The following is a 57,466-nucleotide window of genomic DNA, read 5'->3' on the forward strand; positions in this document are numbered from 1 at the left end:
TTCACTCAGGGCATACACTCTATAGCCATATTTGTCAGGTTTATTCGGAGAGTAACATTTTAGTGAAGATCTCCCCTTGAAAGCTATTGTCATTTCATCTAAAGAAAGCTCCTTGATTGGACTGTAAACTGCTGCAAATTTGGGAATAATCAAATCTATTATTGGGCGGACTTTGAACAGTTTATCGTGCCCGGGCTCGCCTGTTCTCACATAATCATTATTGTTGACAAAATGAAAGAACGAAAGAATGATTTCAAATCTGTTTCTTGACATTACATTTCCAAATCCAGGCGTTTGTGTAAGCCAAAATGTTCCCCAGTAATCCTCAATTTCAGGTTTCTCAACAAGGCCCATGGAGAGATGCAAAGCGAAGAAAGCTTTCATTTCGGTGACTGATACATCATACCACTCAAGAAATCTTGAATGTGGCTTCAGAATCATAGGTGCCATACACTGATGTGCATATCTATTTGTCTCATCAGTAATGAAAGTCCAAAACTGATCGGTCAGAAAGAGTGACAGAATATCAAATGGATTAGCATCCATCAGATCCATCTCTCCTGTGTAGCCAACTGGGTCTTCAAAAGGTTTGATCCATGCCTCAAATACCTCGACCTCTCTCAGCATGTCCCAGCTCTCATCCACCGGGCAAGTTTTACTGCAGCCACTGGTTCCACTGGTTCCTCGCCTCCGTCTGTCCTTTGCACCTGTCCGTTGTTTCGAAGTCCCTTCATCTCCACTTGGAAATCCATCGTCACTCTCGGGGAGATAATACCCTTCAGAGTCAGAATCTGCTGTAAATTGCATGCCACGTGTACTTCCTCCAGCCATTTTTTTCCTTACCGGATCTGCCCTGGATCATACCTGGCTAATAAAGGGAAGTTGCACCGAACCGACCAATGACTGAAGTGATTCATTTTCTACTATTATTTCATTAATTTCCTTGTACGGTAAAGTTGCATTTCTGCAACTTTGGCGCTTAAAAGGTTAAGCCAATACGACAAGTTTTCAGTCCATTGTCACGCATATGTGCTTGTAATTTAGGGTGTAAAAATGGCTTCCTTTCCAAAGGAAATAATTTTTTTTGTCAGGAGTGGGATTTGAACCCACGCCTCCATTCAGAGACCAGAATCCCCTGTGGCGAGGAGTGCCCGGGAGTCTGGTAAAATCAAGCCGAAAATAGACCCTCTCATGCCCGGTCTGAGCGGCGCTTAGAGCGCGGAGGAGCGCGGAGCGTGGGGCTCCATTCAGAGGCTCCGTGATCCGCCTTACAACCAGCTCTCACCTCCACGTACAGCCCGTGGTCAGCGTGACACTGTGCTCTGCCCCGAGCAATCAGAGCAAACAGGAAGCTTCTGGAAGTGCCCGGGAGTCTGGTAAAATCAAGCCGAAAATAGACCCTCTCATGCCCGGTCTGAGCGGCGCTTAGAGCGCGGAGGAGCGCGGAGCGTGGGGCTCCATTCAGAGGCTCCGTGATCCGCCTTACAACCAGCTCTCACCTCCACGTACAGCCCGTGGTCAGCGTGACACTGTGCTCTGCCCCGAGCAATCAGAGCAAACAGCAAGCTTCTGGAAGTGCCCACGAGTCTGGTAAAATCAAGCCGAAAATAGACCCTCTCATGCCGGGTCTGAGCGGCGCTTAGAGCGCGGAGGAGCGCGGAGCGTGGGGCTCCATTCAGAGGCTCCGTGATCCGCCTTACAACCAGCTCTCACCTCCACGTACAGCCCGTGGTCAGCGTGACACTGTGCTCTGCCCCGAGCAATCAGAGCAAACAGCAAGCTTCTGGAAGTGCCCGGGAGTCTGGTAAAATCAAGCCGAAAATAGACCCTCTCATGCCGGGTCTGAGCGGCGCTTAGAGCGCGGAGGAGCGCGGAGGGCGGGGCTCCATTCAGAGGCTCCGTGATCCGACGCTCACCTCCGCACCTCCGAACCATGACTTGAGATTACGGCTGTGAAGGAGCCTTGGAAGCTGGATAAAACCAGAACGGGGCCCATCGATCGCGGTTCTCGTGTGTCCGTCAAACGAGCTCCTCCCCCGGTAGCCGCACAACCAGGAAATGTACCTGTTTCGATTGCGAAAAACGTCATTCTCAAAAACCGCCCGCCCGTCCCTCCCAGCATTACCATTTTGCACATCCCGCGTGAGAGCAGCGTAGGAATTTCTCGGGAGCAGCGTGATTTAGCCCGGGACTCTTGAGCTGAACGCTTATTTCCACGAGCCCAAAAAACGACTAAGTCCAACGGTATATAGTGTACTATTGCCGAAAAACGACAGAGTCTTTAGGTATAGTGTACTATTTCGGTTTTTACTCTAAGTCCCTCAGGGGCATATGGTGCTATACTATGATGGTCAGATCACCTCCAGGCCCCAGGGGAGTGCTTTTCTGGGGGTAAACAGTGCACTGATGATGGGGGATTATTTCATTTTGCTCATTTTGGTGTTTTTTCACATTTTAACCCATTTTCACCCCTTTTGCTCACAACTTCATACTACGGCCCGGAAAAACGACAGAGTTGCTCGGGTATAGTGTACTATTGCCGAAAAATGACAGAGTCTTTTCAGGTATAGTGTACTATTTCGGTTTTTACTCTAAGTCCCTCAGGGGCATATGGTGCTATACTATGATGGTCAGATCACCTCCAGGCCCCAGGGGAGTGCTTTTCTGGGGGCAAACAGTGCACTGATGATGGGGGATTATTTCATTTTGCTCATTTTGGTGTTTTTTCACATTTTAACCCATTTTCACCCCTTTTGCTCACAACTTCATACTACGGCTTGGAAAAACGACAGAGTCGCTCGGGTATAGTGTACTATTGCCGAAAAATGACAGAGTCTTTTCAGGTATAGTGTACTATTTCGGTTTTTACTCTAAGTCCCTCAGGGGCATATGGTGCTATACTATGATGGTCAGATCACCTCCAGGCCCCAGGGGAGTGCTTTTCTGGGGGCAAACAGTGCACTGATGATGGGGGATTATTTCATTTTGCTCATTTTGGTGTTTTTTCACATTTTAACCCATTTTCACCCCTTTTGCTCACAACTTCATACTACGGCCCGGAAAAACGACAGAGTCGCTCGGGTATAGTGTACTATTGCCGAAAAATGACAGAGTCTTTTCAGGTATAGTGTACTATTTCGGTTTTTACTCTAAGTCCCTCAGGGGCATATGGTGCTATACTATGATGGTCAGATCACCTCCAGGCCCCAGGGGAGTGCTTTTCTGGGGGCAAACAGTGCACTGATGATGGGGGATTATTTCATTTTGCTCATTTTGGTGTTTTTTCACATTTTAACCCATTTTCACCCCTTTTGCTCACAACTTCATACTACGGCCCGGAAAAACGACAGAGTCGCTCGGGTATAGTGTACTATTGCCGAAAAATGACAGAGTCCCTCGGGTATAGTGTACTATTGCCGAAAAACGACAGAGTCCCTCGGGTATAGTGTACTATTGCCGAAAAATGACAGAGTCCCTCGGGTATAGTGTACTATTGCCGAAAAACGACAGAGTCCCTCGGGTATAGTGTACTATTGCCGAAAAACGACAGAGTCCCTCGGGTATAGTGTACTATTGGCTGGAAGCTCGGTTTTTTTTCTAAGTCCAGCAGGGGTATATGGTACTATATTCTGGTGGTCAGATCACCTCCAGGCCCCAGGGGAGTGCTTTTCTGGGGGCAAACAGTGCACTGATGATGGGGGATTATTTCATTTTGCTCATTTTGGTGTTTCTTTCACATTTTAACCCATTTTCACCCCTTTTGCTCACATCTTCAAACTCGGGCCCTGATTACAAGTTCTGACCAAATGATGACAAACACGGTATTTATTATGTATTTTTTTCATTTTTTTTATTTTTCCAACTTATACATCCATCATTGGTGCCAGGCAGGTTGTGGAGAAAGCAGTGAAGAAAGGAGAGAGCCATCACAGAAAAGATGTCCATCCAGGGTCAAGGTACCCTGCACTTTTACATATCCAAATGACAGCATTTAAAGTTTTTTAGCGTATGGTATCTCTCGTTGCATGGAACCGCACAGAGGCCAACGCCACACTGACGGCACCTGTACTTTGTTTGCCGCCTGCCTTTGGTACGAGAGCGGTCAGAGCACACGGCGCAGTCTGGACGTCGCTCTGCTTGACAAAGCCAATGACGCTCTGTGAGTCTCTGTGGCATTTCACCCTCCGGTCTTGAGCGCCTCTCTTGTTTTTTGGAGTGATCAGCCAGTAATGCATCAATAATGTTCTGAATGTAAACCTTTAAAGGTTTGTGTGGGCCTGGAGTGGATTTGGTGTATATGATGTGTGAGTTGACAATACTTATGCTTATAATGGCATTGAATATGCGATGATACCATTTCCGGGACCTGTGTGGAAAGAGGTATGTCTTCATCCTCTGGTCAGCAGTGTCCACTCCACCCATGTAGGCGTTGTACTGGTCGACACATACAGGTCTTTTGATGTCACGGAAGCCAGTGTCATCTGTCTTGGATCGGATCCTCCTCTGAACACAATCATTTCCATAGACTGTGGACAACATGGTGAGACGTTTAGTATCGTGCCAAGCACAAGCCAGGAGTTTTCCCTTTCTGCAAAAAACTGGGTCATCTCCTTTTTTCAGCTGTAAGACACTTTTACCAAGGCATTTTGGCATCCCCAACCTGGTAATCCTTACCGTCCCACACAGTCCAGTTTCCAAATCTGCTAATTCATTTGCAATTACAGGCGAGGTATAGTAACTGTCCATGTAAATCTCGTGTCCTTTGCCCCTAAAGGGAGAAACCAACTCACGGACAACTGCGTGTGTTGCACTGATGTTGCTTGCATTATTTTTGTACTGTCCAGTGTGCATTGACCAGCGCAAAACATACCCTGAACAGCTTTCACTCAGGGCATACACTCTATAGCCATATTTGTCAGGTTTATTCGGAGAGTAACATTTTAGTGAAGATCTCCCCTTGAAAGCTATTGTCATTTCATCTAAAGAAAGCTCCTTGATTGGACTGTAAACTGCTGCAAATTTGGGAATAATCAAATCTATTATTGGGCGGACTTTGAACAGTTTATCGTGCCCGGGCTCGCCTGTTCTCACATAATCATTATTGTTGACAAAATGAAAGAACGAAAGAATGATTTCAAATCTGTTTCTTGACATTACATTTCCAAATCCAGGCGTTTGTGTAAGCCAAAATGTTCCCCAGTAATCCTCAATTTCAGGTTTCTCAACAAGGCCCATGGAGAGATGCAAAGCGAAGAAAGCTTTCATTTCGGTGACTGATACATCATACCACTCAAGAAATCTTGAATGTGGCTTCAGAATCATAGGTGCCATACACTGATGTGCATATCTATTTGTCTCATCAGTAATGAAAGTCCAAAACTGATCGGTCAGAAAGAGTGACAGAATATCAAATGGATTAGCATCCATCAGATCCATCTCTCCTGTGTAGCCAACTGGGTCTTCAAAAGGTTTGATCCATGCCTCAAATACCTCGACCTCTCTCAGCATGTCCCAGCTCTCATCCACCGGGCAAGTTTTACTGCAGCCACTGGTTCCACTGGTTCCTCGCCTCCGTCTGTCCTTTGCACCTGTCCGTTGTTTCGAAGTCCCTTCATCTCCACTTGGAAATCCATCGTCACTCTCGGGGAGATAATACCCTTCAGAGTCAGAATCTGCTGTAAATTGCATGCCACGTGTACTTCCTCCAGCCATTTTTTTCCTTACCGGATCTGCCCTGGATCATACCTGGCTAATAAAGGGAAGTTGCACCGAACCGACCAATGACTGAAGTGATTCATTTTCTACTATTATTTCATTAATTTCCTTGTACGGTAAAGTTGCATTTCTGCAACTTTGGCGCTTAAAAGGTTAAGCCAATACGACAAGTTTTCAGTCCATTGTCACGCATATGTGCTTGTAATTTAGGGTGTAAAAATGGCTTCCTTTCCAAAGGAAATAATTTTTTTTGTCAGGAGTGGGATTTGAACCCACGCCTCCATTCAGAGACCAGAATCCCCTGTGGCGAGGAGTGCCCGGGAGTCTGGTAAAATCAAGCCGAAAATAGACCCTCTCATGCCCGGTCTGAGCGGCGCTTAGAGCGCGGAGGAGCGCGGAGCGTGGGGCTCCATTCAGAGGCTCCGTGATCCGCCTTACAACCAGCTCTCACCTCCACGTACAGCCCGTGGTCAGCGTGACACTGTGCTCTGCCCCGAGCAATCAGAGCAAACAGGAAGCTTCTGGAAGTGCCCGGGAGTCTGGTAAAATCAAGCCGAAAATAGACCCTCTCATGCCCGGTCTGAGCGGCGCTTAGAGCGCGGAGGAGCGCGGAGCGTGGGGCTCCATTCAGAGGCTCCGTGATCCGCCTTACAACCAGCTCTCACCTCCACGTACAGCCCGTGGTCAGCGTGACACTGTGCTCTGCCCCGAGCAATCAGAGCAAACAGCAAGCTTCTGGAAGTGCCCACGAGTCTGGTAAAATCAAGCCGAAAATAGACCCTCTCATGCCGGGTCTGAGCGGCGCTTAGAGCGCGGAGGAGCGCGGAGCGTGGGGCTCCATTCAGAGGCTCCGTGATCCGCCTTACAACCAGCTCTCACCTCCACGTACAGCCCGTGGTCAGCGTGACACTGTGCTCTGCCCCGAGCAATCAGAGCAAACAGCAAGCTTCTGGAAGTGCCCGGGAGTCTGGTAAAATCAAGCCGAAAATAGACCCTCTCATGCCGGGTCTGAGCGGCGCTTAGAGCGCGGAGGAGCGCGGAGGGCGGGGCTCCATTCAGAGGCTCCGTGATCCGACGCTCACCTCCGCACCTCCGAACCATGACTTGAGATTACGGCTGTGAAGGAGCCTTGGAAGCTGGATAAAACCAGAACGGGGCCCATCGATCGCGGTTCTCGTGTGTCCGTCAAACGAGCTCCTCCCCCGGTAGCCGCACAACCAGGAAATGTACCTGTTTCGATTGCGAAAAACGTCATTCTCAAAAACCGCCCGCCCGTCCCTCCCAGCATTACCATTTTGCACATCCCGCGTGAGAGCAGCGTAGGAATTTCTCGGGAGCAGCGTGATTTAGCCCGGGACTCTTGAGCTGAACGCTTATTTCCACGAGCCCAAAAAACGACTAAGTCCAACGGTATATAGTGTACTATTGCCGAAAAACGACAGAGTCTTTAGGTATAGTGTACTATTTCGGTTTTTACTCTAAGTCCCTCAGGGGCATATGGTGCTATACTATGATGGTCAGATCACCTCCAGGCCCCAGGGGAGTGCTTTTCTGGGGGTAAACAGTGCACTGATGATGGGGGATTATTTCATTTTGCTCATTTTGGTGTTTTTTCACATTTTAACCCATTTTCACCCCTTTTGCTCACAACTTCATACTACGGCCCGGAAAAACGACAGAGTTGCTCGGGTATAGTGTACTATTGCCGAAAAATGACAGAGTCTTTTCAGGTATAGTGTACTATTTCGGTTTTTACTCTAAGTCCCTCAGGGGCATATGGTGCTATACTATGATGGTCAGATCACCTCCAGGCCCCAGGGGAGTGCTTTTCTGGGGGCAAACAGTGCACTGATGATGGGGGATTATTTCATTTTGCTCATTTTGGTGTTTTTTCACATTTTAACCCATTTTCACCCCTTTTGCTCACAACTTCATACTACGGCTTGGAAAAACGACAGAGTCGCTCGGGTATAGTGTACTATTGCCGAAAAATGACAGAGTCTTTTCAGGTATAGTGTACTATTTCGGTTTTTACTCTAAGTCCCTCAGGGGCATATGGTGCTATACTATGATGGTCAGATCACCTCCAGGCCCCAGGGGAGTGCTTTTCTGGGGGCAAACAGTGCACTGATGATGGGGGATTATTTCATTTTGCTCATTTTGGTGTTTTTTCACATTTTAACCCATTTTCACCCCTTTTGCTCACAACTTCATACTACGGCCCGGAAAAACGACAGAGTCGCTCGGGTATAGTGTACTATTGCCGAAAAATGACAGAGTCTTTTCAGGTATAGTGTACTATTTCGGTTTTTACTCTAAGTCCCTCAGGGGCATATGGTGCTATACTATGATGGTCAGATCACCTCCAGGCCCCAGGGGAGTGCTTTTCTGGGGGCAAACAGTGCACTGATGATGGGGGATTATTTCATTTTGCTCATTTTGGTGTTTTTTCACATTTTAACCCATTTTCACCCCTTTTGCTCACAACTTCATACTACGGCCCGGAAAAACGACAGAGTCGCTCGGGTATAGTGTACTATTGCCGAAAAATGACAGAGTCCCTCGGGTATAGTGTACTATTGCCGAAAAACGACAGAGTCCCTCGGGTATAGTGTACTATTGCCGAAAAATGACAGAGTCCCTCGGGTATAGTGTACTATTGCCGAAAAACGACAGAGTCCCTCGGGTATAGTGTACTATTGCCGAAAAACGACAGAGTCCCTCGGGTATAGTGTACTATTGGCTGGAAGCTCGGTTTTTTTTCTAAGTCCAGCAGGGGTATATGGTACTATATTCTGGTGGTCAGATCACCTCCAGGCCCCAGGGGAGTGCTTTTCTGGGGGCAAACAGTGCACTGATGATGGGGGATTATTTCATTTTGCTCATTTTGGTGTTTCTTTCACATTTTAACCCATTTTCACCCCTTTTGCTCACATCTTCAAACTCGGGCCCTGATTACAAGTTCTGACCAAATGATGACAAACACGGTATTTATTATGTATTTTTTTCATTTTTTTTATTTTTCCAACTTATACATCCATCATTGGTGCCAGGCAGGTTGTGGAGAAAGCAGTGAAGAAAGGAGAGAGCCATCACAGAAAAGATGTCCATCCAGGGTCAAGGTACCCTGCACTTTTACATATCCAAATGACAGCATTTAAAGTTTTTTAGCGTATGGTATCTCTCGTTGCATGGAACCGCACAGAGGCCAACGCCACACTGACGGCACCTGTACTTTGTTTGCCGCCTGCCTTTGGTACGAGAGCGGTCAGAGCACACGGCGCAGTCTGGACGTCGCTCTGCTTGACAAAGCCAATGACGCTCTGTGAGTCTCTGTGGCATTTCACCCTCCGGTCTTGAGCGCCTCTCTTGTTTTTTGGAGTGATCAGCCAGTAATGCATCAATAATGTTCTGAATGTAAACCTTTAAAGGTTTGTGTGGGCCTGGAGTGGATTTGGTGTATATGATGTGTGAGTTGACAATACTTATGCTTATAATGGCATTGAATATGCGATGATACCATTTCCGGGACCTGTGTGGAAAGAGGTATGTCTTCATCCTCTGGTCAGCAGTGTCCACTCCACCCATGTAGGCGTTGTACTGGTCGACACATACAGGTCTTTTGATGTCACGGAAGCCAGTGTCATCTGTCTTGGATCGGATCCTCCTCTGAACACAATCATTTCCATAGACTGTGGACAACATGGTGAGACGTTTAGTATCGTGCCAAGCACAAGCCAGGAGTTTTCCCTTTCTGCAAAAAACTGGGTCATCTCCTTTTTTCAGCTGTAAGACACTTTTACCAAGGCATTTTGGCATCCCCAACCTGGTAATCCTTACCGTCCCACACAGTCCAGTTTCCAAATCTGCTAATTCATTTGCAATTACAGGCGAGGTATAGTAACTGTCCATGTAAATCTCGTGTCCTTTGCCCCTAAAGGGAGAAACCAACTCACGGACAACTGCGTGTGTTGCACTGATGTTGCTTGCATTATTTTTGTACTGTCCAGTGTGCATTGACCAGCGCAAAACATACCCTGAACAGCTTTCACTCAGGGCATACACTCTATAGCCATATTTGTCAGGTTTATTCGGAGAGTAACATTTTAGTGAAGATCTCCCCTTGAAAGCTATTGTCATTTCATCTAAAGAAAGCTCCTTGATTGGACTGTAAACTGCTGCAAATTTGGGAATAATCAAATCTATTATTGGGCGGACTTTGAACAGTTTATCGTGCCCGGGCTCGCCTGTTCTCACATAATCATTATTGTTGACAAAATGAAAGAACGAAAGAATGATTTCAAATCTGTTTCTTGACATTACATTTCCAAATCCAGGCGTTTGTGTAAGCCAAAATGTTCCCCAGTAATCCTCAATTTCAGGTTTCTCAACAAGGCCCATGGAGAGATGCAAAGCGAAGAAAGCTTTCATTTCGGTGACTGATACATCATACCACTCAAGAAATCTTGAATGTGGCTTCAGAATCATAGGTGCCATACACTGATGTGCATATCTATTTGTCTCATCAGTAATGAAAGTCCAAAACTGATCGGTCAGAAAGAGTGACAGAATATCAAATGGATTAGCATCCATCAGATCCATCTCTCCTGTGTAGCCAACTGGGTCTTCAAAAGGTTTGATCCATGCCTCAAATACCTCGACCTCTCTCAGCATGTCCCAGCTCTCATCCACCGGGCAAGTTTTACTGCAGCCACTGGTTCCACTGGTTCCTCGCCTCCGTCTGTCCTTTGCACCTGTCCGTTGTTTCGAAGTCCCTTCATCTCCACTTGGAAATCCATCGTCACTCTCGGGGAGATAATACCCTTCAGAGTCAGAATCTGCTGTAAATTGCATGCCACGTGTACTTCCTCCAGCCATTTTTTTCCTTACCGGATCTGCCCTGGATCATACCTGGCTAATAAAGGGAAGTTGCACCGAACCGACCAATGACTGAAGTGATTCATTTTCTACTATTATTTCATTAATTTCCTTGTACGGTAAAGTTGCATTTCTGCAACTTTGGCGCTTAAAAGGTTAAGCCAATACGACAAGTTTTCAGTCCATTGTCACGCATATGTGCTTGTAATTTAGGGTGTAAAAATGGCTTCCTTTCCAAAGGAAATAATTTTTTTTGTCAGGAGTGGGATTTGAACCCACGCCTCCATTCAGAGACCAGAATCCCCTGTGGCGAGGAGTGCCCGGGAGTCTGGTAAAATCAAGCCGAAAATAGACCCTCTCATGCCCGGTCTGAGCGGCGCTTAGAGCGCGGAGGAGCGCGGAGCGTGGGGCTCCATTCAGAGGCTCCGTGATCCGCCTTACAACCAGCTCTCACCTCCACGTACAGCCCGTGGTCAGCGTGACACTGTGCTCTGCCCCGAGCAATCAGAGCAAACAGGAAGCTTCTGGAAGTGCCCGGGAGTCTGGTAAAATCAAGCCGAAAATAGACCCTCTCATGCCCGGTCTGAGCGGCGCTTAGAGCGCGGAGGAGCGCGGAGCGTGGGGCTCCATTCAGAGGCTCCGTGATCCGCCTTACAACCAGCTCTCACCTCCACGTACAGCCCGTGGTCAGCGTGACACTGTGCTCTGCCCCGAGCAATCAGAGCAAACAGCAAGCTTCTGGAAGTGCCCACGAGTCTGGTAAAATCAAGCCGAAAATAGACCCTCTCATGCCGGGTCTGAGCGGCGCTTAGAGCGCGGAGGAGCGCGGAGCGTGGGGCTCCATTCAGAGGCTCCGTGATCCGCCTTACAACCAGCTCTCACCTCCACGTACAGCCCGTGGTCAGCGTGACACTGTGCTCTGCCCCGAGCAATCAGAGCAAACAGCAAGCTTCTGGAAGTGCCCGGGAGTCTGGTAAAATCAAGCCGAAAATAGACCCTCTCATGCCGGGTCTGAGCGGCGCTTAGAGCGCGGAGGAGCGCGGAGGGCGGGGCTCCATTCAGAGGCTCCGTGATCCGACGCTCACCTCCGCACCTCCGAACCATGACTTGAGATTACGGCTGTGAAGGAGCCTTGGAAGCTGGATAAAACCAGAACGGGGCCCATCGATCGCGGTTCTCGTGTGTCCGTCAAACGAGCTCCTCCCCCGGTAGCCGCACAACCAGGAAATGTACCTGTTTCGATTGCGAAAAACGTCATTCTCAAAAACCGCCCGCCCGTCCCTCCCAGCATTACCATTTTGCACATCCCGCGTGAGAGCAGCGTAGGAATTTCTCGGGAGCAGCGTGATTTAGCCCGGGACTCTTGAGCTGAACGCTTATTTCCACGAGCCCAAAAAACGACTAAGTCCAACGGTATATAGTGTACTATTGCCGAAAAACGACAGAGTCTTTAGGTATAGTGTACTATTTCGGTTTTTACTCTAAGTCCCTCAGGGGCATATGGTGCTATACTATGATGGTCAGATCACCTCCAGGCCCCAGGGGAGTGCTTTTCTGGGGGTAAACAGTGCACTGATGATGGGGGATTATTTCATTTTGCTCATTTTGGTGTTTTTTCACATTTTAACCCATTTTCACCCCTTTTGCTCACAACTTCATACTACGGCCCGGAAAAACGACAGAGTTGCTCGGGTATAGTGTACTATTGCCGAAAAATGACAGAGTCTTTTCAGGTATAGTGTACTATTTCGGTTTTTACTCTAAGTCCCTCAGGGGCATATGGTGCTATACTATGATGGTCAGATCACCTCCAGGCCCCAGGGGAGTGCTTTTCTGGGGGCAAACAGTGCACTGATGATGGGGGATTATTTCATTTTGCTCATTTTGGTGTTTTTTCACATTTTAACCCATTTTCACCCCTTTTGCTCACAACTTCATACTACGGCTTGGAAAAACGACAGAGTCGCTCGGGTATAGTGTACTATTGCCGAAAAATGACAGAGTCTTTTCAGGTATAGTGTACTATTTCGGTTTTTACTCTAAGTCCCTCAGGGGCATATGGTGCTATACTATGATGGTCAGGTCACCTCCAGGCCCCAGGGGAGTGCTTTTCTGGGGGCAAACAGTGCACTGATGATGGGGGATTATTTCATTTTGCTCATTTTGGTGTTTTTTCACATTTTAACCCATTTTCACCCCTTTTGCTCACAACTTCATACTACGGCCCGGAAAAACGACAGAGTCGCTCGGGTATAGTGTACTATTGCCGAAAAATGACAGAGTCTTTTCAGGTATAGTGTACTATTTCGGTTTTTACTCTAAGTCCCTCAGGGGCATATGGTGCTATACTATGATGGTCAGATCACCTCCAGGCCCCAGGGGAGTGCTTTTCTGGGGGCAAACAGTGCACTGATGATGGGGGATTATTTCATTTTGCTCATTTTGGTGTTTTTTCACATTTTAACCCATTTTCACCCCTTTTGCTCACAACTTCATACTACGGCCCGGAAAAACGACAGAGTCGCTCGGGTATAGTGTACTATTGCCGAAAAATGACAGAGTCCCTCGGGTATAGTGTACTATTGCCGAAAAACGACAGAGTCCCTCGGGTATAGTGTACTATTGCCGAAAAATGACAGAGTCCCTCGGGTATAGTGTACTATTGCCGAAAAACGACAGAGTCCCTCGGGTATAGTGTACTATTGCCGAAAAACGACAGAGTCCCTCGGGTATAGTGTACTATTGGCTGGAAGCTCGGTTTTTTTTCTAAGTCCAGCAGGGGTATATGGTACTATATTCTGGTGGTCAGATCACCTCCAGGCCCCAGGGGAGTGCTTTTCTGGGGGCAAACAGTGCACTGATGATGGGGGATTATTTCATTTTGCTCATTTTGGTGTTTCTTTCACATTTTAACCCATTTTCACCCCTTTTGCTCACATCTTCAAACTCGGGCCCTGATTACAAGTTCTGACCAAATGATGACAAACACGGTATTTATTATGTATTTTTTTCATTTTTTTTATTTTTCCAACTTATACATCCATCATTGGTGCCAGGCAGGTTGTGGAGAAAGCAGTGAAGAAAGGAGAGAGCCATCACAGAAAAGATGTCCATCCAGGGTCAAGGTACCCTGCACTTTTACATATCCAAATGACAGCATTTAAAGTTTTTTAGCGTATGGTATCTCTCGTTGCATGGAACCGCACAGAGGCCAACGCCACACTGACGGCACCTGTACTTTGTTTGCCGCCTGCCTTTGGTACGAGAGCGGTCAGAGCACACGGCGCAGTCTGGACGTCGCTCTGCTTGACAAAGCCAATGACGCTCTGTGAGTCTCTGTGGCATTTCACCCTCCGGTCTTGAGCGCCTCTCTTGTTTTTTGGAGTGATCAGCCAGTAATGCATCAATAATGTTCTGAATGTAAACCTTTAAAGGTTTGTGTGGGCCTGGAGTGGATTTGGTGTATATGATGTGTGAGTTGACAATACTTATGCTTATAATGGCATTGAATATGCGATGATACCATTTCCGGGACCTGTGTGGAAAGAGGTATGTCTTCATCCTCTGGTCAGCAGTGTCCACTCCACCCATGTAGGCGTTGTACTGGTCGACACATACAGGTCTTTTGATGTCACGGAAGCCAGTGTCATCTGTCTTGGATCGGATCCTCCTCTGAACACAATCATTTCCATAGACTGTGGACAACATGGTGAGACGTTTAGTATCGTGCCAAGCACAAGCCAGGAGTTTTCCCTTTCTGCAAAAAACTGGGTCATCTCCTTTTTTCAGCTGTAAGACACTTTTACCAAGGCATTTTGGCATCCCCAACCTGGTAATCCTTACCGTCCCACACAGTCCAGTTTCCAAATCTGCTAATTCATTTGCAATTACAGGCGAGGTATAGTAACTGTCCATGTAAATCTCGTGTCCTTTGCCCCTAAAGGGAGAAACCAACTCACGGACAACTGCGTGTGTTGCACTGATGTTGCTTGCATTATTTTTGTACTGTCCAGTGTGCATTGACCAGCGCAAAACATACCCTGAACAGCTTTCACTCAGGGCATACACTCTATAGCCATATTTGTCAGGTTTATTCGGAGAGTAACATTTTAGTGAAGATCTCCCCTTGAAAGCTATTGTCATTTCATCTAAAGAAAGCTCCTTGATTGGACTGTAAACTGCTGCAAATTTGGGAATAATCAAATCTATTATTGGGCGGACTTTGAACAGTTTATCGTGCCCGGGCTCGCCTGTTCTCACATAATCATTATTGTTGACAAAATGAAAGAACGAAAGAATGATTTCAAATCTGTTTCTTGACATTACATTTCCAAATCCAGGCGTTTGTGTAAGCCAAAATGTTCCCCAGTAATCCTCAATTTCAGGTTTCTCAACAAGGCCCATGGAGAGATGCAAAGCGAAGAAAGCTTTCATTTCGGTGACTGATACATCATACCACTCAAGAAATCTTGAATGTGGCTTCAGAATCATAGGTGCCATACACTGATGTGCATATCTATTTGTCTCATCAGTAATGAAAGTCCAAAACTGATCGGTCAGAAAGAGTGACAGAATATCAAATGGATTAGCATCCATCAGATCCATCTCTCCTGTGTAGCCAACTGGGTCTTCAAAAGGTTTGATCCATGCCTCAAATACCTCGACCTCTCTCAGCATGTCCCAGCTCTCATCCACCGGGCAAGTTTTACTGCAGCCACTGGTTCCACTGGTTCCTCGCCTCCGTCTGTCCTTTGCACCTGTCCGTTGTTTCGAAGTCCCTTCATCTCCACTTGGAAATCCATCGTCACTCTCGGGGAGATAATACCCTTCAGAGTCAGAATCTGCTGTAAATTGCATGCCACGTGTACTTCCTCCAGCCATTTTTTTCCTTACCGGATCTGCCCTGGATCATACCTGGCTAATAAAGGGAAGTTGCACCGAACCGACCAATGACTGAAGTGATTCATTTTCTACTATTATTTCATTAATTTCCTTGTACGGTAAAGTTGCATTTCTGCAACTTTGGCGCTTAAAAGGTTAAGCCAATACGACAAGTTTTCAGTCCATTGTCACGCATATGTGCTTGTAATTTAGGGTGTAAAAATGGCTTCCTTTCCAAAGGAAATAATTTTTTTTGTCAGGAGTGGGATTTGAACCCACGCCTCCATTCAGAGACCAGAATCCCCTGTGGCGAGGAGTGCCCGGGAGTCTGGTAAAATCAAGCCGAAAATAGACCCTCTCATGCCCGGTCTGAGCGGCGCTTAGAGCGCGGAGGAGCGCGGAGCGTGGGGCTCCATTCAGAGGCTCCGTGATCCGCCTTACAACCAGCTCTCACCTCCACGTACAGCCCGTGGTCAGCGTGACACTGTGCTCTGCCCCGAGCAATCAGAGCAAACAGGAAGCTTCTGGAAGTGCCCGGGAGTCTGGTAAAATCAAGCCGAAAATAGACCCTCTCATGCCCGGTCTGAGCGGCGCTTAGAGCGCGGAGGAGCGCGGAGCGTGGGGCTCCATTCAGAGGCTCCGTGATCCGCCTTACAACCAGCTCTCACCTCCACGTACAGCCCGTGGTCAGCGTGACACTGTGCTCTGCCCCGAGCAATCAGAGCAAACAGCAAGCTTCTGGAAGTGCCCACGAGTCTGGTAAAATCAAGCCGAAAATAGACCCTCTCATGCCGGGTCTGAGCGGCGCTTAGAGCGCGGAGGAGCGCGGAGCGTGGGGCTCCATTCAGAGGCTCCGTGATCCGCCTTACAACCAGCTCTCACCTCCACGTACAGCCCGTGGTCAGCGTGACACTGTGCTCTGCCCCGAGCAATCAGAGCAAACAGCAAGCTTCTGGAAGTGCCCGGGAGTCTGGTAAAATCAAGCCGAAAATAGACCCTCTCATGCCGGGTCTGAGCGGCGCTTAGAGCGCGGAGGAGCGCGGAGGGCGGGGCTCCATTCAGAGGCTCCGTGATCCGACGCTCACCTCCGCACCTCCGAACCATGACTTGAGATTACGGCTGTGAAGGAGCCTTGGAAGCTGGATAAAACCAGAACGGGGCCCATCGATCGCGGTTCTCGTGTGTCCGTCAAACGAGCTCCTCCCCCGGTAGCCGCACAACCAGGAAATGTACCTGTTTCGATTGCGAAAAACGTCATTCTCAAAAACCGCCCGCCCGTCCCTCCCAGCATTACCATTTTGCACATCCCGCGTGAGAGCAGCGTAGGAATTTCTCGGGAGCAGCGTGATTTAGCCCGGGACTCTTGAGCTGAACGCTTATTTCCACGAGCCCAAAAAACGACTAAGTCCAACGGTATATAGTGTACTATTGCCGAAAAACGACAGAGTCTTTAGGTATAGTGTACTATTTCGGTTTTTACTCTAAGTCCCTCAGGGGCATATGGTGCTATACTATGATGGTCAGATCACCTCCAGGCCCCAGGGGAGTGCTTTTCTGGGGGTAAACAGTGCACTGATGATGGGGGATTATTTCATTTTGCTCATTTTGGTGTTTTTTCACATTTTAACCCATTTTCACCCCTTTTGCTCACAACTTCATACTACGGCCCGGAAAAACGACAGAGTTGCTCGGGTATAGTGTACTATTGCCGAAAAATGACAGAGTCTTTTCAGGTATAGTGTACTATTTCGGTTTTTACTCTAAGTCCCTCAGGGGCATATGGTGCTATACTATGATGGTCAGATCACCTCCAGGCCCCAGGGGAGTGCTTTTCTGGGGGCAAACAGTGCACTGATGATGGGGGATTATTTCATTTTGCTCATTTTGGTGTTTTTTCACATTTTAACCCATTTTCACCCCTTTTGCTCACAACTTCATACTACGGCTTGGAAAAACGACAGAGTCGCTCGGGTATAGTGTACTATTGCCGAAAAATGACAGAGTCTTTTCAGGTATAGTGTACTATTTCGGTTTTTACTCTAAGTCCCTCAGGGGCATATGGTGCTATACTATGATGGTCAGATCACCTCCAGGCCCCAGGGGAGTGCTTTTCTGGGGGCAAACAGTGCACTGATGATGGGGGATTATTTCATTTTGCTCATTTTGGTGTTTTTTCACATTTTAACCCATTTTCACCCCTTTTGCTCACAACTTCATACTACGGCCCGGAAAAACGACAGAGTCGCTCGGGTATAGTGTACTATTGCCGAAAAATGACAGAGTCTTTTCAGGTATAGTGTACTATTTCGGTTTTTACTCTAAGTCCCTCAGGGGCATATGGTGCTATACTATGATGGTCAGATCACCTCCAGGCCCCAGGGGAGTGCTTTTCTGGGGGCAAACAGTGCACTGATGATGGGGGATTATTTCATTTTGCTCATTTTGGTGTTTTTTCACATTTTAACCCATTTTCACCCCTTTTGCTCACAACTTCATACTACGGCCCGGAAAAACGACAGAGTCGCTCGGGTATAGTGTACTATTGCCGAAAAATGACAGAGTCCCTCGGGTATAGTGTACTATTGCCGAAAAACGACAGAGTCCCTCGGGTATAGTGTACTATTGCCGAAAAACGACAGAGTCCCTCGGGTATAGTGTACTATTGCCGAAAAACGACAGAGTCCCTCGGGTATAGTGTACTATTGCCGAAAAACGACAGAGTCCCTCGGGTATAGTGTACTATTGGCTGGAAGCTCGGTTTTTTTTCTAAGTCCAGCAGGGGTATATGGTACTATATTCTGGTGGTCAGATCACCTCCAGGCCCCAGGGGAGTGCTTTTCTGGGGGCAAACAGTGCACTGATGATGGGGGATTATTTCATTTTGCTCATTTTGGTGTTTCTTTCACATTTTAACCCATTTTCACCCCTTTTGCTCACATCTTCAAACTCGGGCCCTGATTACAAGTTCTGACCAAATGATGACAAACACGGTATTTATTATGTATTTTTTTCATTTTTTTTATTTTTCCAACTTATACATCCATCATTGGTGCCAGGCAGGTTGTGGAGAAAGCAGTGAAGAAAGGAGAGAGCCATCACAGAAAAGATGTCCATCCAGGGTCAAGGTACCCTGCACTTTTACATATCCAAATGACAGCATTTAAAGTTTTTTAGCGTATGGTATCTCTCGTTGCATGGAACCGCACAGAGGCCAACGCCACACTGACGGCACCTGTACTTTGTTTGCCGCCTGCCTTTGGTACGAGAGCGGTCAGAGCACACGGCGCAGTCTGGACGTCGCTCTGCTTGACAAAGCCAATGACGCTCTGTGAGTCTCTGTGGCATTTCACCCTCCGGTCTTGAGCGCCTCTCTTGTTTTTTGGAGTGATCAGCCAGTAATGCATCAATAATGTTCTGAATGTAAACCTTTAAAGGTTTGTGTGGGCCTGGAGTGGATTTGGTGTATATGATGTGTGAGTTGACAATACTTATGCTTATAATGGCATTGAATATGCGATGATACCATTTCCGGGACCTGTGTGGAAAGAGGTATGTCTTCATCCTCTGGTCAGCAGTGTCCACTCCACCCATGTAGGCGTTGTACTGGTCGACACATACAGGTCTTTTGATGTCACGGAAGCCAGTGTCATCTGTCTTGGATCGGATCCTCCTCTGAACACAATCATTTCCATAGACTGTGGACAACATGGTGAGACGTTTAGTATCGTGCCAAGCACAAGCCAGGAGTTTTCCCTTTCTGCAAAAAACTGGGTCATCTCCTTTTTTCAGCTGTAAGACACTTTTACCAAGGCATTTTGGCATCCCCAACCTGGTAATCCTTACCGTCCCACACAGTCCAGTTTCCAAATCTGCTAATTCATTTGCAATTACAGGCGAGGTATAGTAACTGTCCATGTAAATCTCGTGTCCTTTGCCCCTAAAGGGAGAAACCAACTCACGGACAACTGCGTGTGTTGCACTGATGTTGCTTGCATTATTTTTGTACTGTCCAGTGTGCATTGACCAGCGCAAAACATACCCTGAACAGCTTTCACTCAGGGCATACACTCTATAGCCATATTTGTCAGGTTTATTCGGAGAGTAACATTTTAGTGAAGATCTCCCCTTGAAAGCTATTGTCATTTCATCTAAAGAAAGCTCCTTGATTGGACTGTAAACTGCTGCAAATTTGGGAATAATCAAATCTATTATTGGGCGGACTTTGAACAGTTTATCGTGCCCGGGCTCGCCTGTTCTCACATAATCATTATTGTTGACAAAATGAAAGAACGAAAGAATGATTTCAAATCTGTTTCTTGACATTACATTTCCAAATCCAGGCGTTTGTGTAAGCCAAAATGTTCCCCAGTAATCCTCAATTTCAGGTTTCTCAACAAGGCCCATGGAGAGATGCAAAGCGAAGAAAGCTTTCATTTCGGTGACTGATACATCATACCACTCAAGAAATCTTGAATGTGGCTTCAGAATCATAGGTGCCATACACTGATGTGCATATCTATTTGTCTCATCAGTAATGAAAGTCCAAAACTGATCGGTCAGAAAGAGTGACAGAATATCAAATGGATTAGCATCCGTCAGATCCATCTCTCCTGTGTAGCCAACTGGGTCTTCAAAAGGTTTGATCCATGCCTCAAATACCTCGACCTCTCTCAGCATGTCCCAGCTCTCATCCACCGGGCAAGTTTTACTGCAGCCACTGGTTCCACTGGTTCCTCGCCTCCGTCTGTCCTTTGCACCTGTCCGTTGTTTCGAAGTCCCTTCATCTCCACTTGGAAATCCATCGTCACTCTCGGGGAGATAATACCCTTCAGAGTCAGAATCTGCTGTAAATTGCATGCCACGTGTACTTCCTCCAGCCATTTTTTTCCTTACCGGATCTGCCCTGGATCATACCTGGCTAATAAAGGGAAGTTGCACCGAACCGACCAATGACTGAAGTGATTCATTTTCTACTATTATTTCATTAATTTCCTTGTACGGTAAAGTTGCATTTCTGCAACTTTGGCGCTTAAAGGGTTAAGCCAATACGACAAGTTTTCAGTCCATTGTCACGCATATGTGCTTGTAATTTAGGGTGTAAAAATGGCTTCCTTTCCAAAGGAAATAATTTTTTTTGTCAGGAGTGGGATTTGAACCCACGCCTCCATTCAGAGACCAGAATCCCCTGTGGCGAGGAGTGCCCGGGAGTCTGGTAAAATCAAGCCGAAAATAGACCCTCTCATGCCCGGTCTGAGCGGCGCTTAGAGCGCGGAGGAGCGCGGAGCGTGGGGCTCCATTCAGAGGCTCCGTGATCCGCCTTACAACCAGCTCTCACCTCCACGTACAGCCCGTGGTCAGCGTGACACTGTGCTCTGCCCCGAGCAATCAGAGCAAACAGGAAGCTTCTGGAAGTGCCCGGGAGTCTGGTAAAATCAAGCCGAAAATAGACCCTCTCATGCCCGGTCTGAGCGGCGCTTAGAGCGCGGAGGAGCGCGGAGCGTGGGGCTCCATTCAGAGGCTCCGTGATCCGCCTTACAACCAGCTCTCACCTCCACGTACAGCCCGTGGTCAGCGTGACACTGTGCTCTGCCCCGAACAATCAGAGCAAACAGCAAGCTTCTGGAAGTGCCCACGAGTCTGGTAAAATCAAGCCGAAAATAGACCCTCTCATGCCGGGTCTGAGCGGCGCTTAGAGCGCGGAGGAGCGCGGAGCGTGGGGCTCCATTCAGAGGCTCCGTGATCCGCCTTACAACCAGCTCTCACCTCCACGTACAGCCCGTGGTCAGCGTGACACTGTGCTCTGCCCCGAGCAATCAGAGCAAACAGCAAGCTTCTGGAAGTGCCCGGGAGTCTGGTAAAATCAAGCCGAAAATAGACCCTCTCATGCCGGGTCTGAGCGGCGCTTAGAGCGCGGAGGAGCGCGGAGGGCGGGGCTCCATTCAGAGGCTCCGTGATCCGACGCTCACCTCCGCACCTCCGAACCATGACTTGAGATTACGGCTGTGAAGGAGCCTTGGAAGCTGGATAAAACCAGAACGGGGCCCATCGATCGCGGTTCTCGTGTGCCCGTCAAACGAGCTCCTTGCCCGGTAGCCGCACAACCAGGAAATGTACCTGTTTCGATTGCGAAAAACGTCATTCTCAAAAACCGCCCGCCCGTCCCTCCCAGCATTACCATTTTGCACATCCCGCGTGAGAGCAGCGTAGGAATTTCTCGGGAGCAGCGTGATTTAGCCCTCGACTCTTGAGCTGAACGCTTATTTCCACGAGCCCAAAAAACGACTAAGTCCAACGGTATATAGTGTACTATTGCCGAAAAACGACAGAGTCTTTAGGTATAGTGTACTATTTCGGTTTTTACTCTAAGTCCCTCAGGGGCATATGGTGCTATACTATGATGGTCAGATCACCTCCAGGCCCCAGGGGAGTGCTTTTCTGGGGGCAAACAGTGCACTGATGATGGGGGATTATTTCATTTTGCTCATTTTGGTGTTTTTTCACATTTTAACCCATTTTCACCCCTTTTGCTCACAACTTTATACTACGGCCCGGAAAAACGACAGAGTCGCTCGGGTATAGTGTACTATTGCCGAAAAATGACAGAGTCTTTTCAGGTATAGTGTACTATTTCGGTTTTTACTCTAAGTCCCTCAGGGGCATATGGTGCTATACTATGATGGTCAGATCACCTCCAGGCCCCAGGGGAGTGCTTTTCTGGGGGCAAACAGTGCACTGATGATGGGGGATTATTTCATTTTGCTCATTTTGGTGTTTTTTCACATTTTAACCCATTTTCACCCCTTTTGCTCACAACTTCATACTACGGCTTGGAAAAACGACAGAGTCGCTCGGGTATAGTGTACTATTGCCGAAAAATGACAGAGTCTTTTCAGGTATAGTGTACTATTTCGGTTTTTACTCTAAGTCCCTCAGGGGCATATGGTGCTATACTATGATGGTCAGATCACCTCCAGGCCCCAGGGGAGTGCTTTTCTGGGGGCAAACAGTGCACTGATGATGGGGGATTATTTCATTTTGCTCATTTTGGTGTTTTTTCACATTTTAACCCATTTTCACCCCTTTTGCTCACAACTTCATACTACGGCCCGGAAAAACGACAGAGTCGCTCGGGTATAGTGTACTATTGCCGAAAAATGACAGAGTCTTTTCAGGTATAGTGTACTATTTCGGTTTTTACTCTAAGTCCCTCAGGGGCATATGGTGCTATACTATGATGGTCAGATCACCTCCAGGCCCCAGGGGAGTGCTTTTCTGGGGGCAAACAGTGCACTGATGATGGGGGATTATTTCATTTTGCTCATTTTGGTGTTTTTTCACATTTTAACCCATTTTCACCCCTTTTGCTCACAACTTCATACTACGGCCCGGAAAAACGACAGAGTCCCTCGGGTATAGTGTACTATTGCCGAAAAACGACAGAGTCCCTCGGGTATAGTGTACTATTGCCGAAAAACGACAGAGTCCCTCGGGTATAGTGTACTATTGCCGAAAAACGACAGAGTCCCTCGGGTATAGTGTACTATTGCCGAAAAACGACAGAGTCCCTCGGGTATAGTGTACTATTGGCTGGAAGCTCGGTTTTTTTTCTAAGTCCAGCAGGGGTATATGGTACTATATTCTGGTGGTCAGATCACCTCCAGGCCCCAGGGGAGTGCTTTTCTGGGGGCAAACAGTGCACTGATGATGGGGGATTATTTCATTTTGCTCATTTTGGTGTTTCTTTCACATTTTAACCCATTTTCACCCCTTTTGCTCACATCTTCAAACTCGGGCCCTGATTACAAGTTCTGACCAAATGATGACAAACACGGTATTTATTATGTATTTTTTTCATTTTTTTTATTTTTCCAACTTATACATCCATCATTGGTGCCAGGCAGGTTGTGGAGAAAGCAGTGAAGAAAGGAGAGAGCCATCACAGAAAAGATGTCCATCCAGGGTCAAGGTACCCTGCACTTTTACATATCCAAATGACAGCATTTAAAGTTTTTTAGCGTATGGTATCTCTCGTTGCATGGAACCGCACAGAGGCCAACGCCACACTGACGGCACCTGTACTTTGTTTGCCGCCTGCCTTTGGTACGAGAGCGGTCAGAGCACACGGCGCAGTCTGGACGTCGCTCTGCTTGACAAAGCCAATGACGCTCTGTGAGTCTCTGTGGCATTTCACCCTCCGGTCTTGAGCGCCTCTCTTGTTTTTTGGAGTGATCAGCCAGTAATGCATCAATAATGTTCTGAATGTAAACCTTTAAAGGTTTGTGTGGGCCTGGAGTGGATTTGGTGTATATGATGTGTGAGTTGACAATACTTATGCTTATAATGGCATTGAATATGCGATGATACCATTTCCGGGACCTGTGTGGAAAGAGGTATGTCTTCATCCTCTGGTCAGCAGTGTCCACTCCACCCATGTAGGCGTTGTACTGGTCGACACATACAGGTCTTTTGATGTCACGGAAGCCAGTGTCATCTGTCTTGGATCGGATCCTCCTCTGAACACAATCATTTCCATAGACTGTGGACAACATGGTGAGACGTTTAGTATCGTGCCAAGCACAAGCCAGGAGTTTTCCCTTTCTGCAAAAAACTGGGTCATCTCCTTTTTTCAGCTGTAAGACACTTTTACCAAGGCATTTTGGCATCCCCAACCTGGTAATCCTTACCGTCCCACACAGTCCAGTTTCCAAATCTGCTAATTCATTTGCAATTACAGGCGAGGTATAGTAACTGTCCATGTAAATCTCGTGTCCTTTGCCCCTAAAGGGAGAAACCAACTCACGGACAACTGCGTGTGTTGCACTGATGTTGCTTGCATTATTTTTGTACTGTCCAGTGTGCATTGACCAGCGCAAAACATACCCTGAACAGCTTTCACTCAGGGCATACACTCTATAGCCATATTTGTCAGGTTTATTCGGAGAGTAACATTTTAGTGAAGATCTCCCCTTGAAAGCTATTGTCATTTCATCTAAAGAAAGCTCCTTGATTGGACTGTAAACTGCTGCAAATTTGGGAATAATCAAATCTATTATTGGGCGGACTTTGAACAGTTTATCGTGCCCGGGCTCGCCTGTTCTCACATAATCATTATTGTTGACAAAATGAAAGAACGAAAGAATGATTTCAAATCTGTTTCTTGACATTACATTTCCAAATCCAGGCGTTTGTGTAAGCCAAAATGTTCCCCAGTAATCCTCAATTTCAGGTTTCTCAACAAGGCCCATGGAGAGATGCAAAGCGAAGAAAGCTTTCATTTCGGTGACTGATACATCATACCACTCAAGAAATCTTGAATGTGGCTTCAGAATCATAGGTGCCATACACTGATGTGCATATCTATTTGTCTCATCAGTAATGAAAGTCCAAAACTGATCGGTCAGAAAGAGTGACAGAATATCAAATGGATTAGCATCCGTCAGATCCATCTCTCCTGTGTAGCCAACTGGGTCTTCAAAAGGTTTGATCCATGCCTCAAATACCTCGACCTCTCTCAGCATGTCCCAGCTCTCATCCACCGGGCAAGTTTTACTGCAGCCACTGGTTCCACTGGTTCCTCGCCTCCGTCTGTCCTTTGCACCTGTCCGTTGTTTCGAAGTCCCTTCATCTCCACTTGGAAATCCATCGTCACTCTCGGGGAGATAATACCCTTCAGAGTCAGAATCTGCTGTAAATTGCATGCCACGTGTACTTCCTCCAGCCATTTTTTTCCTTACCGGATCTGCCCTGGATCATACCTGGCTAATAAAGGGAAGTTGCACCGAACCGACCAATGACTGAAGTGATTCATTTTCTACTATTATTTCATTAATTTCCTTGTACGGTAAAGTTGCATTTCTGCAACTTTGGCGCTTAAAGGGTTAAGCCAATACGACAAGTTTTCAGTCCATTGTCACGCATATGTGCTTGTAATTTAGGGTGTAAAAATGGCTTCCTTTCCAAAGGAAATAATTTTTTTTGTCAGGAGTGGGATTTGAACCCACGCCTCCATTCAGAGACCAGAATCCCCTGTGGCGAGGAGTGCCCGGGAGTCTGGTAAAATCAAGCCGAAAATAGACCCTCTCATGCCCGGTCTGAGCGGCGCTTAGAGCGCGGAGGAGCGCGGAGCGTGGGGCTCCATTCAGAGGCTCCGTGATCCGCCTTACAACCAGCTCTCACCTCCACGTACAGCCCGTGGTCAGCGTGACACTGTGCTCTGCCCCGAGCAATCAGAGCAAACAGGAAGCTTCTGGAAGTGCCCGGGAGTCTGGTAAAATCAAGCCGAAAATAGACCCTCTCATGCCCGGTCTGAGCGGCGCTTAGAGCGCGGAGGAGCGCGGAGCGTGGGGCTCCATTCAGAGGCTCCGTGATCCGCCTTACAACCAGCTCTCACCTCCACGTACAGCCCGTGGTCAGCGTGACACTGTGCTCTGCCCCGAACAATCAGAGCAAACAGCAAGCTTCTGGAAGTGCCCACGAGTCTGGTAAAATCAAGCCGAAAATAGACCCTCTCATGCCGGGTCTGAGCGGCGCTTAGAGCGCGGAGGAGCGCGGAGCGTGGGGCTCCATTCAGAGGCTCCGTGATCCGCCTTACAACCAGCTCTCACCTCCACGTACAGCCCGTGGTCAGCGTGACACTGTGCTCTGCCCCGAGCAATCAGAGCAAACAGCAAGCTTCTGGAAGTGCCCGGGAGTCTGGTAAAATCAAGCCGAAAATAGACCCTCTCATGCCGGGTCTGAGCGGCGCTTAGAGCGCGGAGGAGCGCGGAGGGCGGGGCTCCATTCAGAGGCTCCGTGATCCGACGCTCACCTCCGCACCTCCGAACCATGACTTGAGATTACGGCTGTGAAGGAGCCTTGGAAGCTGGATAAAACCAGAACGGGGCCCATCGATCGCGGTTCTCGTGTGCCCGTCAAACGAGCTCCTTGCCCGGTAGCCGCACAACCAGGAAATGTACCTGTTTCGATTGCGAAAAACGTCATTCTCAAAAACCGCCCGCCCGTCCCTCCCAGCATTACCATTTTGCACATCCCGCGTGAGAGCAGCGTAGGAATTTCTCGGGAGCAGCGTGATTTAGCCCTCGACTCTTGAGCTGAACGCTTATTTCCACGAGCCCAAAAAACGACTAAGTCCAACGGTATATAGTGTACTATTGCCGAAAAACGACAGAGTCTTTAGGTATAGTGTACTATTTCGGTTTTTACTCTAAGTCCCTCAGGGGCATATGGTGCTATACTATGATGGTCAGATCACCTCCAGGCCCCAGGGGAGTGCTTTTCTGGGGGCAAACAGTGCACTGATGATGGGGGATTATTTCATTTTGCTCATTTTGGTGTTTTTTCACATTTTAACCCATTTTCACCCCTTTTGCTCACAACTTTATACTACGGCCCGGAAAAACGACAGAGTCGCTCGGGTATAGTGTACTATTGCCGAAAAATGACAGAGTCTTTTCAGGTATAGTGTACTATTTCGGTTTTTACTCTAAGTCCCTCAGGGGCATATGGTGCTATACTATGATGGTCAGATCACCTCCAGGCCCCAGGGGAGTGCTTTTCTGGGGGCAAACAGTGCACTGATGATGGGGGATTATTTCATTTTGCTCATTTTGGTGTTTTTTCACATTTTAACCCATTTTCACCCCTTTTGCTCACAACTTCATACTACGGCCCGGAAAAACGACAGAGTCGCTCGGGTATAGTGTACTATTGCCGAAAAACGACAGAGTCCCTCGGGTATAGTGTACTATTGCCGAAAAACGACAGAGTCCCTCGGGTATAGTGTACTATTGCCGAAAAACGACAGAGTCCCTCGGGTATAGTGTACTATTGGCTGGAAGCTCGGTTTTTTTTCTAAGTCCAGCAGGGGTATATGGTACTATATTCTGGTGGTCAGATCACCTCCAGGCCCCAGGGGAGTGCTTTTCTGGGGGCAAACAGTGCACTGATGATGGGGGATTATTTCATTTTGCTCATTTTGGTGTTTCTTTCACATTTTAACCCATTTTCACCCCTTTTGCTCACATCTTCAAACTCGGGCCCTGATTACAAGTTCTGACCAAATGATGACAAACACGGTATTTATTATGTATTTTTTTCATTTTTTTTATTTTTCCAACTTATACATCCATCATTGGTGCCAGGCAGGTTGTGGAGAAAGCAGTGAAGAAAGGAGAGAGCCATCACAGAAAAGATGTCCATCCAGGGTCAAGGTACCCTGCACTTTTACATATCCAAATGACAGCATTTAAAGTTTTTTAGCGTATGGTATCTCTCGTTGCATGGAACCGCACAGAGGCCAACGCCACACTGACGGCACCTGTACTTTGTTTGCCGCCTGCCTTTGGTACGAGAGCGGTCAGAGCACACGGCGCAGTCTGGACGTCGCTCTGCTTGACAAAGCCAATGACGCTCTGTGAGTCTCTGTGGCATTTCACCCTCCGGTCTTGAGCGCCTCTCTTGTTTTTTGGAGTGATCAGCCAGTAATGCATCAATAATGTTCTGAATGTAAACCTTTAAAGGTTTGTGTGGGCCTGGAGTGGATTTGGTGTATATGATGTGTGAGTTGACAATACTTATGCTTATAATGGCATTGAATATGCGATGATACCATTTCCGGGACCTGTGTGGAAAGAGGTATGTCTTCATCCTCTGGTCAGCAGTGTCCACTCCACCCATGTAGGCGTTGTACTGGTCGACACATACAGGTCTTTTGATGTCACGGAAGCCAGTGTCATCTGTCTTGGATCGGATCCTCCTCTGAACACAATCATTTCCATAGACTGTGGACAACATGGTGAGACGTTTAGTATCGTGCCAAGCACAAGCCAGGAGTTTTCCCTTTCTGCAAAAAACTGGGTCATCTCCTTTTTTCAGCTGTAAGACACTTTTACCAAGGCATTTTGGCATCCCCAACCTGGTAATCCTTACCGTCCCACACAGTCCAGTTTCCAAATCTGCTAATTCATTTGCAATTACAGGCGAGGTATAGTAACTGTCCATGTAAATCTCGTGTCCTTTGCCCGTAAAGGGAGAAACCAACTCACGGACAACTGCGTGTGTTGCACTGATGTTGCTTGCATTATTTTTGTACTGTCCAGTGTGCATTGACCAGCGCAAAACATACCCTGAACAGCTTTCACTCAGGGCATACACTCTATAGCCATATTTGTCAGGTTTATTCGGAGAGTAACATTTTAGTGAAGATCTCCCCTTGAAAGCTATTGTCATTTCATCTAAAGAAAGCTCCTTGATTGGACTGTAAACTGCTGCAAATTTGGGAATAATCAAATCTATTATTGGGCGGACTTTGAACAGTTTATCGTGCCCGGGCTCGCCTGTTCTCACATAATCATTATTGTTGACAAAATGAAAGAACGAAAGAATGATTTCAAATCTGTTTCTTGACATTACATTTCCAAATCCAGGCGTTTGTGTAAGCCAAAATGTTCCCCAGTAATCCTCAATTTCAGGTTTCTCAACAAGGCCCATGGAGAGATGCAAAGCGAAGAAAGCTTTCATTTCGGTGACTGATACATCATACCACTCAAGAAATCTTGAATGTGGCTTCAGAATCATAGGTGCCATACACTGATGTGCATATCTATTTGTCTCATCAGTAATGAAAGTCCAAAACTGATCGGTCAGAAAGAGTGACAGAATATCAAATGGATTAGCATCCATCAGATCCATCTCTCCTGTGTAGCCAACTGGGTCTTCAAAAGGTTTGATCCATGCCTCAAATACCTCGACCTCTCTCAGCATGTCCCAGCTCTCATCCACCGGGCAAGTTTTACTGCAGCCACTGGTTCCACTGGTTCCTCGCCTCCGTCTGTCCTTTGCACCTGTCCGTTGTTTCGAAGTCCCTTCATCTCCACTTGGAAATCCATCGTCACTCTCGGGGAGATAATACCCTTCAGAGTCAGAATCTGCTGTAAATTGCATGCCACGTGTACTTCCTCCAGCCATTTTTTTCCTTACCGGATCTGCCCTGGATCATACCTGGCTAATAAAGGGAAGCTGCACCGAACCGACCAATGACTGAAGTGATTCATTTTCTACTATTATTTCATTAATTTCCTTGTACGGTAAAGTTGCATTTCTGCAACTTTGGCGCTTAAAGGGTTAAGCCAATACGACAAGTTTTCAGTCCATTGTCACGCATATGTGCTTGTAATTTAGGGTGTAAAAATGGCTTCCTTTCCAAAGGAAATAATTTTTTTTGTCAGGAGTGGGATTTGAACCCACGCCTCCATTCAGAGACCAGAATCCCCTGTGGCGAGGAAGGGGTTTACCTTAAGGCTGGCACCTTAGACCACTCGGCCATCCTGACACTTTATTTGTGTGAACTGTGAGTATACAGGCTCGGATTCGTTATTACAGTAGCACAAATGACCGTACCTATACTTTGGTAAAAAAACACATCAAACTGCTGTCTCTTTTTAAAGGAGTTTGATGTGGTTGTTGTCACATCAAACTACTACGTCCTTTAAAAGTCCACATCAAGCTAATGCTTCTTTTTAAAGTCTATTGCAATTGAGATGTCAGTCGAGAGCCGTAACAGCAGTAGTGCATCCAAGAAAGCTGTGTAGTGAATGGATATAGAACCTTTAGTGAAGCAGGAGCCAACAGGCTATTCACATCCTTGTGTAGGGTCTCAAACTACAGGTATTCAGTTTACGATTAAGGAAGATTTCTTAGCAGAAACGAGACAAGACGGGGCACCAGGGTAAAACCCAAAAAGCTAAGATACGGTCCTTAATCGCGCTCGTTAAAAGGTCTGAAGGGTGTTTCACGATTCAGGGACTTACGCATAGTCTAATCAAACAAACAATAGTCAATAACTCTTTCGTGTAGTTTATTTATCAAAAGGGCAATCAAAAAGGGCACCGGAGCAGAAATGCGCACAGGTAAATCACAGGTGATGTTATATCAGATTTAACAGCAGATTTCATGCAGATAATGTTAAACCAGGGTTTTGCCTTTGATAATCAAACGTGTCTATAATAATCTATATCAAAAAGATGGAAAGTGAGAAGCTAAGGGAGGAGGAACAGCTGAGTTCTACCCAAATCACGCCACAAAAGAACCGCACACTGAAGTCGGCTTAAGATTTTGTAGAACTCGGTCCGGCTGGTCCTTGTCCGCGGACGAGATCCGTGGCGAGGCAGCGGCGTGGAGCGGTGTGGCGGGCGAAGGCAGTGGCGTGCCGTGATGTCCGTGACGCGGGGCGGCAGCGGTGGCGCGAGGCGGCGCGTGGCGATGTCCATCTCCATTCCCCTACACTGCACTCTTTTCACTTTTTGATTCTCAGTTTGTTGGCAAGGAATGACTGATGTGGACCCATTTTGGATGAAAACCGTGTTTTGCGTTTGTGGAAATGAGCATCATGGAAGGATGTATGGGTACTGTGGCGCAATGAGTCGCTAATGGTGAGAGAACATATTTGTTTTTTACACTGGAAAGTCTGCTCGCTTTACTATCTGATGAAAGGCACTGCTGAACAAGGTTCAATTGCCAAGTGTGCTTGAAAAAGTAAGCAAATACATCGGCATTATGTCAAATAACATTATCTTGCAATTTTTCCTCAATATCCAGATTAACTGCAGTATATTGAGTGTGCAATAAATTGGCGAGAGTCGATTGATTGAAAAACTTCCAGTTTTTTTATAGCTAAATTGGTACAGGGGATTTAGCTTAAAGGTAGAAAGATTGATGCCCTCGCTCTCCATTAAACACAGTTGATTGGACAGGGGCTGAACTTTCGAATGTTGCTGGCTCGCTTTAAAAAAAAAAAAGATATTGCGGATTGTAGAGTCGCAATTATTATACTATGTGGGCTGTATGACTCTGTGGCGCAATTGGGTAGCGCGCCCGGCTGTTAACCGGGAGGTTGGTAGTTCGAGCCCACCCAGGGACGATAGGAAGAGCAATTGCAGGCAAAGTCTACGAGGCAAAATTGGTCAATGAATATCGACTAACAAGTTCGAGTAGCATTTTTGAAACGCAGGGTAAACTCCCAATGGATATGGAGTCCGTCGCCTTAACCGCTCGGCCACAACGATACGCTGATACACCGCCCCCTGTAAGTATTATCATTAGTAAGCCATGCCACCTCCCCGGCTTGACCTGCAGGTGTCGAAATTGCGCACGCGCCCGTTTTACTCTCTCTCTCTTTCTCTCTCTCTCTCTTTCTCTCTTTCTCTTTCTCTCTCTTTCTCTCTACTTCTTCATCATAAGGACATAATTGTTTAATTTTTTTTTTCATCCTTATTATTTAAAATAAAATAAAAATTGACACAATAGCATTTAAAAAAATATCTATATATTATTTTTCTCTTTTCGGCGTTGTCGCATTCTTTATTAAAAATAGCGTGGCGGCGGCGGCGACCGACCGACCGACCGATCGACACCCCATTTACAAGCGAGCAATGCCATTATAGGCTTTCACCAGGATGGCCGAGCGGTTAAGGCTTCGGACTCAAGATCCGACGGGCGGTGGCCCTCGTGGGTTCGGATCCCATTCCTGGTATTAGCTTCTTGGACAAATATAAAAAAAAAAAAAAACACAACACAGGAAATTTTTGGCGGCGGCAAGGCAACGGCGGCAACGGCAGCGATCGTAAGGTCGACAGATACTTAGGTCCGAGCGCAGCGCGGGCAGTAGCTGGGGGCGCACTCGCCACACACGTGCACGAGGCACCCTCGGTACACGTTCGTCGTTTTAGTGTCCTTGCTCCTGGGGCATATTCGGCACCACTTCCTCTTCGCGGGTACAGCAGCGGGTTCTCTTCCTCCTCCTCCCCCCCCCCTCTCTCTCCTCCCCCTCCCCCTCCCTTCTTCCTCCCTCCCGCGTATACGAGGCGCGACGAGCGCGCTCCCCAGCTGCTCCATGAACAGCCTGCGTCTGTGGCGTTTGCCGACCATCAGGTTCAGCTCCCGCCACAGGACGAAAGCATTGTACGCGGACACGTCGATCATGTTGTGGAACAGGATGAGGGCCGCCGCGATTGCCGTCTCCGTAGGTGGCGCCGCACCGTGGTGAGGATCTGCAAGTTCTTGCTCTTCTTCGCCAGGTAGGAGACCAAGGCGACCGAGGGGACTCCGTTCGTTGCCGTAGCCGTTGGAAGAGGTCCCCGGCGCGGTCTCGCCCAACGTGAACACGAGACGGAAGACGCGATCGCCCTGCGCTTCGTGTCGACCAGTTCCCGCGGGAACTCGCTCCTGTTGGCGCGCAGCGTCCCCAGCAGGGTGAGGCCGTCCCTCTCGAAGAATAGCCTGCGGGCGAGCTCGTACGAGGTGAAGAAGTTGTCGCACGTGACGTTGCGGCCCCCCCCGGCCCCCCTTCCCAGTCCCAGTCCCTCGGTGAGATCGAGCACGACCCGCGTGGCCAGGTTCTTCTCCGGAGGCGCGCGCTTATCGGATTTCCCGGTGTAGACCTGCATCTTCCAGGCGTAACTGGACAGCGAGTCGCACGCGACCCACAGCTTGATTCCGTACTTCGCCGGCTTTGAGGGAAGGGGCAGCGACCTGTCAAAGAAGAAAGAAGAACGAAGAAAGAAGAAGGGAAAAAAAAATAAAAAAAATAATGAAGGAAAAACAAGAACACAAGAACAACAAATATTATTTAATTTGAATTTACTTTTCATGATTTATTGATTTATTGATTTATTGATTTATTAATTTATTAATTTATTAATTTATTAATTTATTAATTTATTGATTTATTAATTTATTGATTTATTGATTATTATTATTTTCTCTTTTTTTTCTCCATATTTTTAAATAAAAGAAATCACCTCTAAACGAAACCAGCCTCTCGTCTACGGTGACCTCGGATCCCGGATTGTACATGAGCGGCAGTCGCTTGCACCACAAGTCCCACAGCTCCCTGATGGGCGCCAACTTGTCTACTCCTCCTTCTCCTCCTCCTCGCCTCGCCTCTCAAGCGGCGGCTTGGAGGTCCACGCGATTTCCCCGCGTTTAGAGAGCATAAGGTGTTCGTCGTCGTCGCCGCCGCCGCCGCCGCCGCCGCCTTCTTCTTCTTCTTCTTCTTCTTCTTCTTCTTCTTCTTCTTCTTCTTCTTCTTCTTCTTCTTCTTCTTCTTCTTCTTCTTCTTCTTCTTCTTCTTCTTCTTCCCCTCGCAAGTTCTGATTGATTGGCTTCAACGAAGATTACTGTCAGAGGATTATAGTGGTCATTTCTTTGTTTCATTTCTTGCTTATAATAAGTCCTATAAAAGTCCTGTCTCTCCAAGTCAAAGGATTCCTTCAAAACGTCAATGCTTTTCATTTGAGTTTCTTTTGCAATGCGGTGAAACGTTTACGCCTTTTGTAATCCAGGCGTTGAATCATAAGCTTGGTCATAAGAAAACCAGCTCCAGATTTTAACAGCTTTGTTTAGTTTGTATGCTTTGGTTGGCTCCTTTCAGGGGGTAAGCACAGATTTTACCCAAAGATTCTTCATGTTTCTGCACTTTTTCAAAAGAGTAACGCTACTTTCGGGGCACTCAAGGTTCCACTGAGATTTGAACTTGGATCGCTGGATTCAGAGTCCAGAGTGCTAACCATTACACCATGGAACCGCAGACTCCTCCTTGGAAGGATAACGGTCATCCAAAGCTACAAGTCTTTACGTCAATCATCCCTTGCCAAAAAAATGAGAAACAAGGAGTGAAAACAGTGCAAATAATCTTGATGTGAAACAATACTTTTCCCTCTCTTAATGCAAAGTGTAGCAGCAGTAAACTTGAGGGAGAAAGGTATGGGTTTGAGGGCTCTTCTTGTGGGCTTTTCTGTCCTTGTAAATATTTTTCATAGACAAAAGAGTAGGCATTTCCTGTTTAATAAACAGGCCCTTTTACCAAGGAAGCCGCAGCGCCATAACGATTTCCTGGTTTCCTTACATAATTACATACAGTGGTTACTTCTGGGATTGTATTTCTTGCTTGCTCTGGCAAGGTGAGCAGTCGTCCCTGGGTGGGCTCGAACCACCAACCTTTCGGTTAACCGCCGAATGTGCTAGCCGATTGCGCCACAGAGACAAGAATCTAGGCATATCCATAAAAGACTTGTGCCTGTAATTGCAATAAGAAATGAAGAAAAACTCTGGATTCAGAGCGCTAACGGCTATACCGTTGAACCACACCTTTCTACAGGATGTCCTGTTTTGAAAATAAGTATGACATTTGATCATTGGGCTATATCAAAGAGAGCAGCATTGAAGTAGGCAAACTTCTGCTTCATGGTTTCATTGTGTGGTGGTCATCACATCTGCCCTACACTCAGAAGGTCTTGGGTACAACATTCAGCAAAACCAAATATGTTACCAAACATGTTCATGCTAACAATGTTCCAACGAAAGCTTGCTGTTTATGTTTTATAGATCCTTTCCATGCCATTTATGTCCTGATCTCGCAAAATATCCAATAGACCCAGCATTCCTATTCATTGTATTTTTGAGCAAAGACTAACATTCAGGTACACATGCCGAAACCCGGGATTGAACCAGGAATAACGTAGCGAGAAAATGAACTAGTTCTGTGTGTCCTTTTTTCTTTTCTTTTGATTAAACATAAAACAATACAGGACACGACCAGGGAGCAAAAATCGTAATTAAAAGAACTTAATAGTTACATAAAACATAACATAACATAAAATAAAAACAAAATCACATTTAAATGAAAATAAGGGTCCTACTTGGTCCAAGTCAATCAAATTAGTGCTTATCCAAATTAAGCCTGAATGTCACTGTTTTCCATTCATCCAATGTCTAATGTCTGTTACTATGTCAGTCAAGTCTTTGATCGTTGGCGTGGTTGGTGTCGAGCATTTCTTTGTGATGGCCTTTTTCTCTACAGCCAAAAGTATGTTCCAAGGGTATCCATTTATTGTGTCCATGGCAGGAGTGTTGAGGCCCAAGTACATAGTTTTAAATTTGAGTGGGATGGAAAAGTCAAAAACAGTCTGCAGTGCCCTGTGAATTTCAGTCCATTATTTTTGAGCAACAGCACAGCCCCAAAACACCTGATAGTGGTTTGCCTGCTGGGTTCTCCAGCAGTTAGCATTTCCTTGTGAATAATGGGCACTTTGACATGGTGTGGTGAAAAAAACATATTTTTCCCCTTCAGGCATGTGATTTTGTGGTCTTCCTCAGGGCTGTTCCTACATTTCCACACTCTTGGTCAGACAAAACCAGGTTAACTTCTCGTTCCCATTGGTTTAGAATATACTTAGCAGAACGTTGTCCAGATTACCAATGCATTGAGATCATTTAGAAATGATTCCCCTCGCAAGTTCTGATTGATTGGTTTCAACAAAGATTACTGTCAGAGGATTATAGTGGTCATTTCTTTGTTTCATTTCTTGCTTATAATAAGTCCTATAAAAGTCCTGTCTCTCCAAGTCAAAGGATTCCTTCAACACATCAATGCTTTTCATTTGATTTTCTTTTGCAATGCGGTGAAACGTTTACGCCTTTTGTAATCCAGGCGTTGAATCATAAGCTTGGTCATAAGAAAACCAGCTCCAGATTTTAACAGCTTTGTTTAGTTTGTATGCTTTGGTTAGCTCCTTTCAGGGGGTAAGCACAGATTTTACCCAAAGATTCTTCTTGTTTCTGCACTTTTTCAAAAGAGTAGCGCTGCTCTCTGGGCACTCAAGGTTCCACTGAGATTTAAACTCGGATCACTGGATTCAGAGTCCAGAGTGCTAACCATTACACCATGGAACCGCAGACTCCTACTTGGAAGGATAACGGTCATCCAAAGCTACAAGTCTTTACGTCAATCATCCCTTGCCAAAAAAATGAGAAACAAGGAGTGCAAACAGTGCAAATAATCTTGATGTGCAGCAATACTTTTCCCTCTCTTAATGCAAAGTGTAGCAGCAGTAAACTTGAGGGACAAAGGTATGGGTTTGAGGGCTCTTCTTGTGGGCTTTTCTGTCCTTGTAAATATTTTTCATAGACAAAAGAGTAGGCATTTCCTGTTTAATAAACAGGCCCTTTTACCAAGGAAGCCGCAGCGCCATAACGATTTCCTGGTTTCCTTACATAATTACATACAGTGGTTACTTTTGGGATTGTATTTCTTGCTTGCTCTGGCAAAGTGAGCAGTCATCCCTGGGTGGGCTCAAACCGCCAACCTTTCGGTTAACAGCCGAACGCGCTAGCCGATTGCGCCACAGAGGCGAGAATCTTGACACACCCCTAAAAGGGTAACGCCTCTAATTGCAATTAGAAATGAAGAAAAACTCTGGATTCAGAGCGCTAACCGCTATACCGTTGAACCACACCTTTCTACAGGATATCCTGTTTTGAAAATAAGTATGACATTTGATCATTGGGCTATATCAAAGAGAGCAGCATTGAAGTAGGCAAACTTCTGCTTCATGGTTTCATTGTGTGGTGGTCATCACATCTGCCCTACACGCAGAAGGTCTTGGGTACAACATTCAGCAAAACCAAACATGTTACCAAACATGTTCATGCTAACAATGTTCCAACGAAAGCATGCTGTTTATGTTTTATAGATCCTTTCCAGGCCATTTATGTCCTGATCTCGCAAAATATCCAATAGACCCAGCATTCCTATTCATTGTATTTTTGAGAAAAGACTAACATTCAGGTACACCTGCCGAAACCCGGGATTGAACCAGGGACCTTTAAATCTTCAGTCTAACGCTCTCCCAACTGAGCTATTTTGGCTACTTTTTCAACAAATTAGGCAAGGGAGCGAAACGTGTGGCATAACGTAGCGAGAAAATGAACTAGTTCTGTGTGTCCTTTTTTCTTTTCTTTCGATGAAACATAAAACAATACAGGACACGACCAGGGAGCAAAAATCGAAATAAAAAGAACATAAATAGCACTAAACATAAAATAAAAACAAAATCACATTTAAATGAAAATAGGGGTCCTACTTGGTCCAAAGTCGATCAAATTAGTGCTTATCCAAATTAAGCCTGAATGTCACTGTTTTCCATTCATCCAATGTCTAATGTCTGTTACTATGTCAGTCAAGTCTTTGATCGTTGGCGTGGTTGGTGTCGAGCATTTCTTTGTGATGGCCTTTTTCTCTACAGCCAAAAGTATGTTCCAAGGGTATCCATTTATTGTGTCCATGGCAGGAGTGTTGAGGCCCAAGTACATAGTTTTAAATTTGAGTGGGATGGCAAAGTCAAAAACAGTCTGCAGTGCCCTGTGAATTTCAGTCCATTATTTTTGAGCAACAGCACAGCCCCAAAACACCTGATAGTGGTTTGCCTGCTGGGTTCTCCAGCAGTTAGCATTTCCTTGTGAATAATGGGCACTTTGACATGGTGTGGTGAAAAAAACATATTTTTCCCCTTCAGGCATGTGATTTTGTGGTCTTCCTCAGGGCTGTTCCTACATTTCCACACTCTTGGTCAGACAAAACCAGGTTCACTTCTCGTTCCCATTGGTTTAGAATATACTTAGCAGAACGTCGTCCAGATTACCAATGCATTGAGATCATTTAGAAATGATTCCCCTCGCAAGTTCTGATTGATTGGTTTCAACGAAGATTACTGTCAGAGGATTATAGTGGTCATTTCTTTGTTTCATTTCTTGCTCATAATAAGTCCTATAAAAGTCCTGTCTCTCCAAGTCAAAGGATTCCTTCAAAACGTCAATGCTTTTCATTTGAGTTTCTGTTGCAATGCGGTGAAACGTTTACGCCTTTTGTAATCCAGGCGTTGAATCATAAGCTTGGTCATAAGAAAACCAGCTCCAGATTTTAACAGCTTTGTTTAGTTTGTATGCTTTGGTTAGCTCCTTTCAGGGGGTAAGCACAGATTTTACCCAAAGATTCTTCATGTTTCTGCACTTTTTCAAAAGAGTAACGCTACTCTCGGGGCACTCAAGGTTCCACTGAGATTTGAACTCGGATCGCTGGATTCAAAGTGTGCTAACCATTACACCATGGAACCGCAGACTGCTCCTTGGAAGGATAACGGTGATCCAAAGCTACAAGTCTTACATCAATCATCCCTTGCCCAAAAAATGAGAAACAAGGAGTGCAAACAGTGCAAACAATCTTGATGTGCAGCAATACTTTTCCCTCTCTTAAAACCCTTTAAGCGCCAAAGTCGCAGAAATGCAACTTTACCGTACAAGGAAATTAATGAAATAATAGTAGAAAATGAATCACTTCAGTCATTGGTCGGTTCGGTGCAACTTCCCTTTATTAGCCAGGTATGATCCAGGGCAGATCCGGTAAGGAAAAAAATGGCTGGAGGAAGTACACGTGGCATGCAATTTACAGCAGATTCTGACTCTGAAGGGTATTATCTCCCCGAGAGTGACGATGGATTTCCAAGTGGAGATGAAGGGACTTCGAAACAACGGACAGATGCAAAGGACAGACGGAGGCGAGGAACCAGTGGAACCAGTGGCTGCAGTAAAACTTGCCCGGTGGATGAGAGCTGGGACATGCTGAGAGAGGTCGAGGTATTTGAGGCATGGATCAAACCTTTTGAAGACCCAGTTGGCTACACAGGAGAGATGGATCTGACGGATGCTAATCCATTTGATATTCTGTCACTCTTTCTGACCGATCAGTTTTGGACTTTCATTACTGATGAGACAAATAGATATGCACATCAGTGTATGGCACCTATGATTCTGAAGCCACATTCAAGATTTCTTGAGTGGTATGATGTATCAGTCACCGAAATGAAAGCTTTCTTCGCTTTGCATCTCTCCATGGGCCTTGTTGAGAAACCTGAAATCGAGGATTACTGGGGAACATTTTGGCTTACACAAACGCCTGGATTTGGAAATGTAATGTCAAGAAACAGATTTGAAATCATTCTTTCGTTCTTTCATTTTGTCAACAATAATGATTATGTGAGAACAGGCGAGCCCGGGCACGATAAACTGTTCAAAGTCCGCCCAATAATAGATTTGATTATTCCCAAATTTGCAGCAGTTTACAGTCCAATCAAGGAGCTTTCTTTAGATGAAATGACAATAGCTTTCAAGGGGAGATCTTCACTAAAATGTTACTCTCCGAATAAACCTGACAAATATGGCTATAGAGTGTATGCCCTGAGTGAAAGCTGTTCAGGGTATGTTTTGCGCTGGTCAATGCACACTGGACAGTACAAAAATAATGCAAGCAACATCAGTGCAACACACGCAGTTGTCCGTGAGTTGGTTTCTCCCTTTACGGGCAAAGGACACGAGATTTACATGGACAGTTACTATACCTCGCCTGTAATTGCAAATGAATTAGCAGATTTGGAAACTGGACTGTGTGGGACGGTAAGGATTACCAGGTTGGGGATGCCAAAATGCCTTGGTAAAAGTGGCTGAAAAAAGGAGATGACCCAGTTTTTTGCAGAAAGGGAAAACTCCTGGCTTGTGCTTGGCACGATACTAAACGTCTCACCATGTTGTCCACAGTCCATGGAAATGATTGTGTTCAGAGGAGGATCCGATCCAAGACAGATGACACTGGCTTCCGTGACATCAAAAGACCTGTATGTGTCGACCAGTACAACGCCTACATGGGTGGAGTGGACACTGCTGACCAGAGGATGAAGACATACCTCTTTCCACACAGGTCCCGGAAATGGTATCATCGCATATTCAATGCCATTATAAGCATAAGTATTGTCAACTCACACATCATATACACCAAATCCACTCCAGGCCCACACAAACCTTTAAAGGTTTACATTCAGAACATTATTGATGCATTACTGGCTGATCACTCCAAAAAACAAGAGAGGCGCTCAAGACCGGAGGGTGAAATGCCACAGAGACTCACAGAGCGTCATTGGCTTTGTCAAGCAGAGGGACGTCCAGACTGCGCCGTGTGCTCTGACCGCTCTCGTACCAAAGGCAGGCGGCAAACAAAGTACAGGTGCCGTCAGTGTGGCGTTGGCCTCTGTGCGGTTCCATGCAAAGAGAGATACCATACGCTAAAAAACTTTAAATGCTGTCATTTGGATATGTAAAAGTGCAGGGTACCTTGACCCTGGATGGACATCTTTTCTGTGATGGCTCTCTCCTTTCTTCACTGCTTTCTCCACAACCTGCCTGGCACCAATGATGGATGTATAAGTTGGAAAAATAAAAAAAATGAAAAAAATACATAATAAATACCGTGTTTGTCATCATTTGGTCAGAACTTGTAATCAGGGCCCGAGTTTGAAGATGTGAGCAAAAGGGGTGAAAATGGGTTAAAATGTGAAAAAACACCAAAATGAGCAAAATGAAATAATCCCCCATCATCAGTGCACTGTTTGCCCCCAGAAAAGCACTCCCCTGGGGCCTGGAGGTGATCTGACCATCATAGTATAGCACCATATGCCCCTGAGGGACTTAGAGTAAAAACCGAAATAGTACACTATACCTGAAAAGACTCTGTCATTTTTCGGCAATAGTACACTATAATTTATAAGGGCATTCAAAGGTTGTGGGTTCGAGTCCAACCAGAGTCGCTAATGGTGAGAGAACATACTAGTTTTTTTACAATGGAAAATCTGCTCGCTTTACTATCTGATGAAAGGCACTGCTGAACGAGGTTCAATTGCCAAGTGTGCTTGAAAAAGTAAGCAAATACATCGGCATTATGTCAAATAACATTATCTTGCACATTTTCCTCAATATCCAGATTAACTGCAGGATATTGAGTGCGCAATAAATTGGCGAGAGTCGATTGATTGAAAGACTTCCAGTTTTTTTATAGCTACATTGGTACAGGGGATTTAGCTCAAAGGTAGAAAGATTGATGCCCTCGCTCTCCATTAAACACAGTTGATTGGACAGGGGCTGAACTTTCGAATGTTGCTGGCTCTCTTTAAAAAAAAAGATATTGCCGCTTGTCGACTCGCAAATATTTTATTGAACAGGCTGTTTGTCTCTGTGGCGCAATTGGCCAGCGCGCTCGGCTGTTAACCGGGAGGTTGGTGGTTCGAGCCCACCCAGGGACGATTGGAAGAGGTATAGCAGGCAAAATCTATGAGGTAATACTGATCACTGAATATCTAGCTGAAACAGGTTGGAGTAGCTTTTAAGAGGTGCTGTGGCTTAGATGGTCAAAGTGCCTGTCTAGTAAACAGGAGATCCTGGGTTCAAATCCCAGCAGTGCCTTCATGATAGCCCTATCAAGCAAATCAGTTGTTTACATGTACAGAAAAACTTATCACCCGAAAGAGCTCTTTTACATTTTTTAATTAGAGATTGAAAAGTATCCCTGAATAAACAGAGTAAATGCACTCTTTTCACTCCTTGTTTCTCAGTTTGATGGTAAGGATTGATTGATTGATGTAGACCGTTTTTGGATGACTGTTTTGCTTTTGTGAAAAAGGGGAATCAGACAAAAGTTGCAAAGGCATTCAAAGGCTGTGAGTTCGAGACCCACCAGAGTCACTGTTGTAACCCCTGTTATCTACATTGGTAAATAGGAAAGCCTGCTTGTGTTATTAACTGATGAAAGGAACTGCTAAATTTGGTTCAATTACCACAGAATCCCAGTGTGCTATAGGCTGGCCACTGCTTGGTAGGAGTTTCCCGTACGTGAGTGACTGTTCCTTCCTTCCTTCACGTCCCGCTCAACCTCGTCTTCTTCTAAAGAGTTTGGCGCTGTCCTCAGAAGCTTTGGTCTTACTCAGCACCTGAGTGGCCCCACCAAGGGCAAAGGGCACACTCTGGACCTGCTAATGACAAAGCAGGTTAATATTTCAAATTACAGTGTGGTAAATGTTACTTTGATGGTTTCTGTATTTCTCCAGGTGCAATGAGTTTGCAGTCTTCTTTGCAAGACTCAGTTCAGAACATTAAAAATACCATTATTTGCAGATAACAAGCACGCAGCCAGCTAGACAACTGGAGTTAACCCATTTTGCATTTGTGGCTGACAAAACTTTCCAAGAGATCACCACAAGTCTGAGTTCCACTACATGCTGCCTTTATGCATTGCCTACTAGATTTTTAAAGTCTATGGTGAGCAGTCTGTTGGCTCCAATCAATCAAAAAGTCAACATGTTGCTTGGATCTGGAATTTTCCCAAGATCCTTAAAACTGCAGTCATTAAGCCTGTCTTAAAGAAGAGCAGTCTTGATGCCACAGTGCTAAATAATTACCGGCCCATCTCAAACCTACTACTACTCAGTTGTCCATTCAAGCATGCAAATTATTTACAACGACAGAAAATGCGCTGCTGTTACAAATTGGAATAAGATGGAAAAGTATCCCTGCACACACAGATTAACTGCACTCTTTTCACTTTTTGATTCTCAGTTTGTTGGCAAGGAATGACTGATGTGGACCCATTTTGGATGAAAACCGTGTTTTGCGTTTGTGGAAATGAGCATCATGGAAGGATGTATGGGCTCTGTGGCGCAATGGATAGCGCATTGGACTTCTAGGCATAATTTGCAAGGATATTCAAAGGTTGTGGGTTCGAGTCCCACCAGAGTAGCTAATGGTGAGAGAACATACTAGTTTTTTTACAATGGAAAATCTGCTCGCTTTACTATCTGATGAAAGGCACTGCTCAACGAGGTTCAATTGCCAAGTGTGCTTGAAAAAGTAAGCAAATACATCGGCATTATGTCAAATAACATTATCTTGCACATTTTCCTCAATATCCAGATTAACTGCAGGATATTGAGTGCGCAATAAATTGGCGAGAGTCGATTGATTGAAAGACTTCCAGTTTTTTTATAGCTACATTGGTACAGGGGATTTAGCTCAAAGGTAGAAAGATTGATGCCCTCGCTCTCCATTAAACACAGTTGATTGGACAGGGGCTGAACTTTCGAATGTTGCTGGCTCTCTTTAAAAAAAAAGATATTGCGGCTTGTCGACTCGCAAATATTTTATTGAGCGGGCTGTTTGTCTCTGTGGCGCAATTGGCCAGCGCGCTCGGCTGTTAACCGGGAGGTTGGTGGTTCGAGCCCACCCAGGGACGATTGGAAGAGGTATAGCAGGCAAAATATATGAGGTAATATTGGTCACTGAATATCTAACTGAAACAGGTTGGAGTAGCTTTTAAGAGGAGCTGTGGCTTAGATGGTCAAAGTGCCTGTCTAGTAAACAGGAGATCTTGGGTTCAAATCCCAGCAGTGCCTTCATGATAGCCTTTCAAGCAAATCAGTTGTTTACATGTACAGAAAAAACTTATCACTGAAAGAGCTCTTTTACATTTTTTAATTAGAGATTGAAAAGTATCCCTGAATAAACAGAGTAAATGCACTCTTTTCACTCCTTGTTTCTCAGTTTGATGGTAAGGATTGATTGATTGATGTAGACCGTTTTTGGATGACTGTTTTGCTTTTGTGAAAAAGGGGAATCAGACAAAAGTTGCAAAGGCATTCAAAGGCTGTGAGTTCGAGACCCACCAGAGTCACTGTTGTAACCCCTGTTATCTACATTGGTAAATAGGAAAGCCTGCTTGTGTTATTAACTGATGAAAGGAACTGCTAAATTTGGTTCAATTACCACAGAATCCCAGTGTGCTATAGGCTGGCCACTGCTTGGTAGGAGTTTCCCGTACGTGAGTGACTGTTCCTTCCTTCCTTCACGTCCCGCTCAACCTCGTCTTCTTCTAAAGAGTTTGGCGCTGTCCTCAGAAGCTTTGGTCTTACTCAGCACCTGAGTGGCCCCACCAAGGGCAAAGGGCACACTCTGGACCTGCTAATGACAAAGCAGGTTAATATTTCAAATTACAGTGTGGTAAATGTTACTTTGATGGTTTCTGTATTTCTCCAGGTGCAATGAGTTTGCAGTCTTCTTTGCAAGACTCAGTTCAGAACATTAAAAATACCATTATTTGCAGATAACAAGCACGCAGCCAGCTAGACAACTGGAGTTAACCCATTTTGCATTTGTGGCTGACAAAACTTTCCAAGAGATCACCACAAGTCTGAGTTCCACTACATGCTGCCTTTATGCATTGCCTACTAGATTTTTAAAGTCTATGGTGAGCAGTCTGTTGGCTCCAATCAATCAAAAAGTCAACATGTTGCTTGGATCTGGAATTTTCCCAAGATCCTTAAAACTGCAGTCATTAAGCCTGTCTTAAAGAAGAGCAGTCTTGATGCCACAGTGCTAAATAATTACCGGCCCATCTCAAACCTACTACTACTCAGTTGTCCATTCAAGCATGCAAATCATTTACAACGACAGAAAATGCGCTGCTGTTACAAATTGGAATAAGATGGAAAAGTATCCCTGCACACACAGATTAACTGCACTCTTTTCACTTTTTGAATCTCAGTTTGTTGGCAAGGAATGACTGATGTGGACCCATTTTGGATGAAAACCGTGTTTTGCGTTTGTGGAAATAAGCATCATGGAAGGATGTATGGGCTCTGTGGCGCAATGGATAGCGCATTGGACTTCTAGGCATAATTTGCAAGGGCATTCAAAGGGTTGTGGGTTCGAGTCCCACCAGAGTCGCTAATGGTGAGCGAACATACTAGTTTTTTTACAATGGAAAATCTGCTCGCTTTACTATCTGATGAAAGGCACTGCTGAACGAGGTTCAATTGCCAAGTCTGCTTGAAAAAGTAAGCAAATACACCGGCATTATGTCAAATAACATTATCTTGCAATTTTTCCTCAATATCCAGATTAACTGCAGTATATTGAGTGCGCAATAAATTGGCGAGAGTCGATTGATTGAAAGACTTCCAGTTTTTTTATAGCTACATTGGTACAGGGGATTTAGCTCAAAGGTAGAAAGATTGATGCCCTCGCTCTCCATTAAACACAGTTGATTGGACAGGGGCTGAACTTTCGAATGTTGCTGGCTCTCTTTAAAAAAAAAGATATTGCGGCTTGTCGACTCGCAAATATTTTATTGAGCAGGCTGTTTGTCTCTGTGGCGCAATTGGCCAGCGCGCTCGGCTGATAACCCTTTAGGCGCCAGAGATTATGGATGAAATAAATGTATAAATAAAAAACTTCCTGAGATACAGAGAACTGAAGCCGGGGCACAGCTCTGGGTCGGCAGTGCCCCTGGAGGCCCGTAGAAGCTCCACACTCCATTTGATTCTTGGATAAAAGGGCACCCAGCCGGTCTCGAACTCGCGTGAAGCGGAGCAGGGATCATCCACCCCGCACACGGCCAGACTTTGCCCGGCCAGGGAGCACCTTCTGCGGGTCGGAGGCTTCGGGTCGGAGCCCCTGGAGCCTGGAGCCCTCACCGGGCCCCGAACTCGGCTGCCGGAGGCAGTGCAGTGCCTCATGGATAAAAGGGCACCCAGCCGGTCTCGAACTCGCGTGAGGCGGAGCAGGGATCATCCACCCCGCACACGGCCAGACTTTGCCCGGCCAGGGAGCACCTTCTGCGGGTCGGAGGCTCCGGGTCGGAGCCCCTGGAGCCTGGAGCCCTCACCGGGCCCCGAACTCGGCTGCCGGAGGCAGTGCAGTGCCTCATGGATAAAAGGGCACCCAGCCGGTCTCGAACTCGCATGAGGCGGAGCAGGGATCATCCACCCCGCACACGGCCAGACTTTGCCCGGCCAGGGAGCACCTTCTGCGGGTCGGAGGCTCCGGGTCGGAGCCCCTGGAGCCTGGAGCCCTCACCGGGCCCCGAACTCGGCTGCCGGAGGCAGTGCAGTGCCTCATGGATAAAAGGGCACCCAGCCGGTCTCGAACTCGCGTGAGGCGGAGCAGGGATCATCCACCCCGCACACGACCAGACTTTGCCCGGGGAAGGGCCACTCTGGCTGGGCATGGCCCCCACTGAGCACCCCCTGGAACCCCTGGAGCCCCCGGAGCACCTCCAGAGCCATCCCCCACTCCTCCAGACTCTGCCCGGGGAAGGGCCACTCTGGCTGGGCATGGCCTCCACTGAGCACCCCCTGGAGCCCCCGGAGCACCTCCAGAGCCACCCCCCACTCTCCCCAGACTATGCCCGGGGAAGGGCCACTCTGGCTGGGCATGGCCTCCGCCGAGCACCCCCTGGAACCCCTGGAGCTCCTCCAGAGCCACCCCCCACTCCTCCAGACTCACCCCGGGGAAGGGCCACTCTGGCTGGGCATGGCCTCCACTGAGCACCCCCTGGAGCCCCCGGAGCACCTCCAGAGCCACCCCCCACTCTCCCCAGACTATGCCCGGGGAAGGGCCACTCTGGCTGGGCATGGCCTCCGCCGAGCACCCCCTGGAACCCCTCCAGAGCCACCCCCCACTCCTCCAGACTTTGCCCGGGGAAGGGCCACTCTGGCTGGGCATGGCCCCCACTGAGCACCCCCTGGAACCCCTGGAGCCCCCGGAGCACCTCCAGAGCCACCCCCCACTCCTCCAGACTCTGCCCGGGGAAGGGCAACTCTGGCTGGGCATGGCCTCCACTGAGCACCCCCTGGAGCCCCCGGAGCACCTCCAGAGCCACCCCCCACTCCTCCAGACTCACCCCAGGGAAGGGCAAATGGCTGGGCATGGCCCTACTGAGCACCCCCTGGAACCCCTGGAGCCCCCGGAGCACCTCCAGAGCCACCCCCCACTCTCCCCAGATTCTGCCCGGGGAAGGGCCACTCTGGCTGGGCATGGCCTCCACTGAGCACCCCCTGGAGCCCCCGGAGCACCTCCAGAGCCACCCCCCACTCCTCCAGACTCTGCCCGGGGAAGGGCCACTCTGGCTGGGCATGGCTTCCGCTGAGCACCCCCTGGAACCCCTGGAGCCCCCGGAGCACCTCCAGAGCCACCCCCCACTCCTCCAGACTCTGCCCGGGGAAGGGCCACTCTGGCTGGGCATGGCCTCCACTGAGCACCCCCTGGAGCCCCCGGAGCACCTCCAGAGCCACCCCCCACTCTCCCCAGACTATGCCCGGGGAAGGGCCACTCTGGCTGGGCATGGCCTCCGCCGAGCACCCCCTGGAACCCCTCCAGAGCCACCCCCCACTCCTCCAGACTTTGCCCGGGGAAGGGCCACTCTGGCTGGGCATGGCCCCCACTGAGCACCCCCTGGAACCCCTGGAGCCCCCGGAGCACCTCCAGAGCCACCCCCCACTCCTCCAGACTCACCCCGGGGAAGGGCCACTCTGGCTGGGCATGGCCCCCACTGAGCACCCCCTGGAACCCCTGGAGCCCCCGGAGCACCTCCAGAGCCACCCCCCACTCTCCCCAGATTCTGCCCGGGGAAGGGCCACTCTGGCTGGGCATGGCCCCCACTGAGCACCCCCTGGAGCCCCCGGAGCACCTCCAGAGCCACCCCCCACTCTCCCCAGACTATGCCCGGGGAAGGGCCACTCTGGCTGGGCATGGCCCCCACTGAGCACCCCCTGGAACCCCTGGAGCCCCCGGAGCACCTCCAGAGCCACCCCCCACTCCTCCAGACTTTGCCCGGGGAAGGGCCACTCTGGCTGGGCATGGCCCCCACTGAGCACTCCCTGGAACCCCTGGAGCCCCCGGAGCACCGCCAGAGCCACCCCCCACTCCTCCAGACTCTGCCCGGGGAAGGGCCACTCTGGCTGGGCATGGCCTCCACTGAGCACCCCCTGGAGCCCCCGGAGCACCTCCAGAGCCACCCCCCACTCTCCCCAGACTATGCCCGGGGAAGGGCCACTCTGGCTGGGCATGGCCTCCGCCGAGCACCCCCTGGAACCCCTGGAGCTCCTCCAGAGCCACCCCCCACTCCTCCAGACTCACCCCGGGGAAGGGCCACTCTGGCTGGGCATGGCCTCCACTGAGCACCCCCTGGAGCCCCCGGAGCACCTCCAGAGCCACCCCCCACTCTCCCCAGACTATGCCCGGGGAAGGGCCACTCTGGCTGGGCATGGCCTCCGCCGAGCACCCCCTGGAACCCCTCCAGAGCCACCCCCCACTCCTCCAGACTTTGCCCGGGGAAGGGCCACTCTGGCTAGGCATGGCCCCCACTGAGCACCCCCTGGAACCCCTGGAGCCCCCGGAGCACCTCCAGAGCCACCCCCCACTCTCCCCAGATTCTGCCCGGGGAAGGGCCACTCTGGCTGGGCATGGCCCCCACTGAGCACCCCCTGGAGCCCCCGGAGCACCTCCAGAGCCACCCCCCACTCTCCCCAGACTATGCCCGGGGAAGGGCCACTCTGGCTGGGCATGGCCTCCGCCGAGCACCCCCTGGAACCCCTCCAGAGCCACCCCCCATTCCTCCAGACTTTGCCCGGGGAAGGGCCACTCTGGCTGGGCATGGCCCCCACTGAGCACCCCCTGGAACCCCTGGAGCCCCCGGAGCACCTCCAGAGCCACCCCCCACTCCTCCAGACTCTGCCCGGGGAAGGGCCACTCTGGCTGGGCATGGCCTCCACTGAGCACCCCATGGAGCCCCCGGAGCACCTCCAGAGCCACCCCCCACTCTCCCCAGACTATGCCCGGGGAAGGGCCACTCTGGCTGGGCATGGCCTCCGCCGAGCACCCCCTGGAACCCCTGGAGCTCCTCCAGAGCCACCCCCCACTCCTCCAGACTCTGCCCGGGGAAGGGCCACTCTGGCTGGGCATGGCCTCCACTGAGCACCCCCTGGAGCCCCCGGAGCACCTCCAGAGCCACCCCCCACTCTCCCCAGACTATGCCCGGGGAAGGGCCACTCTGGCTGGGCATGGCCTCCGCCGAGCACCCCCTGGAACCCCTGGAGCCCCTCCAGAGCCACCCCCCACTCCTCCAGACTCACCCCGGGGAAGGGCCACTCTGGCTGGGCATGGCCTCCGCCGAGCACCCCCCTGGAACCCCTGGAGCCCCTCCAGAGCCACCCCCCACTCCTCCAGACTCACCCCGGGGAAGGGCAACTCTGGCTGGGCATGGCCCCCACTGAGCACCCCCTGGAACCCCTGGAGCCCCCGGAGCACCTCCAGAGCTACCCCCCACTCCTCCAGACTCTGCCCGGGGAAGGGACACTCTGGCTGGGCATGGCCTCCACTGAGCACCCCCTGGAACCCCTGGAGCCCCTCCAGAGCCACCCCGCATTCCCCCAAACTCAGTCTGGGGACGGGCCACTCTTCCCCGGGTTGCAGGCTCTGGGACTCCGGGGATGACCACCGGGGACCAGGCCCTCCCTTCGAACCCGGGGACCCACACTTAAGCACCCCCACACGGGCTACACACCCTTGTTTCAGCCCCCTGGAGGTCCGTGCCCTTGGTACTATACCATGGAAGTCCGTGCCCTTGGTACTCCGACTGGAGTACCAAGGGAACGGCCCAGCACTCACCACAGAGGCTCGCGCCGGCCCCGGCCCACCTTTCGTCCCCGGGTACCCACACTTAAGCACCCCAACACGAGCTACACACCCTTGGTGCAGCCCCCTGGAAGTCCGTGCCCTTGGTACTCTGAGCCACTTTAAAAGATAAAAAGCACCAGGACCCCAAGGCCCTGGCTCCCCTGTCCCCTACACCACACTTGGAGGCAGGGCCCTTGCCCTCCACTGGCTGCCCCCGCGCCCAATGTACTCCATAACCGAAGAAGAGAGGGGGACCCGGAGGCCGGCCTACTAGGGTAACAGGTTTAATTTAGAGCCGGGGCTCTGGACCACAAATGCCAACAACCCCGCAGTGCGCAGGAGCCTTCGAAGCTGGATGAAACCAGAACGGGGCCCTACGATGGCGGTGACCAGCCAGTTGATAGCAAAGTGAGCCCTGGACAGGAGCTGCATTTGACAAACTCAGAGACGAGGAAGGGACCGGAGTCGGACCAAATATATCATCTGGCGCTGTGTCCAGCGTGAGGGTGAGCCAGCGCAAATCAGGACCACAAATGCCAACAACCCCGCAGTGCGCAGGAGCCTTCGAAGCTGGATGAAACCAGAACGGGGCCCTACGATGGCGGTGACCAGCCAGTTGATAGCAAAGTGAGCCCTGGACAGGCGCTGCATTTGACAAACTCAGAGACGAGGAAGGGACCGGAGTCGGACCAAATATATCATCTGGCGCTGTGTCCAGCGTAAGGGTGAGCCAGCGCAAATCAGGACCACAAATGCCAACAACCCCGCAGTGCGCAGGAGCCTTCGAAGCTGGATGAAACCAGTGTAGGGTCTCAAAACTACATGTATTCAGTTTATGATTAAGGAAGATTTCTTAGCAGAAACGAGACAAGACGGGGCACCAGGGTTAAACCCAAAGAGCTAAGATACGGTCCTTAATCGCGCTCGTTAAAAAGGTCTGAAGGGTGTTTCACGATTCAGGGACTTACACATAGTCTAATCAAACAAACAATAGTCAATAACTCTTTCGTGTAGTTTATTTATCAAAAGGGAAATCAAAACACCGGAGCAGAAATGCGCACAGGTAAATCACAGGTGATGTTATATCAGATTTAACAGCAGATTTCATGCAGATGATGTTAAACCAGGGTTTTGCCTTTGATAACCAAACGTGTCTATGCTAATCTATATCAAAAAGAGGGAAAGTGAGAAGCTAAAGGGAGGAGGAACCGCTGAGCTCTACCCAAATCACGCTACAAAACGGACCGCACGCAATTGACTCGGCTTACGGTTCTGTAGACTCGGTCCGACTGGTCCTGGTCCGCGGACGAGGTCCGGAGCGAGGCGTCGCGTGGAGCGGTGTGGCGGCGAAGGTTCGTGAAGCGTGCGGCGGCCGTGGAGCTGGCGGCGGTCGGGGAGCGATGCGTCGCGTGGAGCGGAGGAGGCTGCGACGTGCTGTAAGGTCCTTGGCGCCGGGGAGCGGTGTGCTGCGACGTGCTGTAGGGTCCTTGGCGCCGGGGAGCGAGGGGTCGCGTGGAGCGGTGTGCTGCGACCTCCTTGAAGCGGCGGCGGCAGCGGAGGCGATGTCGGGGAGTTCCTTGGCGGTAGAACGCTTTAGCGGTGTGTTTACTCAGATGAGGACGTAGTGCTGATCCACGTAAACGGCGTAGATTACTTCAAAAAGAAACGAAGTAGCAAAGAAAGTCTCTGTCCGGTTTAGCGCTTAAGCTTAGTTCCAGGCGGTTTCAGGTAGTTCCAGGTGGTTTCAGAGTCCTAGACTGGCATGGCCTTGTCGACCACGTGACGGACGGATTTTGTTGAGACAAAGGAAAAGTGAAAGCTCGCCCGGGGAGACGGCTTCAAGATAGAAGAACAAGAGAAGAACAAAGAGAGCGACAAAAAAGCTTGGAGCGTCCTTTTGATACCTGGCCCGCAGGGCATGCTGGGAGCGAAAGGGGCGGGCGCTACTGCGAAAACTTCCTGTTTAACATTTTCCTGACCGAGAAAATAAAACTGGAGTAACGTAAATAATAATGGCAAAAACATTGAACCCTGTTTTAACATTTACACGTTAAACACTTTTGGCAGTTTGTGCACATTATTTCTTGAGGTAGACACATTTTACATCTTCTTTCACCTGTGATAAAAAATATCGAGTTAAAGCATTGGGAATATAAAACCTTAAACAGTGGAAAAATACGTAACACAAGGTGAAACATGAGTTGATTCGAAAAACATTCATGGCATAATCACATAAAACAGTTCATCGGGGCATCTTCCTGTAAGACTGTGGGGAGAAGAAGGTCTTTTATCACACAAGTCACAGCGGCTCCCCTGCGGTGAGGGACAGAGGGAGAACGAAAAACCCCCAATGTTCAAAGAGAGATTTTCTGTTATCTGGCCGTGGAATGTCCATCTCCATTCCCCTACAACCCCCCGATTGGCCGTTGGTTCTCCGATGAAGAAGCATCGGGCAAATGTCAAAGGGAATGTCCTTACCGAGTCAGCGAGCGGCACAGAGTGGCATGATTTGGGTAGACCTCTGAACCTGGACTGGTCGCTTTATCCTATTTGGGCTGAGGGGCAGGTGCTAGTGGGTGTTACACTATCCCTAGGCTACTAAATTTCAGCACATCATCCTCAGAGGGAGTGGTAAACCATGCAAGAGCTCTTGACTCCTAGTGCAAGAATTTGGGCGTAGAAACAAGATTCTAAGACACCGAGGTAGCTTATGTAGTATCGAGGTACAAAATTAGATCAAGGTGGATGTCTATCGTGGAAAAAACGAAAGTGGTTAACAAGGTTCCTGACATACGTTTCACCCTAGCGAAGCGGCAACTTCTAGGTTGGACCGCTTCTGTACGAAACAGGTGACAGAATATTCTACTCTATGGTTTGCATGCAGGGGAGATTAACATACGAGGCTAGTGGTAGGGACTTTGCGGGCTTAGGACCAGCTGTAAGTCGGGGATTTGGCTAAAATTTTCCAAGCTCCAGTAGGTGGCGCCTGCGTTAGATGTCGTTGGGGCAGAACAACTCGTGCTGCTGTGTCATGCTTGTCATAGTGGAGGATCGCCTCTCGGAGGGAAGTGTTCACGAGTCAACGGCCCCCCAACTATTTTAGCCCGGGTCTCTGTGACCTGGTCTCGCACCGCCACGAAGGTTGGGCACGCGCTGCCTGCTGTCACAGGTTTTGAACCGCAAACGCCGCCGGTACTGTCATGTATTGCTATCACGATACGCAATAACGTCTGGGGTCTGTAAGTGTCACATGCCATCAGGAGGAGGCGTTGTGACCACATGCTTCTGTCAACATACATCTGGGGATGTTTTTAGAGACACTAACACGTAATTCTTTGATTAGGTTTTAGTGGTTAGGGTTAGTAGACTTTACAATCCGTGCAAAACAGTTGTTAGTACAGTCCCTAACGGGCGTGTGTTTGTCGGAGTTGTGTTCTAGTTGGAACTATCGGCATCCCTGACATGTCCCATGGGGTTTTGGTGCGCTTTGATTTGGTTGTGATGAACCCACTTCAGAGTAGGTTCTCTGCGTCCTTTGGTGATGTCAGAGTTGTGTTCTAGTTGGAACTATCAACATCCCTGACATGTCCCATGGGGTTTTGGTGCGCTTTGATTTGGTTGCGATGAACCCACTTCAGAGTAGGTTCTCTGCGTCCTTTGGTGATCTTCACGTGGTACACCACCGGAGATCGTTTGTTGACAATCTCGTAGGGTCCGGACCAACGTGGGAAGAGTTTTCGGGTTAGCTTGGTTAGCCAGTCTCTTGTCTGTCCGATCGGGTGCGCTAAGATGTAATACCATACCTTGTCGTTTGGGGCTTTCTGATCGTAGTAAGCCTTGCAATCCTTTGCACTTTTCTCAAGCTTCTTCTGAGCGAAAGAGAAGGTTGCTTTCAGGTGCTCCTGTAAGTCCAACATGTATTGGTGGGTGGTGTAGGCGGTTGCGATGCTAACCTCTCCCGGTTTGTACAACAGGTGTAGGGGGAGGGTCATCTGTCGGTCAGTCAAGAGTTTGTATGTGGCGTTGACCCCCCGGAGGCCAGCTGTTGGCGCGTCGTGTGCGTGCGTCAGCATAACCCCCCGGAGGCTCTGAGGTACCACAAATGCGGGTGCAGTGAGGATCTCAGAGGCAAACACCAGCAGTCCATGACGCAAGGTGAAGTTCTCTCTTGTGCGCCACAGCGCAGCGAGAGGTGCGTCGGCAGCAAGTGCATCGGGAGGGATGGCACTTGGCGCAGGGTCAGGAAGGAAACCGATGATGCGGCTTATGGCCCCCTCGGCTGCTTGTAGAGATACAAGGTCAGAGGAAGCGAAGGTCGGAGACACTTCAAGAAAGGCGCGATCGGGCTGGGGCCGTCCGGTGACAGCGGCCACCGAAAGGGTGGGCTGGGTGGGCATCAACTCACTGTCCAGTGAGTCAGCCTGTAAGTTACAGGGAGCCCCTTCAAGGGCCCCTTGTTTTGCCAGGGAGTCGGCTAGGTCGTTGAGGTCTTTGTCTGGCGGCACGTCGACCTCGGGAGGGGTCGCGATGGCACTGCACTGAACTGGCGGAGTTGATTGGGGCATGGGCAGAGGTCGACGGACTTGTGCCCAGATTTTGAGTCGTTTAAAATCAACCAGTGGCTCGAAGCGACTGAGCAGCTCTTGACCTAAAAGAAGGGGAATAGAATTCAAAGGTGAAACGTAAACAGGATGCATCAGTTTCATGGGGCCGATCGTTATCTGGATCAGGGCCACCTCGTCAAGGGTGGTGTTGACCTGAGAGAAAGGTCGGATTTCCAAGCAGCAGGGCTGTGACTTCAGTTCTCGTTGAGAGTGCTGGGCCACTTTTTGTAAGGTTCTGAAAAGTTCGCGGGAGATCAAGCTGATGTCGGCGGCTGTATCAAGGAGTGCATCATGCACGAAGTTGTCCTCCAAGAGGACTGAAAGATAAAGCTTGCGTGCGGCTCCCTTTTCGGAAAGGTTACCAAGAAACTGGGTAAAGGGGGGCTCGCATTGGATGATCGATGGGTCGTTATCCTGTGGGCTGGAGATAGAACTTACCTGGACCACCAAGACGTCGTTGGACTCCGGTCGCGTTTGATCGTCGCTGTCAAGTTCCTGGTCTTCAGGGGGTTGGTCCCCAGTGACAGGTGTTTCCGACAGAGGGTCCAGGTCCACAGGGCTCCGATAGAAGCCTTCTAACTCGTCTTCCGATTGGCTGAGCGCTGAGTTATCACTCGTCTCAGGTCCGAGGGAGGTTACGGCGAGGACCTCCGCTTTACTTTTCTGGTTCAATTTCATGTCTTGGATCATTTTCAGCACCATACTCAGCTGTTCTTTACTGAGGTTCAAAGCGTCGAGACTCAGTTTAGAGGAAGACTTACCTGCGGAGTCTCCTTGGGTTTCTTCCTTCGTTGAGCCGTTAGGCCGGGAGTCCCTTCTGAACGGTCTGGTATCCCTTCGGTTGTTATACCTACCTGAGGCGTTCTCCCTGTCCCTAAACGGTCTTTGCGGTCCTCGGGTGTCTCCCGAGCGATGGTTTTCCAAGGTGCCCTCTAGCTCGAGAGGTCTTTCGACGCTCAGGACGGAAGAGTGGCCTTGGGTTCTGATTGTTGTTCCTGCCTGTTTGGTGTAGCTCCTTACCGCTAAATCTCGCAGCTGGCGGCTGCTTTGAGTTATTGGGCAGGCTGCCACGCCCAGGTGGTAGCTGGTTGCGGGGTGGAGGTTCTGTAGGAACAAAGATTTGAAATGTTTGTCCTCCTCCATCCCTGCTTCGTTTTGTGCTCCAAAATACGCTTTCCTCAATCGGTCGTAGTAGGCTTGAGGAGCCTCGTGTCTGTCTTGCTTGCACATCAGGGCAGCAGGCAACCCTATTGAGGTGCCTGTATCTGAGTACTCTTCGAGGAGAGCATGACACAAGAGCTCATAGTCCTTCAGGACGTAAGGAGGTTGGCGTTCCATGAAGCTGCTAACGTCTCGGCTGGACGTTAGTTTGATCAAGAAGATCTTGTCTTTGATTGACGGATCCGACAGGCGTCCAGCATAGAAGTCGATGTCTCTCAGGTACGCGCTGGTGTCGTTAGCGACGCCTGGCTTGGGCTCAAACCGAGAGATATGCCTGGCTATTTTGTCGAAGTCATGGTCGGTCGGGCCTCGGTGGCGTCTATCGGGGTCTCTGCCCGCGCGATAGTCTTCACGAGTGAAGTCGTCGGGGTACCTACGAGTGTCCCTGAAGTCGTCGGGGTACCTACGAGTGTCCCTGAAGTCGTCGGGGTACCTACGAGTGTCCCTGAAGTCGTCGGGGTACCTACGAGTGTCCCCACGGTCATCTCGTCGCGCGTCCCTGTGGTCATCGTAGTGCCTGCGGGGGCTACCGTGGTCGTCTCGTCGCGCGTCCTGTAGTTCGGCGTGATGTCTACGGGGGCTGTCATGTCTGTCGCGTCGCCTGTCCCGTAGGTCATAGTCCGAATAACGTCGGGCGGAGCTGGTAGAGTCGGGTCCGGGGTGGTACCGGGACTTGTCTCGGTCACGGGCGTCCCCCAGTCGTCTACCGTCAGTGTAGGTCCGGCTTGGGCTCCTCCCCCCGTAGGTTCGTCCATGCATGTCAGAGTCGGAGGTTCGATCGTCTCTGGGTCGGTCATGGTCAGCGTACGGGGTGGGGCTCTTACGTCTGTCGTAGTCGTGGTCCCGTGGTGGCCAGCTACAGTCTGTCCTGTCTCCCCTTTCTTCCTTCCTCTGTGGGTCCAGGCGGGCCACGGGGGTTGGACTGGGTTGAGTCCCCCACCCGTGGTCCTCCCGGTTGTCTGTACTCGGTCGGTCGTAGGACGGTTTCGCACGGCTTTGCCTGTCAGTCAGGTCTCTTATCTGGAGTCTAAGGGCATGCAGCTCAGTCTCTGCCTTTTCAGTCGCCTGAATGGATCGATGGAGCGCGTGCTTGGCATCTTCCAGATCAGCTTCCTGGTCAGCAAATTTCTGCTCCGCCCGTTGAAGCTCCTGTCGGAGGTAGGAGGTTTCGTCCTCCTTTGCTCTCTCAGATCTTGACCTGGCGTCAACGCTCTGTGTTAGCAGCGCAACGTCTGCGTTGGCTCGGTCAAGCTCCGTTCTGAGGTCGGCGGTCTCAGTTCTCTGTAACTCCAGGTCTGTCTTCCTGGCTTCCGATTTGTGATGCTCAAGTTCAAGGAGTTCCCAGGTCCTTTCCAGGATGACATACAAATCGATAGCAACGTGGCTTGCCCATTCGGCCATGTCCTTAGCCTTTGGCGCCTGTTGGAGTCCAATCCACAGCGCGAGGTCCTTGTGAAGGTTCCTGTTGGACAGGAGCCTGTTCCTTCCCAGGACACCAGGGGCTACTTCACTGGTATAGTCTACCATGGACTTGTGTAGGTTGTCTACAGGCCAGTGAATGACATCACTATCAGAGTCCGCCATGTTTACTTTAGGCAGGGTCGGGACGAGAGGGTCCCAAGTCGCCAGGTCTGTGAGTTGCCTAGATCAATTCAGTCAAGTGGGACCGATATGTCGGGACGCCGATAGTTTCTGAATTAAAATCGCTCGCTTAGGAGAATTTAAAAGAAACGTTTTAGAGTGTTCGTGTTAAGTTACTGTGGCTAGGCTAAACCTTTGTGCGTGTAGCTGCGTGGAGCTTGCTAGTTCGTGCGTGAGCGGGGCATGCAGTCGTGCGGGTGTTGATGTTTGGATGAAACAACAGTTAACAAGGCATGTTAAATGGCATTGCAATTAGACATCACCCATGGACGCATGCAGTGTCCACGGCACTTCACTAGGTTCCACGGCAAGGCTTAGCGGGGTCAGGGCCATGCAGTTACGTAACAAGAGGTCTGATCGGGGCG

At 48.7% G+C, this 57,466-nt stretch overlaps 10 non-coding genes across 10 annotated transcripts; 6 read left to right on the forward strand and 4 right to left on the reverse strand.

Annotated features, from left to right (window-relative positions):
* Positions 1-29,693: 29,693 nt before the first annotated feature.
* Positions 29,694-29,803, reverse strand: trnal-uaa (transfer RNA leucine (anticodon UAA)). Its single transcript has 2 exons — positions 29,766-29,803; positions 29,694-29,739 (listed from the first exon to the last, which is right to left on the reverse strand). It is a non-coding gene; the product is annotated as a tRNA-Leu (tRNA).
* A 2,116-nt stretch (positions 29,804-31,919) lies between these two features.
* On the forward strand, positions 31,920-32,002 carry trnal-caa (transfer RNA leucine (anticodon CAA)). Its single transcript has one exon. It is a non-coding gene; the product is annotated as a tRNA-Leu (tRNA).
* Positions 32,003-33,982: 1,980 nt separating this feature from the next.
* On the reverse strand, positions 33,983-34,054 carry trnaq-cug (transfer RNA glutamine (anticodon CUG)). Its single transcript has one exon. It is a non-coding gene; the product is annotated as a tRNA-Gln (tRNA).
* Positions 34,055-36,129: 2,075 nt separating this feature from the next.
* trnaq-cug (transfer RNA glutamine (anticodon CUG)) lies at positions 36,130-36,201 on the reverse strand. Its single transcript has one exon. It is a non-coding gene; the product is annotated as a tRNA-Gln (tRNA).
* A 902-nt stretch (positions 36,202-37,103) lies between these two features.
* On the reverse strand, positions 37,104-37,176 carry trnaf-gaa (transfer RNA phenylalanine (anticodon GAA)). The gene has a single exon. It is a non-coding gene; the product is annotated as a tRNA-Phe (tRNA).
* Positions 37,177-41,518: 4,342 nt separating this feature from the next.
* On the forward strand, positions 41,519-41,592 carry trnat-agu (transfer RNA threonine (anticodon AGU)). The gene has a single exon. It is a non-coding gene; the product is annotated as a tRNA-Thr (tRNA).
* Positions 41,593-42,831: 1,239 nt separating this feature from the next.
* Positions 42,832-42,922, forward strand: trnar-ucu (transfer RNA arginine (anticodon UCU)). The gene is given in 2 exon segments: positions 42,832-42,868; positions 42,887-42,922. It is a non-coding gene; the product is annotated as a tRNA-Arg (tRNA).
* Positions 42,923-43,340: 418 nt separating this feature from the next.
* Positions 43,341-43,414, forward strand: trnan-guu (transfer RNA asparagine (anticodon GUU)). Its single transcript has one exon. It is a non-coding gene; the product is annotated as a tRNA-Asn (tRNA).
* An 86-nt stretch (positions 43,415-43,500) lies between these two features.
* On the forward strand, positions 43,501-43,574 carry trnat-agu (transfer RNA threonine (anticodon AGU)). The gene has a single exon. It is a non-coding gene; the product is annotated as a tRNA-Thr (tRNA).
* A 1,238-nt stretch (positions 43,575-44,812) lies between these two features.
* Positions 44,813-44,904, forward strand: trnar-ucu (transfer RNA arginine (anticodon UCU)). Its single transcript is given in 2 exon segments — positions 44,813-44,849; positions 44,868-44,904. It is a non-coding gene; the product is annotated as a tRNA-Arg (tRNA).
* Positions 44,905-57,466: the final 12,562 nt, after the last annotated feature.

Source organism: Eucyclogobius newberryi, unplaced genomic scaffold (assembly GCF_026437365.1).
Source record: "Eucyclogobius newberryi isolate DKJ021-1_F unplaced genomic scaffold, fEucNew1.0.hap1 SCAF_123, whole genome shotgun sequence".
NCBI classification, from domain to species: Eukaryota; Metazoa; Chordata; class Actinopteri; order Gobiiformes; family Gobiidae; genus Eucyclogobius; species Eucyclogobius newberryi.